This window comes from Anguilla anguilla, chromosome 12, assembly GCF_013347855.1.
Source record: "Anguilla anguilla isolate fAngAng1 chromosome 12, fAngAng1.pri, whole genome shotgun sequence".
NCBI classification, from domain to species: domain Eukaryota; kingdom Metazoa; phylum Chordata; class Actinopteri; order Anguilliformes; family Anguillidae; genus Anguilla; species Anguilla anguilla.
The window spans coordinates 10238611-10310249 of NC_049212.1; the positions used below are offsets into that span (position 1 = coordinate 10238611).

Consider the following 71639-nt stretch of genomic DNA (forward strand, 5'->3'; position numbering starts at 1 on the left):
CTGCAGCAAAGCCTGCTCACCACCTCTTACGGTACAGCCCCGCCTCCTCCTCGCATAGCTCTGCCTACACCCTGCTTAAAGCCCCGCCCCCACAACTAGACAACCCCGCCCCCTCTGAACAAGCACAGCACTTAATATTTCAGAGGGATAGGCACAAGTACTCGAGTGCTCAAGGGATGGAAAGACTTGGGTTGTTCAAACTCCCAAAACTGTCTCCAGCACTCTAAAAGTTTGCCTGCACCATTATAAAATGCAAGTGAAGTAATGGTTGTAGTTTCACCATTTGCTCTGGCACTGCAGCTTTAGCGGTTGGTTGTTTTATGGGAAATGAAGTTGTTTTATGGGCCTTTACTCAAATCCTTGCCATATAGTAGCTCTTCTAAAATGGGCGATTTTTCCAACGTGGTTGATGTCGTCAAGGATACTGTCAATGACGCTCAAATTAAGTCTCACCTGATTCAAAGGTGCCATTTACCAGAATTCTAAGCAATATGACAACAGGGTGTATAACGACTGTAATGACGAATAACTGTTTTTATTAAACAGCATCTTGAACTCTACATGAATAGCATTTTTTAAAAATGTAAATGCTGTGAGACCTACCTGACCAAAACCTTAAAAGTTTCATGATGACAATTATTCTTTTCAATTGAGCATTTTCGGATTTGTAGTTGCAGAAATGTGACATTATGAAATTAAACTGATTACTACACAAAGGGAAACAACATATTTTCATGGAAATCTCTAAAACTCAAACACAAATGCCAAAGTTTACTTTTCGTGCGTGGACATCGACCCTTTTATGAATTTTTTCTTCGTTAAGTCGATCAATTACACGCGGAAGACATTCGGGAAATGAGACGAGCGGAAAAGTGAGGCAGAAACAGGAAATGAAACAATGGCCACTTGTTCCTCGTTTTTTTAACACGTCGACACCACGGATCCATTTAAATTACAGTGCAAGACAAAGAGATACATTTCCTCCCCCCCCCCCGATCTACAGTTCGTCATGCCCCCCCCCCCCCCCCCCCCCCCCACCCAGGCACAGATCCCATGTTACAGGGCCCCCCCTCCCTGTAGTGGAAAGCCAGTCCTCGACCCCACGCTGCCTCTGCCCATTCACCCCCAGGGGTCTCAACAGCCTTTGGGATCGCCCCCTATATGGGGGACTCCAATCAGTATTAGTGGCCGTCTGTACATGGAAGGATGCATAAAACATAACTTCATATACTTCAGAACAGCATTAGGCGCACATACGTTTATTCAAATATAGATTATGTATTAAACCGATCATATTACCAGTCATATATACACTTGAGAAAACAGGTCAAAACTGTCTGACTGCAAGTCATGAAATTTGGAAAAGAAAATAATCTTCATCTGAAATTTTTTAATTTGGGTACCTCCTGGAACTCCTCTGTAGACCACTGCAGGTCTCACGCCCTTTCGTTGGAAACATTTTGTCTAAAACACACCCCGGTGGGAGCTTAAGTCCAAACTCTTACCTTCCTGCCAGCCCCCAAAAAAGCTCCCCGGACGGTGCGTGGTTTACCAACCCCAAACGTATTTAGGAATCGTTCTGCCCCGCCCTGCCCTGCCCTCCATCCCCAGGCACTAAACCACAGTAACCCGGATCATTTACACTCATGCACAGGGCTAGAATACACAATACCTTTCCTGCAGATTCATATTTAAGTCAAGTGCCCCACTGCAAGCTGGGTAAGTGCAGGCACACTGTGCAGTCACGCTGGCAGCTTCCTGAAAACACACAATCCCAACCAATCAAACGCGGTACTTCTAGCTGCGCCAAGTCTTAGCGGGGAAAAGGGAGACTTAGCAGCAAGCTGCTGTGACTAATAACAGTAAGAGTCCGTTTGTTAGCGTTAGCCATGAGTTTGACAGGACTCTCCACCGAATGCAATGATTTTTACGTCTTCGGGGAGGAGGGGGGCGGGATTTGCAGCAGAAAATCCACACAGACTGACGTACAGGGATCATTTTCAGATTTACAACATATTCAGTGAGAAAAAGATTATTTTTTCCCAACATTTCTTTTTTTAATTCAAGGCCCAGACCATCAACCACGATGTCCTTAGCTGACATGGCTGATGTCCAGCGAGACGCTTGGCACGGTCCGTAGGACGGCCTACTCTGGAACACCATCACCACAGCCCCTTCTCTCTACCCGTTAAGCTCTCTGCTTTAAACCTGCCTGAAAAAAGCAAGAATATGGAGGGCAGACTCCGCTCACCTTTAATGGTGAATATCACTCATGAAATACAATTGTGTTAAACAAAGTGATGAACAGTATTTTTTGAGGCACAAAACAGTGTATTTAAAAAACTAGATATGAGATAGTGTTGGTAATCTTTTTGTTCATCTTCCATAAAATAAAAACAGCCATTGCTAATCTAGTTGCCAGCATTGTTATTTTTTGTGGAGGTAATTTGGCATATAAATGGGTAAAGTTTTGACCGTCTGCCCACCTACAGTTTGATATAATGTAGGAGTGTCACTTCAAATCTTTAAAATCCATAAAAGCCAGGTAGCTGAACCAACTGTACACCCGAACAGCCAGGCAAAATAAAATGAGGCATCAGTAATTACTACTCCTGTTTCACTTAAAGCGTTAAAAAGACTTGATATGCCTCAAAATACTCTCGGCAGCATTTTAAAAAGCCATCTGCAATTTCACATGATGGATTTTAAGCATAATATTTTATTTTAAGCATAATTTTAACAGAAAGCACCTTGAGACTAAAATATGACAGGATCTCTTTGGAGTAAAAGGTAAAGGAATTATGATGATGATGGATTCCCATTACTATTATTAGCAGTAGTGGTATTATCATTAGTATTAGCAGTTATTATTATTAGCACTTCCACCACTTAGCAACCCTTTAGCAATTCTGTTAATGCCAACTCCATTAGAATACAATGGAAATTAGGTCCAAGGTGAATTTGAGGCATATCAACTAAAGCCATTTCCAAATCTACAAATATATGCCGATATTACATTAAACTAAAATTCTATTTTTATGGCACAGACTTTCTTTTAAATTCAGTAGCGGTTTCTCATTTGTTATAGTAGCAGTTATTCATCAAATTAACAAAGAGATTGCAAATACATGTTTAATAAAATGTAGCCATCACTGTTATTCTGTACTGGATTTAGCTTTTTCATCATAGATATAAATAAATGAAATTTTCTAATAAATTCAGGCAGGTTGAAATGACTGTGCAGGTTTGATTTCGGAATAATATATGCTGAGAATTGCGGTTTACATGCTGGAAACACACAAATCGCCTAATAAAAAAAGCCTTTTGCACTCCTGCAGCGTGTAGCCTATCAATTTCCTTTATAAATAAAGCAATTTCCTCGATATTGGCCATTGGATTTGAGGACGTCCGCGCCTCGGATGCTGTTCCTGGGAAGATTTTAGTTTTTCTTTTTTTGTTTTACAGGCATTTAGCAGACGCTCTTATCCAGAGCGACTTACATTGTACGCAATTATACAGCTGGATATATACTGGAGCAATGCAGGTTAAGTACCTTGCTCAAGGGTACAACGGCAGTGTCCTACCGGGGAATCGAACCTGCGACCTTTACGTTACGAGACCAACTCCTTAGCCATTATACTACACTGCCGCCAGCCTTAGGAAGAGAGCGGCCGACTGGCCTGAGTGAATAAGACCCCGACGCGGGCGTGGCGCCAGAACCTTCCAGAAGACGAGGAGCCACTCCAGCGGCGTGAGATGGCCCCCGAAGGGCCGCGCACCATTACAGACGACTCAGATTACGGGATCCGTGTCGGTGAGCGAACTCTGCGCTTAATCACGCTTAAATCTGTGCTTAATCACACGCAGCGTCCACGGGCCCTCTCTGCTCTCCTGCACCAAACCCGTGGAAAATAACCTGCTTTTACCTCCGAATATACCCACCGCCCCTTCACCCTGAATATACCCACCGCCCCTTCACCTCCCGAATATACCCACCGCCCCTTCACCTCCCGAATATACCCACCGCCCCTTCACCACGAATATACCCACCACACCTTCACCCCCCGAATATACCCACCGCCCCTTCACCCCCCGAATATACCCGCCACACCTTCACCACGAATATACCCGCCACACCTTCACCCTGAATATACCCACCGCCCCTTCACCCCCCGAATATACCCACCGCCCCTTCACCCCCCGAATATACCCACCACCCCTTCACCCTGAATATACCCACCCCCCCTTCACCCCCCGAATATACCCACCACCCCTTCACCCCCCGAATATACCCACCGCCCCTTCACCCCCCGAATATACCCACCACCCCTTCACCCCCCGAATATACCCACCGCCCCTTCACCCCCCGAATATACCCACCGCCCCTTCACCCCCCGAATATACCCACCACCCCTTCACCCCCCAAATATACCCGCCACACCTTCACCCCCCGAATATACCCTCCAACCATTCACCCCGAATATACCCACCACCCCTTCACCCCCCGAATATACCCACCACCCCTTCACCCCCCGAATATACCCACCGCCCCTTCACCCCCCGAATATACCCTCCAACCATTCACCCCGAATATACCCACCACCCGTTCACCCCCCCGAATATACCCACCACCCCTTCACCCCCCGAATATACCCACCACCCCTTCACCCCCCGAATATACCCACCACCCGTTCACCCCCCCGAATATACCCACCACCCCTTCACCCCCCCGAATATACCCGCCACACCTTCACCCCCCCGAATATACCCTCCACCCCGATTATACACACATGCCCCTTAAGCTCGAATATACCCTCCAACCCTTCACCCCAAATATACCCGCCACACCTTCACCCTGAATATACCCACCGCCCCTTCACCCCCCGAATATACCCACCGCCCCTTCACCCCCCAAATATACCCACCGCCCCTTCACCCTGAATATACCCACACATGCCTTAAGCTCGAATATACCCTCCAACCCTTCACCCCAAATATACCCGCCACCCCTTCACCCTGAATATACCGCCACCCCTTCACCACGAATATACCCTCCAACCATTCACCCCTAATATACCCTCCACCCCTTCCCACCCTGAACCAGCAGTACACACACTACCCTCCTGTCATACAGGTGTGAATGGTGCTGCAGAGGTACGTGTAGAAGACATTAGCACAAGAGCTAAAATAAGCAAACAAACAGGCATGTGTGAGTCGGACAGAGAAGAGAGAGACAAAGGGGGACATCGAGATAGCTGGAGAGGAGGAAAGAGAGAGAGAACTATATATCCTGGGGGGGGGGGGGTTGACAGAGAGACAGAGAGAGAGAGAGAGAGAGAGAGAGAGACCCAATATGCCACAAATGGAGAGATTTTCATAATTGCTTGGTCACTTGTGGAGTTTTATGTAGATCACTTGCAGTGAAAAGCAAGCATTGCGCCACTTCAACTTTACTTCCGCCACAATAGCGCAACCACAATCTATTCACACCAAGATGGGATTCACTGCAGAAAAACTCTCTCTCTTCAGAAAAACACCAAAACTACTGCCATTCTGACAAACAGATGCAAATCAGACATTATGTGTGTGTGCAGGGTGAGGGCTGGGCAGGAGAGGGGGAGGGGGGCAGCCAAGGTTAGAAATGACCTCAGCGCTATTCATTAATAAAATCACATCCAAGGCGAGAAGGAACAATGAGATATGGCCGAATGCTGCAGTGTCGGGGTCCGGCGCGCTATGCTAATGCAGCCCGGAGCAGACTGGAACCCGCGCCAGGTCTGAGAGCGCAGAATGAATCTCAACAACAATGACCGAGAAACCGGGGGGGGGGGAGACAGGGGGGCAGGGGGGGGGGTGCAGAGGGGGACAAAATCCGCACAAAGACCCACCGCTGGATCAACAATGTCTGGTGTCACCCGCACACCGACGCGTCGCCGAGAACCGCTTTCCCCCGAAAGTGATGAGAAAAGAGGACTTAAAAATGAATTAATGGAAACGGGGAGGGGGTGGGTGTGGGGGGGGGGGGGGTGGTTGGGGGTAAGGGGTTCACTGAATCTCATTTCATTTCCATGGCAGCAGCCTAACACAATCCTGTGAACGGGACTGCATTCAGCCGCGGACAGAAGTAGCACGCTAAGCGCCAGGCACGGATCCGAGCCGGGGAAGGAATGAAAGCGGGGGGGGGGGGGGGGTATGGAGGAGCAAAAGAGAGCAAAAAGAGAGGGATGGGAAAGAAAGAAAAATGGAAGGCACCTGGGCAAACACCGTTTTCCAATTCCTAATTCGCCAACCAGAAAAACGAACAGATGAAGCTAATAATCCGTGCGAGGGGGAGAGAAGGGGAAAATGCGGTAGAGTAAACAAATTTCATTAGCGCATGATGTAAATCAGTCTCTCACCGATGCAGGAGCCAATTGGCTGGGAGGCGCAGCAGTGGCGCCGGATTGGCAGCCGGGGGTCCTGGGGACGGAGGAGGCGAGGCTGACGCCCCAGTTGCTGACAAGAGAAGCGAGTATCTTTAGTGATGCCACCTGGAGACGGGGGGGTCCCCTAACCCCGCCCGGGGAGCAAACGCACCCCCCTTAAAAAAAGACCCCCCAGTATAGGATGCACACAGGCTGTGATATTTCTTTTCTGTCAAACAACTTTCATTCTGAGTCTAAAACAGAGCCTGACTGGAACTGATTTAGGGCTTAAAAGCATCAGAACAGAATTATTCCACTGACATCAATCTGAGGCCAATGTTTTTTATTCTCCTCCCACTCCCTTTTCCTCATTGGGGAAACGTACACCTTTGCAGACTGCTTTCGCTGCAATTTGAGTGAAAAAAAAAATTTCTTATGTACAAAAGTGTCATCTTTTGCATGCCTTTGTTTTAAAACAAAACACAAAAAACATTTAGTGGTACTAGTTTTGCCCTTTTTCATTATTTTTGCTTGACCACTGCAAGCACAAACCCGAAAATCTGCAACCCAGTCACCGTTTCCATTACTGAGTTTTCCAACCTGTTGCGTTACATTAACACTGTTACAACACTCGCCGGTGCTCCCAGCGTCGTTTCACGTGATCAATATAAGCATTCTCATTACACTTCTGAGCGGCGTGGTAAACGCACCGGACAAAAAACATTGCGAATATCTTTTACAGTTAAGTAGACTCGCCACCACTGAGAGAGAAAGGTAGCCATATCAACTTCACCAGACAATGACGCACGTCGAGCCGTCCCCTAGCCATCCACTTAATAACCATCAGCTATTGTCTGCTGCTCCCACTGTCCAATCACAGGCCAGCTCCCCCGCAGCAGAGACACAATAGGTGCAGCGGCCGTGCCGTCACGCCGGAGACCTGCAGTGGCCGCGGCTCACGGGACCTCTGCCGGAATACACGGAGGCATTTAACAATCGCTGCGACACAACCGCCCGAAATCCCGATCCGCCGCAGTTGTATGTGTTTAATTATGTACCGCCAGAGACACAATGCAGCGGTAGCTTTGCCGCAGTATAAATATGCGTAATTAAGTGCGCCGGACAATTACATTTCATTAGCAAAATTATTTACAATTGATTCGCAAACTATGAGCAAGAGTGGCCACCCCCTGCAATATAAAGGTACATTTAAACAAAATGTACATGTTACTGACACACACACACTAATAAAAAAAAATAAAAGCTTACTTTCTCCTGTTATTCACTCTTCTTATCATAAACACTGACAATGCAAAAATGCAATGAGCTTGGAAATAATTCCTGCTGGAAATCATTGCTGATACAGCCGTAAAACTCATTTGAGCTAAGGCTCATTTCACAAATCAAGCTTATTTCACCAATCATTCAGCAGGACACAAACAGCACTGGTGCATATGTAATGTTTTTTTTTTTTTTCCAAACCTTATTTTATCACAAAAAAAATTAAAACTGATTTATGGACGCACAGCAGCATTATTCGAATAGATGCCACAACAAATATGGATTCCCTCAGGGAGAAGTGACCCCACCTCATTATACATTCATGAGTCTCGAGGCGCTAAAACGCGCAAACGAACTGGCGGGACCCCAGCGCCGAAGCAGTCGCCCAAATCCGTGGGGACCGGGGGGCTTAATGAGAAACGGACAGCAGCTCACGCTGCGAGGCGGGCCTCGCGATAATGTCTGGCGGACCGAGCCTGCAGCTCGGAACCATCGATTTCACAGACAAATTGAAGAACGTCATGTCAGGTGACGCGGGGATTGTCTAGACAGTCAGACAATGGGAGATTGCCCTGGTAACGGCTGCTTGTCATCAACGGAGTGTGGCGGCAGACATCTGCAAGCGGCCATGTTTTAAAACATAAATATAATAATAATAATACATGTGTCCATGGTGAAGCCGAGCACATCCCCTCCACCCCCCAACAGAAGAAAAAAATAAACAAGCAAACCACTGCCCGAGCCCCCAGCCCTTCTGTCTGACTCATCCCAGTATGGCTTTCTCCTCTTTTCCAAGCACAAGTGAAAGGGGTGAAATGTGGCGCAGTGTCTGCTTCTCAAGCCGATTCACTAAAGTAAACATCCAGCTGTTTATTGGACAATATCCCAAATAAATAGATAGATAAATAAATAAATAAATAAGCTATGCAACATCAAAGTATGTGCCACGCAAATACGTATAACAACAAAACACATTTTTCAGGAACAAAATACACCAACGACAGCTGTGGATTGTTTTAGCACGGTTTAATGCACCTGGCCGGTTTCCTGGTGGTGAATACTAGGCTATGCACAGACCTGTCTGTGATTTAGACTTGTGTTTGATGAATGATGACAGCTTCACACGGCAGTGTCCCCGTGCTATACTTTTGCTTTGAATGGAGTGCTTGCATAGGCCGACGGGCGTTTTGAAGTCATATGGTGATGCCCTGTCACGTGTTATTCTCTTGTCCATAGTGTGCTTTGGCAAATAGTGAAGACTGACTTATACTGTCCTTAAAATAACAATAATAATAATAATAATAATAATAATAATAATAATAAATACACGTTTTAATTTCATACGCGTATTTACCCTATTCTTAGGCCCTCAGCTGGTACAGAATTCAACTTTGACGCTCTCTGCAATATCGGTTACGCTTCTCACCGCACAGCAAAATCCATTTGACAAACCAATTAGCATTGAGAGTCCTGGAGGAAAAAAAACTATGCTGCAGCGCACCCTACTGGACACGTATACGACCCTAGAAACACATTTTAGCACTTGCAAAAGTTGGGTGAACACCCTCTTACTGAAGGGGAAAGGCTGCTGCTTCTGTCGGCTTTTCAGACCGGTCCACCTGTGTACTCACCGGCACCAGGTTCGCGCAGCAGTTATCCGTCCCACCAACCGCCTTACCTGTTTTCGGAGGACCAAACAAATAAAAACGCTAATTAAAATGCATTCGAAGTCAATTCAATTGCTGTGCACACACCCAATAGCCTAAGAGTCTGGAGTACTTCCTTCCATTTGTCCCCAAAGAACACCGACATTCCATCCAAACCCCTTTTTTTATTTAAGGGATCTTGTTCAGCGAGTGCCATTCCAGGAGGACCACTGCACTATGTTTAAACTTAAGCGGGCAAAGCGATTGCGGTTTAGATCGCAACTTAAGTAATAGTCCGAGTGTTTAGTAAACAGTAGGCTATAGCGTGCGTTTCATGAAACAAACAGGCCTGTCATAAACAAATACATGGCCTAGTACGCCACAGTCATTTTTACGCCAACATGGACTAAAATATTAAGAATATGGTACGTAAATGTTCAGTAAACAAAACCATGACCGTGAACGCGAGACAGGTGTTGCATTCACCAAGATGGGCGTTGGAACAGGATTTGCCGTAAAGGCCTACCGATAAATTAGCAGCCATTTATAAATTCGACATTTGTGCTCTCTATTATTTAAACGTTTAATAGTCCGAACTTGCAGCGTTTATATTTACCTGGTCCAATTTCAAAGATGGATGCACTTCCGAGCTGTTTCCAATAAATGCGAGGACAGACCGCAGGCTACCCAAACTTGCACACAAGATACTCCAACAGCAGAGAATTCAGCTAATTTATCCGCGGCTTCAGAATGACTGGAGGCTCCACTAGTATGTAGGCCCTACTTTACGCAAAACCTTCATAATGTATCTATAGGCCATCGACTCAAATAGACCCATAACAGACAATGTTGTGAATTTGAAGCCCATTAGCAAATGCTAGAAATCATATAGCCTAAATAAGTTGGCTTTTCGATAATGCGGTTTCGTTTAAAAAATATTATAGAAAAAGCATGTATTGAAAAGCATTAGGCTATGTAACGCGTTAAGTTATTAGAAATTTTTCAATAAAGCAAAAAAATAAAAATAAATAAAAACTGTTAACCTACATGCATAGGTCATTTTTAAAGCATTTTTAAAACTTACAACGCAATCACAGAGTAAAACAGAGCTAGGTGTACACAGCACCACTTTTGAAGTTATCGGTACTAACGATCAAACCAGAATGGCATATCGCCAGACTATCATCTATGTTACTTAGATAGGTTACAAACAGGCGACCTATTTGTGTGCCTGAATTGCAGACATGACTGACTAGTTTATTTTTCTACCAGTATGGCACACACACGGGTAAAACAACCGAGCAAACATGTTAATCTTATAGGTGCCAATATTTATTTATAGAGGTTTTGTAATAAATTGTCTTGTTACTTAGCTTAGCTACACTGTAGGCTACACCCACCACCTGAAGTTAACTTCAGCCTCCGTTCACAATTAGACATGCGAGGGCAAAACGATAGCGGAATAAATCCACATCCAGGAAGTACAAACATTGTGAGACAGCTTCGTTTCTGAATGGTGTAGGCTAAATGGCACATGGACAAGGAAAACAGATATCTGGATTACAGAGCACGCGAAATGAACAGATATGGAACAGAGAAAGGGGAATGCAAAGGCTTAAAAAATATTTAATCGGTGGGAAACCAGGATGTATTTTGAGTATTTTAAATATACAGAAATACCTCTTGAAGTATGATTATACAAATTACATCAATATTGTTTCAATCTCATAAATCAAAAATGACCAAACGAGCCTACTTGAAAGTATTTGACGTATTTGAAAAACTTTAAATTTAAAAAATTTGCATGCAAAAAAATTTAAAATGCATGCAATTGAAACACAGGCCATCCTTGATAATTAGGCAGTGTCTTGCTTTAATTAAAAGTAGGCTCATTTCCAAACGAAAAAGTGGAAGGCTACGACATTCCTGGAAGGGGATTTCTAACCAGTAGCCAAATCCTAAAAGCGGAAACCAGCGATGCCCTTCACTCAAGATAAGTCGATTGCTGTACTTATCATATATACTTAACCTGAAGCTGTCCAACGGCGGGTCTTGTGCTTTTGCCAGTGATGGAAGACGGTAATAGATGCACCATGCTGGCAATACTAAATTAAATTTTGATTACACTGCTATTATTTCTGATAGTGCCCAGGGCCACAGTATAAGCATTATTACAGGGACCAACTTGAGATATATGCTCTTTTCTCAAACGCAGATGAAGCATCATTAACATGTCGAGAGCACTTCGCCCCGCGGCACCACCTCTTCACGCGCCGTCTTGCCTCGCCAGTTGAACTCTGAGGTAACTGCGTTTTCATTCTCACAGAGGACTACGGGGGCTGCCACCTACGAAGGACATGCGCTGCCTTTTCTCACGGGGAATAAACCCGCTGCGACACAACACACCGTCTATACCGCTATAAAATATTATAATTTCCACGAAACATTAAAGAACACAATTTGCTCCGTTTTGTGGCCAAACGCCCGAGGTGGGAGACGGTGCCATACAATTTAAAAATATTCTGTCGAACGGCAAAAACATGTCACGGATCTGGCGACACCCTTTGTGCCGCCAAGTGAGTCACGACTCAAGAACACAGACAGGGCGATTCTATTACGTGCACAACAATGCTTCTTATTTTGATAACCGGAGGCTAATCTCGGATTTTCCCGGCCCGGCATTAACAAGATTTTAATTAAAACCGATTGCCACGCAGAACAGTGATTGAGTAGCTGCCCTCTGAGCTGCGCGCGAGGAGGGATCGATACGGGCAGACCGTAACGGAGACGGCCGAGATATTGAAAGACAGACGAAAGAGACTCGATACGGCCGGGGTCTGTGCGATAAAGGGCAGAGGTGAAAGTGGTGTAGCGGCCATAAAGGCTTTGCGGTCACCACTGGAATAACTCCGATCAATAGCGAGTCTGATGAGACAAAAGGAAAATTTAATCAAATTGTACTCAATGACCGTGCTTATAGGGACAACTTAACTGCTTGTAGTTGGATGTTTAAACACAACGCAACGACACTTCTTGGTCAGATAAAAAAAAAGTAAAAGAGCTGAATAATCTCTGACGTCCCGACGCTGGGGTTTATTGTTTTATGCAATTGTTTGAAAGGCTGAAATTGAAATGTCAGTGATTCTGCAGGGACGGGGTGCAAACACACGCTATAAGGTATATTTGTGTTTTCATAGGCGGAGTTCCATTTAATTACAGTCTCATATTCCTTGTGCATCACAGTGCTAAAATGTGAAGGTCAATGACAAAATACGTGACTTCATGAGCCGTTAAATTGGGCCGTTACCATACGCTGCATTATTTGAACCAATCAAAATGTTTGGTGTAGTGCTAGAAAGTAATTTTTATTGGCTGAAATAAAATAGCAGCCGCCAGCACGTGGTAGTTCTACGAAAACAAAGCAAGAAAGTCAGAGAACACTGTCGGGCCAAAAATGGCAAAAAATAGAGCTTTATTTACAGGCCACAGAAAAAAATAAAACAGGACGGACAGACATAGCACATGCGGTAAAGCTCCCGGGTTCACCGCGGTCGTCCGGACGGAGAACTCAATCCTGCACACGGAGCAATTGATTAAACAAAAACACAAATCCAAAAAGCTCTTTCATCCTTCAAGAAAATATGCAAACCTGTGACTGAAAACTGCCAGAGCAAGCAGAGTTCTTCCTTTTAAACAAAAAAGGTTTGTGTGTGTGCGTGCGCGCGTGTGTGGAGAGGTGCAATACAAAAATAAACCTGAATTATTAACTCTTGCAGACTTTGGCTGTCGCAGTGTTGCATATAGTATGGTGTTCTTCCATTTGTTATTTATTATTATAATTTTAAAAACATTTATTCCCCATTCATGCTAAAAGAGAAAGGTAAAACAATATTAATAATTATCATAATGATTCATATTATTAACCCATAGCAGCAAAATAAAATTGAACCATCAAAACAGAAGTAGCCAAAATAAGAGAGAGTAATAACCGCTTATGTGAGTAAGGCACAGGCAGAAAATCTGACTGAGTGCAGTTCCTTGGGGCGGGGACAGTGTTAGGGTGGGGCAGGGACAGTGTTTGGGTTGGGGCAGGGCCAGTGTTTGGGGGGGGGCAGGGGAGGGGCTAGTCCCACACGGCTCATGTCTCGCTGGCGGACGTGCGTCTCAGGGAGGCTATGAGCCGTCTGAAGCGGTCGCACAGGTCCCAGCTGGACCAGGGCGGGACTTTGGGCGGGTCCTCGAAGCTGCAGACCTCCCCGGAGCAGTCGAGGAGCCTCGGGAGGACGTCCGTCAGCTTCTCCAGGAGGGTGGCTGCGCGACATTAAGGGTCAAAGGTCAATTTCACACTCGCCACGCCCATCAGACAAACGCTGCTGATCTCGCGTTTCAGGATTCTCCCATAGAACATAACCAACACAGCGTGGAAGTGAAGGAGCCATTTTGGGACCTACGTTCCATCTCCTGGTCCAGGTAGGAGCACCAGCGGTTCCTCACGGCCTCCACAGTGACCAGGTCGTCCTCCTGGGTGTGGTCAGCGAGGAGGAGAGGCAGGCAGGGCACCACCAGCTGAGTGAGGATGGCCATGCCGGAGCTGACGGCCGCCTCGTCGCCCGTGCCGAAGAGCGTCGCCGCCCGCTCGTTCAGCCTCTGCAGAGCACACGGGCATTACGGTCAGCGGCTCCAAGCCCCGCCCCCACAGGCTGTCACTCCCAGCCCCGCCCTCGCAGGCTGTCACTCCCAGCTCCTCCCCCTGCAGGCTGTCACTCCCAGCCCCACCCCCTGCAGGCTGTCACTCCCAGCTCCGCCCCCCGCAGGCTGTCACTCCCAGCCCCGCCCCTGCAGGCTGTCACTCCCAGCTCCTCCCCCCGCAGACTGTCACTCCCAGCTCCGCCCCCTGCAGGCTGTCACTCCCAGCCCCGCCCCCGCAGGCTGTCACTCCCAGCTCCGCCCCCTGCAGGCTGTCACTCCCAGCTCCTCCCCCCGCAGGCTGTCACTCCCAGCTCCGCCCCCCGCAGGCTGTCACTCCCAGCTCCTCCCCCCGCAGGCTGTCACTCCCAGCCCCTCCCCCCGCAGGCTGTCACTCCCAGCCCCGCCCCCGCAGGCTGTCACTCCCAGCTCCGCCCCCCGCAGGCTGTCACTCCCAGCTCCTCCCCCCGCAGGCTGTCACTCCCAGCCCCTCCCCCCGCAGGCTGTCACTCCCAGCCCCGCCCCCGCAGGCTGTCACTCCCAGCCCCGCCCCCCGCAGGCTGTCACTCCCAGCCCCGCCCCCCGCAGGCTGTCACTCCAAACCTGATCTGACACAGCTGACACTACTAATCAACAGCCAATAAGCTCTCTAGCTGTTGAATAAGGTGTGCTTTGTAAGGGTTAGAGTGAAACCCTACAGGACGGTAGATCTCCAGGAAGAGGGTTGGGCAGCCCTGCTCTAGCTGTTGAGTGAGGTGTGCTTTGTTAGGTTTGGAGTGAAAACCTACAGGATGGTAGATCTCCAAGAACTGGATTAAGCAGTCCTGCTCTAGCTGTTGGATGAGGTGTGCTTTGTAAGGTTTGGAGTGAAAACCTACAGGATGGTAGATCTCCAGGAACATGGTTTGGAATCGCAGCTTCAGACTAACCAGATACTTTCACATTCTTTCTTCCCTCTCTACTCCTTTAGCGACAGGAGGTTCCAGTTAATAGTGTAATGCAACTTTTATTTGATTGGTTCAAGCAAGCAAGCTAGCAGCTATCACTACCCTAGATTCTTTTGACTGGGGATCTCAAAACTGGTTTGTGGAGGACCTCAGTGTCAACAAGTTTGTGTGGTTTCCTTGCCCATCAAGGGTGGGGTCAGAAATGAGCTTTGGCTACACAAGACACAAATACAGAGCACTGGATGCTCTCTTTGCACTGGCGTCAGTGTTATCTGTGCTCGTCCCTTTCAAATAAACCAATAAAGTTTTTTTTTTTTTTGTTAAGCCCTTGAATATTTCATGAGCAAATGAAAGAAATGGCCTTTTCTGGAGCGGCGTCTCTTGGCAGAAACGGAATATCGGAAAAGGTTGCCGTATCGTGTTGATTTTTATCTTCCTTCTCCCCTCCGAGACAAAAGCCAGAAGCGAGCGAACGCGGCGCGGTACGCCGCCGAAGGTCTGCCTGCCCGCCCGCCCGGGTCCGCTCCATCGGCCCAGGGTTGATACGGAGGTCAGGCCAGGACAGGGGAATTCAGCCTGCTGGGCGTGTTCCCTTTTTTCCCAAAACGCCCGCTTCCTCTTCCAAAACCAGGTCACGAGAAGCACAATACCAGGGGGTCGGGTTACAGGCGGTCCCGCGACGGGCATGAGGGGCTTTCCTCCGTAACTCCAGCTGAGCCGTCTCAGATTCGCTTAAATATGAGGCCTGTGTGTGCGTGTGTGTGTGTGTGTGTGTGTGTGTGTGTGTGGATGCGTGTGTGAGTGTGTGTGTGTGTGTGTGTGTGTGTGTGTGTGTGTGCGAGTGTGTGTGTGCGAGTGTGTGTGTGCGAGTGTGTGTGTGTGTGTGTGAGTGTGTGTGTGTGTGTGAGTGTGTGTGTGTGCGTGTGTATGTGGATGCGTGTGTGTGTGTGTGTATATGTGTGTGTGTGTGTGTGTGTGAGTGTGCGTGTATGTGTGTGTGTGTGTGTGTGGATGCGTGCGTGTGTATGAGTGTGTCTATGTGTGTGTGTGTGTGTGTGTGCGGTGCTTGTGCCAAGATTACACACACACAGCTGTGCAAAGACTGAACTCTCCTTCAGTCTACGCTGAAGCGTTTCATGTTGTAGAATGTTGCCAGGGTTCGGCTGCTTACAGCAGTCTTGCCGATTTGAACCGGCTCCCCGATGACAGAGGCGTCTGTTTCAAAGCCAAAGCTTTGCTCGAGACGAGGTTCATTTGTCATCGTGATCCGAAGGAGCGTGCAACAGCACGCATCCCGCATGCAGGCCCCGCTGATATCTGCAGTTTCTTTTTCTCTCTGTTACTTTTGTAATGCAGGGGAGATGCAGCACTAAAAACCTGCTTTTCAACCACAGACCTGGGGAAGCTGGCCCCGTACGTACTCCCATCCAATCATTGGCTCGAACTGAGCACTTGATGAACCAATCAAAGATTTAACTTGTCCTTACACATAAACGTACATACATTATTAGGTGCAGGCAGCCTCTGCTCCCACGCAGTTAGCGGTATGGACTTCACGGATTGGCGGCGTGCGCACAGAGGGAGCCGGTGGTGGGGGAAACGGGAGGTCAAAGGTCAGGGCATGAATAACGACCCAGGCTGACCCTGGCCTGCACAGGACTCACCAGAAGGCAGACTCGCCTGTAATAGGCCAGCACTTCCTGGCTCTGGCCTCCGTAAGGACCCTTCGACAGCAGCTCTTTGTTCCACTGGGAGGAAAATACGAGGTACACCAGGGCGTCCGTGTAGCTAGGGAAAGAAAGGCAGAGAAAGGTTGCATGCAGACATACATGCGCTCCTGGGGGGGGGGGCTCGTTTTGTCCCTCACAGTAACACCACGAGTACAGGGTCTGCAGACATGGAGTTTGCAGAATCTGATGAGGTTTTACACCTTAAAAACAGCAAACAGTTCAGACCCAGGAAATGAGGTCACAAACACAAAACCAGCAGCCCTGTAGCACTAGAAGACCAAGACTGAACACCTGCACCTCTGCAAGACCAGGGCTGAACACCTGCAGCTCTGCAAGACCAGGACTGAGCACCTGCAGCTCTAGAAAACCAGGACTGAACACCTGCAGCTCTCCAAGACCAGGACTGAACACCTGCAGCTCTGCAAGACCAGGACTGAACACCAGATTTTATACTCTGGTCTGATCTACAAGTGGACCAACTTTGGTGTACAATGAAATAATTAAGCCAGCAGCACAAACACCAGGACGCAAAAAGGCAAATCTCCCAACCCACCAAAAACACAAACACTTTCCTTCAGCACAAACACCAGGACCCAAAAATGGAAAAAGTTTCAGCCCACCAAAAACACAAACACTGTCCTTCAGCACAAACACCAGGACCCAGAAAACGGTGAATCTCCCAGCCCACCAAGAACACAATCTGCAGGCAGAGTGTGGGGTGCTGGAGACTTCATGCAGTACGCAGCTGCTAGCGTTAACAGAGCCAATTAGTGGGAGAGAACACAGGAGAATAGGCACAACACAAACCAGCACAGGAAGTGATGGCTTTTAAAACAGCGATTTAAAAAGAAAAAAAAAAAAAAAGAAGCAGGCTGTCCTCACTTGACCTGAAGACGGCGTGTGTGCGCATTGCAGAGGGAAATGCAGCCCGGTGTCATTAGACCCACAGCACGCTGATCAGGGCCAGCGCTCGAAAGGGCAGCAGTCAGCTCGCCCGGCAGAGGGGGGCGGAGTCCAACCCCCCTACCCCACCCCCTCCCCTCCCCTCCCCTCACCCTCCCCCTCACCCTCACCCCAGCAGTGATGGGTATTGATCCACGTCCCCGGCCAATTCGCTATTTATAGCGGCAAAATTGAGAGGAGCGGGGGCGGGGTCGACACGGGGGGGGGGGGGGGGCAGGGGGTTTGAGAGACTGCTGGTGACAGGAAATGATGTCAGAGCTGAAACCGAACGGCAACATTCAGGCTTGGTGTTCCGGCGATACGGCAGGCAGAGAAACGGCCTAAAGCAGGGGCTGCTGGGTGTGGTGTTCCACATGTAGTAGCCTACATTCATGTATTTTAAAGAGACATTGAGGCGACCCCGCCTTCAAATCAGGTGACCCCACATGGGGTTGCAACCCACAGTTTGGGAACACCCTGGCCTAAGAAGTGGCTGGATGGTAACAGGGGACATCCCCGATTAGATGAAAACTAAACTACAGACGGAGCTAAATATCAGTGCTGAAAGTCCCAGAAAAGCTCACAGACAATCACATTCAGCTGTGCTCATTGTCTCACGTTCGTGTCTTCAGAAAAACCTGGTGGTGTAGATACGAGGAGGCTAAACGCTGAACGTGCGTCTGCTTTTGGCGATTAAATGTTAATTACAAAATGTTTCACTATGAAATGATGCCACTGTGGAGAGAAAACAAAACGCATCATCCTGAGCTCTATGGTTCAGCCTAAGCAGCAGAAGGAATTTCAGAGGACTCTGTCGCCCTCTACTGACGATAGTGGGGACTCCAGATCAGAGTGGGATTCGTGGAAATTTGTGGTAACCAGGCGCAGATAGAACTGAACAACAAAAACAGTCACCGAGTCAGAATCGGCTTGAAATTTAACCCTTCAGACCCCGTTAAAGTTCTCGCAGATTACTGACCATTTTAGAAGAAACAGGCATTTTTTTACTTGTATTTAGTAAAACTGACCTTTCATGAAGATCGCTTTGCTAAGTTTCATCGCAAAATTCTCAGAAATCTGCAGGGTTTTCAAATTTCACTGGTAACTAAAGAGATTCTAAACCTGGAATCTGACCCAAAGCCTGCTGCGTGAGAGCGAGTATCGGGACCGCATTAAGCCGGATTGAGCCGGTCGGCTCCAGGGGGAGACAGGCCAGGGTGAGGATAATACAGAAATAGAGACAGAGACACACACCTCTTCTTCTGGAACAACTCCACGCCCGTGAGCAGAAATATGGTCCCCGTTATGAACTTCTCATAATCCTGGTGCCACATCTGGAAAGGGGGGGGGAAAAAAGAGGAGGTGCAGGGAGGAGGAGTTAGGAAGTTTCCCTCTGGGGATTAATATCGTTACAGGAGTGGCATCAGCTGCAAAGGAGCAAAAAAAAACGAAAACACTCAGAAGAAATTAACGCTTTCTTTTGCACCAGGAGTAATCGCACAGCTCTCAGAACTGCAACTCCTCAATCGGTATGACGTGCCAATTGGTTTCATCTAACACAATTAGAGACTAATGATAATAAGCAGGTTCTGCTGTACGTTCGAGCTGAAGGATTCAACAAGTGGGGAAATGATTGTAGACGGCACAGCTTGAGCACAGAATCAAAACTTCACAATTCATAAAACTAGAGAAAGACTTTAGGCCTTTCATTCATCACACTAAGATGTTAATTATTCATTCTTTTCTTTTATCTTCTCCTGGTAAAAAAACTCCATTGTAGCCATTTCCATTACAACTCCATTGTAGCCTCCATTTCAGGAGGCAGAAACCTTCAGTTCTCAGATGCCAGAAGCTAACATGTATTCTGATCACAACACAAAAATGCAGAAGCTAACACATATGCTAATTTATAAACATAGCATAAAAATAACAAACATGCAAATTACAACACAAAGCATGTGGATAGCTAACACACATGCTAATTACAACACAAAGCATGTAGACAGCTAACACACATGCTAATTACAACACAAAGCATGTGGATAGCTAACATGCTAATTACAACACAAAGCATGTGGACAGCTAACGCACATGCTAATTACAACACAAAGCATGTGGACAGCTAACACACATGCTAATTACAACACAAAGCATGTGGATAGCTAACGCACATGCTAATTACAACACAAAGCATGTGGATAGCTAACGCACATGCTAATTACAACACAAAGCATGTGGATCGCTAACGCACATGCTAATTACAACACAAAGCATGTGGATAGCTAACATGCTAATTACAACACAAAGCGTGGACAGCTAACAAGCATGCTAATTACAACACAAAGCATGTGGATAGCTAACATGCTAATTACAACACAAAGCATGTACATGGGGTTATAAACATACAGAAAAACGGTTGGCGGGCGGCTCAGAACAGAGAGAGGCTGAAGGTTACGGGCTCGCTGACCTCATACTCGTCCGTTTCCGCTTCGTCGGCTTTCATGAGGTTGACTTTCTCAACGGCCAGCATAGCAGCAGCCTTCAGCCTGCAGGAGGAGACACAGCACAGGCTGGTTTAAGCAAATCATTATCTATACAGACCTGCAGGAGGAAACACAGCACAGGCTGGTTTAAGCAAACCATCCATTATCTACACCGGCCTACAGGAGGAGACACAGCACAGGCTGGTTTTAGCAAACCATCCATTATCTACACCGGCCTACAGGAGGAAACACAGCACAGGCTGGTTTAAGCAAACCATCCATTATCTACACCGGCCTACAGGAGGAGACACAGCACAGGCTGGTTTTAGCAAACCATCCATTATCTACACCGGCCTGCAGGAGGAGACACAGCACAGGTTGGTTTAAGCAAACCATCCATTATCTACACCGGCCTACAGGAGGAGACACAGCACAGGCTGGTTTTAGCAAACCATCCATTATCTACACCGGCCTGCAGGAGGAGACACAGCACAGGCTGGTTTTAGCAAACCATCCATTATCTACACCGGCCTACAGGAGGAAACACAGCACAGGCTGGTTTAAGCAAACCATCCATTATCTACACCGGCCTACAGGAGGAGACACAGCACAGGCTGGTTTTAGCAAACCATCCATTATCTACACCGGCCTGCAGGAGGAGACACAGCACAGGCTGGTTTAAGCAAACCATCCATTATCTACACCGGCCTACAGGAGGAGACACAGCACAGGCTGGTTTTACCAAATCATCCATTATCTACACCGGCCTGCAGGAGGAGATTGAGTGCATAGAGACTGCTGCTTTGTGACACCAGCGGGGCCCACTGTGGACTGACTTCTGTAAATTCACAACTGAATAAGTAAAAACGGAGGAGTGGGCAGACGGATCCAGCTTCATAAAGCAGCCAAACATAAAGCAACCTTAACGGGGAGATCTGAGAGGCTGAGCTCGTTTTCACCGTCCGTCTTTCAGGCGAGATTCACTTTTATGGGGGAGGTGCAAGATAATAACCTTAATTCATAAAACACTTTTCTTGCTAATCACACAAAGTGCTTTCCAAACAAACACAGATAAACGATAAAAGAATAAAACGGTCACAAAAGGCCGTAAAATAAAAGCGATAAAATGAGAAATAAAAGACAAGTGCAAAGATGGAAAATTAGGAAGTGAAGTTTTACGAGGTTCTAATGTTCCACAGAGCAGGAGCCCTGATTTCTCTCCTCCTCTAGTTCTCAATTCTGACAGAGGGAGCAATGAGGAGCCCTTTGGAGGAGAATCTAAAGGAGTGTACTGGCGTGTATGTATTTAGGTCAGCGATGTACTCTGGGGCTAATCCAATGCTTGCCTTGAGAGTTCTCAGTAAAATTTTTTATTCAATTCTGAAAGAAAGAGGAAGTCAGTGTAAAGAGGTCAGAAGTGGGGCTGTAGTTAGAGTTAGTTCGTTATACTTTGTTGACCTCATGGGGTAGTTTGTCCTCCTGCATTTAACCCATCCTAGCTACTTAAGAGCAGTGGGCAGCCACAGTGAAGCGCCTGGGGACCAACTCCAGTTCTGAGGCCAGTGCCTTAGTCAAGGGCAACGGCAGGACTATTCCTAACCTGACACGCATGTCTTTCGGTGTGGGAGGAAACCGGAGTACCCGGAGGAAACCCACGCGAGCACAGGGAGAACACACGCAGCAAGGATCTGGCCGGGACTCAAACCCGCAACCTCCGTCTTGCGAGTCCTATCGGTTTTGGTGGGGGGTCTAGCAGCAGAGTTTCAGACTAGCTGAAGCCTGTGAAAGGTGCTTTGTCTCACGCAGGAACACAGAGAGAGTCCACAAACGGAAGTAGAACAGACAGTGGGCACAGGGTGAAATGCGCCAACTGTCTGCATTGGCGGGTTTTCCAGCCAATGGGACACGAGCCCAGGGTCCAAGATGGTGATCGTACCGGTCGTCTGTCCCGTGGCTGCACCCGGCAAACTGCTGGAACACAGTCCTTTCCAGAACCTTCTTCGGCGCCTGGTTCTGGAGGAAGTAGACCACGGGGTGCCGGAGCCGGTAGTCGTTCTCGGGCGCGTGGTTCTTCTGGGCCAGCTTCACCAATCGGGCGTACTCTGCTTTGATCGCCTGGGGGGGGGGGGGAGACACGGTCAGGTGCAGCCCGGCCTCCATACCAGCAGAGGGCGCCAGTAGCGGCCGATGCCAGTATGATACCTCCCCACCATGTTTGATCTGTTAATGAAGCACTGGCGTGGGACTGACAGTTATGTGCTAGAAGTCCTGAAAGTCCTTAACGGAAGCCTTGTGCAAAAGATGCAGGACTGTAAACCGTAGAAGGCCTAAGTTACTGTTTGCTCAGTCATTCCTATTCCTCAAATGTCATCAAGAACAGAAAATATGAAGACCGTTCCTTTTAAGACCTAAACCAATGAACGGTTCAGCGGTTGAATTACAAAGAGAAGGTTTAGAAAACAATTTCCTTGTATCAGCTAGCAGAAATATCTTTCCAACACACTTCTTTAACCCAAAGCTTCAAAGCAGGCTCCTACCAGATGATGTAGAATGAAGACCACCATCCAGTTCACAGCTTAATCAAATAAACTAATTAAAAAACCCTACTTGCACAAACTAGTCCCAGCGCCAGTGAAGTGAAACACCCACCTTCTTAACCTGATACTACTGGATCCACTCATAATTTTAGCCTAATACACTATTTCAGCTTAACACAACACACAAATCAAATACATTGTTAGTCACTGATTGAAACATATAACAAAAGGTTTGGCTCAAACAATGAAGAGGAGGTGTACACATACAAGTTTAAAGGTATGATTCCAGTTAGTGTGCCTAACTAAGGGAGGAACCCCTGCCTGACTGTCAAAATCTGCAGCCAATAAACAGAGAGCACGAAACACACCAATGCAAGAAACATTCAAACAATGCCCCACCCCACAAAAAGCTCACTAGATATTTTCACAGAAAACAAAGCCACTAGTCACCAGCCCTGTCTTTTGGAAGAGGTTCCTTTTACTACAGAAATGGCGTGTAGTACTTTACAGCCAGGAAAAAAAAGGCTTTGGCAGTCCGTGCAAAAAGCAGAAAGACGGATTGGAAGCGTACAGATAGGAGAGCACTGCAGGAAAAGCACAAGAAGAGAAGAAAGGAGGTACCTGATTGGACAGCTGGTTCTGGGCCATGCATCTCTTACGCACTCCTGGCCTTACCATTGGTCACTATTAAAATCCTGCACAAAAGGGGGCCGGCAACTTTGTGCTCCAGGACGAGCGACAGGGTGGCGCGTGATTGGGCGGGACGAAGAGGGGGGAGGGGACTGTGCCTACTCGTGTACCGTCCTTACCCTCAAAGAGACTTAATGAGAACAGTGCAGTGGGAAGCAGCGATGGAAGGGGAGGCCTCTTCAGAGGCACTTAAACTGCTCTGGAGGGCCAGGCTTTCTTCTGAACGCTGTGTCACTCACACCGACAAACGCAGCCTTAAAAAAAAAACCTCAGCGGTCTGGAGAGTCGAGCTTTGACGCTCACGTAAAACGGCTCTCACGGGGAAAAGCTCTCTCCTGCGGTGCGTGTTAAATGCTATTTACACCGAGGCGTGTGAAATGTCACGGCCCGTCGAAGAAGCAAATCCGTCCGTGCGCCTCGCGGCAAAGGGAGGGACTAGAGACGGGCTTCGCCGTTTCACAAATCGAGCAATACAGCCACGTAGCCGGGCAACAGCTGAAAGCGTAAAGCCTTTTAATTTTCCAATAATCTATGACAGGCCAGCGTTAAGGACCCTGCAGGGTGTTACACTCCAGACTGGGTGTCTCAGGACATGGAAATCAGCACACACACAGAGCTCGAAACAGATCTTCAGCTTCAATATCCGTCCAATAAGAGTTTTAATAATTCATTCAATCGTACATAAAAACACTTCAGCCAACAACAGCGGATTCATTTGTCACATAAAGAGCAACATGAAGAGATTTATTTATTTAGACTAAATCAATTCTGTCAAGCCTTCGCCGTCAGCCAGAGATCCATTGATGTGTTCAGCTTATCTGAACTGTATTAAAAACAAGCTGCAAAACGAATTTGGATTGATTTTATGCACTCTAACTAAATCTCCCCTGAAGGATATCACCCACAATGACGCAAGTTCAATAGTCTGCGTATCAGACACAGCGGGAGGAAAGCAGAGCAGTTTAAATAAGAGCAGGGCTGCTCCGATCAACAGATACATCCGCAGGACAGTCAGAGCGACTCAGTTTCACTGTCACAGTCCAGGATTTTAACAATGTCATCATTGCACCCAATCGGCTGGGCAGTAGGGGGAGGGGACAATTCCACCATTGGCTGAGCAGGAGGGGGCAGGGACAGCACTTCCATTGGCTGAACAGGAGGGGGCGGGGACAAATACACCACCAGCTGAGCAGGAGGGGGCGGGGACAACTCCACCACTGGCTGAGCAGGAGGAGGCAGGAACAATTCCACCATTGGCTGAGCAGTAGGGGGCGGGGACAACTCCATCACCGGCTGAGCAGGAGAGGGCACGGATAAATCCACCATTGGCTGAGCAGGAGGGGGCGGGGACAACTCCACCACCAGCTGAGCAGGAGGGGGCGGGGACAATTCCACCATTGGCTGAGCAGTAGTGGGCGGGGACAATTCCACCATTGGATGAGCAGGAGGGGGCGGGGACAACTCCACCATTGGCTGAGCAGGAGGGGGTGGGGACAGCTCCACCATTGGCTGAGCAGGAGGGGGCAGGGATAAATCCACCACCAGCTGAGCAGGAGGGGGCGGGGACAACTCCACCATTGGCTGAGCAGGAGGGGGCGGGGACAACTCCACCATTGGCTGGGCAGGAGGGGGCAGGGACAACTGCACCATTGGCTGAGCAGGAGGGGGCGGGGACAATTCCACCATTGGCTGAGCAGGAGGGGGCGGGGACAATTCCACCATTGGCTGAGCAGGAGGGGGCGGGGACAATTCCACCATTGGCTGAGCAGGAGGGGGCGGTGACAACTCCACCACCAGCTGATCAAAAAGGGGCAGGGACACCTCATCAGCAGAAAGGGACAGGTTGCCCATTGGCTGAGAAATAAGAGGCTGGGACATGTTGCTGATAGGCTGAGCAGAAGGGGGCGGGGGCATGTTATCCATAGGCTGAGAAGGGGGCAGGGACATACAGCCCATTGGCTGAGCAAAAATGGGAGGAGGACTTAGGGCGTCTGTCTCGACATGGGCCTGACAGGTAAGGGATATGGTGGGGCCCTCATTATCAGGCTGCAGAAAGAAAGAAGGAAAGAAGGAAAGAAAGAGAGAAAGAGAGATGGGGCCAGAGTGAGAGAAAGCAACTCAGACGATGGAGGTAGAACAAAACAGGAAATGAATGGAAAGACAGAACTGATCTGAAGAGAGGAGAGCAGCATGCACATCCGACTCCACACACCTACGCTGCAATCGCTACTGCTACCAAAACACAGCAGCCGGATACCAGCAGAATCTGCACAGACTGAGTCCCTCCCGAGGACCAGAAGCTACTTATAGGGACTTAAACAGATAGCATATGATTCCTGCTCCCCAGCTTCTACACAAAACTTCTTCTGTACACCCCCAAAGCCTCGTGACACTTCCTGCGTTTCAATGAGCACTGGCATCAATTCCACTTCTATGCGGTCAGTGCAAGCGCTGAACTCGATGTCAATTAGCGAACTGGAAAACACCCTTAATTTCAGTTCATTTCCTGAAGTGCCTGCTTTGAGCTGTAATTGACCGTGACCCTGTTATGAAGCGTCGCATTTTACACCACATTTAAGTCCAGTTTGAGTCTTGTTCACACGCGAGTCACGCGTTCAGGCTGCGTTATCTGGGATGGGTACGGGGTGCAGCAGGCTGTGAGAGGGGGGGGGGGTGCGTGTTTGGAGGGTGCGGGACGGGCGGGGCTTCCTTACGGCGGAGAGCAGGGCCTCGGGGGTCCGCTCCGGGTCCTCGCTGGCGGCCTGGGACAGCGCCCTTTCCACGTCCTCCCTCCAGGCATCCAGCGCGCCCGCCGTGGGGGACGCATCCACCGAATCTGGGGCCTCCTGGGGAACTGCAGAGTACCCCACCGCTGTTACACCACTAAATATACCACTAACACACCGCTCTTACACACTGCAGTCTATACCATTAACACATTGTCACATAGACCACTCACATACTGCAGTCTACACCACTAACACTGCAGTCTACACCATTAACACACTGTCAGTAACGTTTGTCAGTGCTGTGTGATGGGTGTCAGTAGTGTTTGTCAGTGTTGTGTGGTTTCAGCGAAGCTGAGCAGCTCTACTTGCGCACACACGTTCTCTCTCTGTTCTGTGTCAGTAGTGTTCTCAGTGCTGTGTGCTGCTAATGCTGTGTGTTATGGGTGTAAGTGAAGCATGTGAAGAGTGGCTTGGTTTGTGTTTACGTATTCTCTCTCTCTCTGACTCACCTGTGCTCTGGGCCCACAGCAGGCTCTCTCTCTCTCTCTCTGACTCACCTGTGCTCTGGGCCCACAGCAGGCTCTCTCTCTCTCTCTCTGACTCACCTGTGCTCTGGGCCCACAGCAGGCTCTCTCTCTCTCTCTCTGACTCACCTGTGCTCTGGGCCCACAGCAGGCTCTCTCTCTCTCTCTCTGACTCACATGTGCTCTGGGCCCACAGCAGACTCTCTCTCTCTCTCTGACTCACATGTGCTCTGGGCCCACAGCAGGCTCTCTCTCTCTCTCTGACTCACCTGTGCTCTGGGCCCACAGCAGGCTCTCTCTCTCTCTCTGACTCACATGTGCTCTGGGCCCACAGCAGGCTCTCTCTCTCTCTCTCTGACTCACCTGTGCTCTGGGCCCACAGCAGGCTCTCTCTCTCTCTCTCTGACTCACATGTGCTCTGGGCCCACAGCAGACTCTCTCTCTCTCTCTGACTCACCTGTGCTCTGGGCCCACAGCAGACTCTCTCTCTCTCTCTCTGACTCACATGTGCTCTGGGCCCACAGCAGACTCTCTCTCTCTCTCTGACTCACCTGTGCTCTGGGCCCACAGCAGGCTCTCTCTCTCTCTCTGACTCACCTGTGCTCTGGGCCCACAGCAGGCTCTCTCTCTCTCTCTGACTCACCTGTGCTCTGGGCCCACAGCAGGCTCTCTCTCTCTCTCTGACTCACCTGTGCTCTGGGCGGGGCTCGGCTCTGTGCTCCCAGGCTGGGGCGTCCCCTGATTGGCCTGCTGGCTGTGAGTGGCGTCCCACTCCTCCAGCTCTTTCTCGAACAGCTGGTTGTCCTCGGTCACGTACGCCCTCAGGTCCGGCGGCAGTCTGTCCAGAACATTCCATGCCTGCCCCGTCTCCTCGTCCACTTCCTCTGGAGACAGACAGGGGGCACCAGCAGGCACACATCCTTACTGTCTGAGCCAATCACAGTGAGCGTACTGAACACCAGCACACAGCAAAGAGCAGCACATTCACACTCGCTCACACTCACAATCACTCACATTCACACTCATATTCACATTCACACTCACTCACATTCACAATCACTCACATTCACACTCACTCACATTCACACTCACTCACATTCACACTCATATTCACATTCACACTCACTCACATTCACACTCACTCACATTCATACTCGCTCACATTCACAATCACTCACATTCACACTCGCATTCAGACTGTTAGCCAAAGCTTTCCAGGCCATTACTGCAAACTCAAAGAATAATTAACCTAGCGCAGCCGAAAAGTACAAATTCTGAACTGACAGAAACAGGAAAGCACCAGAACAGCCTTACTGATACAATGCAGAATAAACCCTCAGCACTGCACTTTCATTCTTTAGCTGCACTCATATTCACAACTCTCACACTCATGGGTTCTGTATGTTTTTCACGTTTAGGTTATATAAAGACCCTAATAACAATAATAATAGTATTGTTGTTATTATGATTATTATCATGATTATTGCTGCTGTTATTGTAATGAGCTGTACACAGCAGGCAGGACGCTCCCGCGGGTTACCTTGCGGCCTGCAGGGGGCGGCGGTGCTGACGTACATCAGGCAGTACGCGCTGGCGTTGCGGTGCCCGCCGTAGGACTCCTGGGCGAGCTCCTCCCAGGAGGCGGCGGTGACGGCGATGTCGTTGTAGCGCATCCAGCAGTGGTGCTGGGCGCTGTAGATGTAGGCCCAGTAGTGCCCGGTGCAGGCCTGGCCTTCGTGCACCAGCACCGCGTGCAGCCGGTACGGGACCTGGGGGGGGGGGGAGGGGGGGGCGTTTTTCTCAAAGCCACTCACATTTACAGTTACACGTTACACATTCTCATATGGAAGCCATTTATTTGGCTGGACATTTACTTGAGGAATTCAGGCTTGCTCAAGGGTATAACGGCTGTGCCCTAACATGGGGATCAAACCGGCAACTTCTCAGTTAACAAACGCATGTCCCGCATACACTACGCTATAGTGCCGACCCTCGTGTGGGAAACAACATGATTGGGGCAGGGGTGAGGCAGGAGCAGGGGATGGGTGGTGAGGAGCAGGGGTGTGACAGTGAGGGGCATGGGCAGGGGCGGGACGGTGAGGGGCGGGGGGCGGGACGGTGAGGGGCAGGGATGTGGCAGTGAGGGGCGGGGAAGGGGCAGGGCAGTGAGGGGCAGTGAGGGGTGGGGGAGGGGCAATGAGGGGTGGGGCAATGGGGCCAGGGCATTGAGGGGCAGGGGTGGGGCAGTGAGGGGCGGGGAAGGGGCAATGAGGGGTGGGCCAATGGGGGCAGGGCAGTGAGGGGCAGGGGTGTGGCAGTGAGAGGCAGAGGCAGGGGCGGGGGCAGGGCAGGGGTGGGGGTGGGGCAGTGAGGGGCAGGGGTGGGGGCGGACGGAGACGCGCTTGCCTGCATCATGGCCGCGTCTGAGATGACCCGCTCCATGCTTCCGTGTGTGCTGGCGACACGCCCCTGCAGCTCTGAAACAGAGGGGACGGGGGGTGAGACTGAGCCCCTGTCCAGAGGGCGGGGGCATGGGGGGCTCCAGCCCGGGTCCTGGGGTGCTGCGACCTGGCAGGGTTCAGTTTTGCGGTGTTTATGCACTTGGTCCACACACTCATGTACACACATGCAAATATTTTGTCTTCATACAGGCGCATCACGTATACACATCGTTTGTTAAACAGCTGAACAGTCCATTTGGGTGAGCTTTTCTCTCAAGGTCAAGCACACAAATACGACCCACCTGATAAGGTGGGCGGGGCAGATGAGGGTGGGGTGGGTGAGATATGGGTGTGGCAGGGTGGGGTGGGTGAGATATGGGCGTGGCAGGTGAGGGCGGGGCAGGAGACATATAGGCGTGGCAGGCATGGGCGTGGCAGACGAGGGCAGCGTGGGAGAGATATGGGTGTGGCAGGGTGGGGTGGGTGAGATATGGGCGTGGCAGGGTGGGGTGGGTGAGATATGGGTGTGGCAGGTGAGGGCGGGGCAGGAGACATATAGGCGTGGCAGGCATGGGCGTGGCAGACGAGGGCAGGGTGGGAGAGATATGGGTGTGGCAGGGTGGGGTGGGTGAGATATGGGCATGACAGGGCAGGTGGGAGAGATATGGTCGTGGCAGGTGAGGGCGGGGCAGGAGATATATAGGCGTGGCAGGCATGGGCGTGGCAGGCGAGGGCGGGGCAGGAGACACATAGGCGTGGCAGGCATGGGCGTGGCAGGCGAGGGCGGGGCGGGAGACACATAGGCGTGGCAGGCGTGGGCGTGGCAGGCGAGGGCGGGGTGGGAGAGATATGGGTGTGGCAGGGTGGGGTGGGTGAGATATGGGTGTGGCAGGGTGGGGTGGGTGAGATATGGGAGTGGCAGGCGAGGGCGGGGCGGGAGACATATAGGCGTGGCAGGCATGGGCGTGGCAGACGAGGGCGGGGTGGGAGAGATATGGGTGTGGCAGGGTGGGGTGGGTGAGATATGGGAGTGGCAGGCGAGGGCGGGGCGGGAGACACATAGGCGTGGCAGACGAGGGCGGGGCAGGCGAGGCCGGGGCGCGTACCCTGGATGTCGGTCTCCACCTCGGTCCTCCAGCGGCGCAGGCAGTCCTCCAGCACCTGCATCTCCTCCGGCGTGATGTGGCGCGGGGCGGGGTGCGTGGGCGTGGGCGCGTCCTGCGGGGGGGCGCTGCGGGGGCCCCCGAAACGGAAGCAAATCAGTCAGCGTAACGGCACTCCCCCCCAAAGTGATTACCATGGCACCGTGTAACACTGTTCACCCTGGGCAGCTTCCACACTGCATTACATCGCTGCGTTCGATAGGCTAATAAGATCAGCAAGTCAGTACGGAGATCAATAACACTAGTCAATAACAGCGTGGCAAGAAGCGCCTGATTCCACTTCACTGTTAGTACGCATCCACAGTAAACTACCCGCACAAACGTTCAACTAACATCGACTATGTGTACATGCACACAATATTCTGGTTATTGCCATTGTTTCGAATAAGACAATAACCAGAATAAGCTATTTACATGGCTCCTGAGATGTTAATGTTCTTTTCATAGTTTTGTTGACATACAGACTTAAATAGTCTGATTAAACATAAAATGGCCACGTAATGTTACGTCCCTTAAGCTCTTTATTCACCTGTCTAATTTAACAAAGTAGGATAATTTCTCCCTTCATCCAGGAATGTAGTGTCTTTTTTTGAGGGCCCCATCCTTGTGCCCTGTGAGCTGCTAGCTGTCTGGCTCATGTTTAAAATGCAATGGGTAGCCTAGCAACAGCAGTGCTGAGCGTAAACAACACCATCAGGCCGTACGAGTTGCAAACTGTCGTGAAAACCCAACTGGAGATGGATATTCTGAATAAGCTGTATGCATGTCCAAATACCACTCTAATATCCGGATTAAATACCCACAACAAGGCCTTATTCCCGAATATACCATATTTGAAATAAGGCATTTTTCGGGGTATTTAATTAGAATGTGTTCTTTACATTACCCATATCTTATTCAGGATATTGTCTTTTTCAGAATAATATTGAAATGCATGTAAACATACCCAATGACTGCTACAGTTCTTTCTAGGGTTGCACTGAAATAAAAAAAAAATTTTGGCAGATTTTAGGGGCCAACACCGATACGTGGCCAAAATTTAGGTGCACCCCAAGTTCTGAGGCGATAACAGCTGCCACAGCCGCAGAAAGTGTCCTGGCCCATGAACGCGAACGTGATCCCACGTACCTCGGCGTCGGCTGCGGCGGCGGCGCGTTCGTGCCACCGGAGGGCGCTGCCGTGCGAGGATCCTCCTCCTCGGAGGGGGGGAGGCCGGATTTGGTGGAGGCGAACTCCATGGCGTACTGCAGGACGTGGACCAGGGGCAGCCTCTTGGGGCCCGAGCCATAGCTCAGGTACCTTAGAGAGGAAGGAAGAGCAGCCATTTCCACAAACGAAAGGGCCCACGCGTACTTTTTTCCCCACTGCTTGTTTCAGACGCTGACGCTGAGGGAGATCTATCTGAACGCGCAGTTCCAGTTATACGGCTAGACCGGGTAAAAGCACTTCGCCCTCACGCATAACATCCTCCCCCGATCTTCACTCTGACAATGCGTAACAGGAAGTCAGAATGCGTGGCATCCCTTTGTCCTGGCGGGCCTCTGAGAGGCAGAGAAGACTCTGAAGAGCACTTCACATTCTGAACCCGCGGGTTTCACAACTCAAAAGCCATGCCGCTCGGCCGTAGCTTTTTACCAGAGCTCTCAACGAAACACAAACAGGAGAATCTTAATGGCGGGAACGGGCCGTTCAGCCCATCGAAGCTTCGACGTATCAAATTCCGCTAAGTGACCCGATCGGTTTTTCCACGCTTTAACTCTGCGTGAAAAACGTCTCCCCAATATCATGCGCCTTTAACTACTTCCGACATGTTCCCCGTTCAGAATCTCAGAAATATGTTCGCCAGTCGCTTTTATACACCCTTTTTGACAAACGTAAGCCACTCACTGAAATCCCCCTTAGTCCAGATTCGCTCTGAGCTGGATAAAAGACAACAGTGATTATTCCTCTATCGAGTCAGATTTAGCCAAAGCAAAAGATCCGCTGACACATGCCTCTGGATCAGGAGGCCGTGCAGCGTTGCGGGATCGCTGTAAGAGCGTTGTGGGAGCGTTTAGGGACGTTGGCCGGGTGTAGCGAGCGTACTCTACCTCTCCAGCTGCTGCTGTAGTTAGCGCAGCATTGCGGGAGCATTGTGAGAGCGTTGTGGGAGCGTTTAGGGACGTTGGCCGGGTGTAGCGAGCGTACTCTACCTCTCCAGCTGCTGCTGTAGTTAGCGCAGCGTTGTGAGAGCATTGTAAGAGCGTTGTGGGAGCGTTTCAGGGACGTTAGCCGGGCGTAGCGGGCGTACTCTACCTCTCCAGCTGCTGTAGTTAGCGCAGCATTGCGGGAGCATTGTGAGAGCGTTGTGGGAGCGTTTAGGGACGTTAGCCGGGCGTAGCGAGCGTACTCTACCTCTCCAGCTGCTGCTGTAGTTAGCGCAGCGTTGCGAGAGCGTTGTGAGAGCATTGTAAGAGCGTTGTGGGAGCGTTTCAGGGACGCTAGCCGGGCGTAGCGAGCGTACTCTACCTCTCCAGCTGCTGCTGCAGGAAGGTCAGGTGCTCCCGCAGCTTCCGCATCTCGGCCCGCTTCAGCTGGGTCGCCTCCCTGTTCCTGTGCATATACCTGTCACCACGGAAACGGGGCAAAACAAAAACACAAACTCACTCAACAACAAAGCCGTTCAGTTCATCTGTGCACTCAGAACTTTGCCAAGCGTCAAAACCACCTTCTCTCTCCCGATTGGCCAGTAGGGACCACTGAACGCGGCTTTGGTTTGAAATACTGAATCAGACATTCCAAATGGGTGGGAATTGGTCATGTGCCACCCCACGTCGGGCAGCAGCGTTTAAAAAAAAAAAAAAAAAAAGGGGGAAGCGGGTTGAGGGGTGGGGTGGGAAGACTCAGCCCACCTGTCCATGTACAGAACGGAGGGGAACTCCAGCTTGCTGTGGATCTTCTCCGGCCGCCCCATCGCCTGGTTGAACTGAAACCTGGAGAGTTCAAAGGTCAGCACGGACGGGAGCTCAGTGAACCAGCGCTGAAAGACAAAAGGAGAAAGAGCTTCCAGCTTTCACGGGCGCAGACTATTCAATGCATTCTAATTTATTCACCTTTTACTTCACGTTTTGTACCTGCCGTTCTCTACGGCTCAAAGGCTGCATAGCTCATATAGTCAAAAGCACATTATGTGTGGGAAAATGACTAAAAAAACAAAGGAAATGAACTCCAGCAGAATTTGACCAGCTTTAATGCATCAGGTTTGTCTCAGGATGTTGGTTAATGTGCCACATTTAGTGTTGAGTTTCTGTTACAGACACTTTTCAGTCAAAGCAGCTCATCATTTTACCGACTCTTACATCTGCAATGCTGCTTTAAAAATGATCATTAGCTCCCTCTACTGGCCACCAACTGCACAACTGAAATGTTTCATTTTAAAGGCAACATGCAGAATTTATTTCTGTTTACAGCCAAAAACGTCACATCGACACTGCAAAAACAATAACCTTTTGTTTTTTTCTTTAGTTATACCTCATGTTTTATTTCGTTTTTTTTCTGAGAGAACAGCTAGATGCGCTTCAAAGGGCTGGCGCAACTGACCTCTTGCCCGGATTTCCCAGAATTCCCGGAGTGCAGGGTCTCGATCTCGCCCTCGATGGTGGCCGCCTCCAGGCACTCGTGCAGGTCCTTGAACCCGTTCACCTGGAGGGGGTACTGGCCGAACATCTCCGTGTTCTCGAACCTCTTCCCTAGACAGCGACGCACGGGGACGCGGGTGTAAGGCAAGGGCGAGCTCCTTCTGCCTGGGATCTGAAGCTTTCAGGCAGATCGTAAAGGTGCAGGATGCAAGCTCGAGAACACGTTTGCACATACTTGGTCGAATTTTCTTGACATCCCGATAGATATCGATAAGTTAAAAGCTCAAGGGGAAAAAAAATCAGATCTCTTGACTGCCCCAGGCTCTGAAATCTGCCACTCTGACAACCAATCAGGATCGCTCTCTGAAAGGAAGCTTCCCAACCTGCCGGTCAATCCTGCTGCATGTTCACAGCGCTGCCGGAGCAGGCAGGCTGGGGCTCACGCATAAGCGCGAAGCAGAGATACTGCAGAGATGGCACTAAAGTTAGCTAGCGCCACAAATCTAGCTCTTTCTTGCTCGTCTCTCCGAACTTACGTACCGTACCTTTAAGTTGAGTGAGAACGGTCAAGTTTCTTTTCTCTCACCTTCAAGCACCCCCAGTGCCAAGAACTGCCCGTAGAAGAGCTCCACCAGCGGGTTCTTCAGCTTCTCTCCCTCCCTGATGAAAACGGTAGGAAGAGCAGAAGGAACGATCACTTCAAATAAATACATCTCTCAATAAAATGAGCGTCACCAGGACACTTGTGAAACGCCCTTTTCCCCGCAGTGACATTCTATGGTACAAACTCTGGATCAGTACTGCTATTCTCCGGGTCTGCACTGTTCTGAGATCAGCTACGGCCTGCTGAATGAGATCACGTGTTCTTTTGAAATCAAGGTTCACTTAGAGTAATTATCTATAAGCCAAAAGAGACACAGGGTTGACTTATCATGTTGGCTCTCCTGTATTTATTTTGTTTTAGCTCAGGTCCTTCCTCACAGGGGTGAATGGCACTAAAATGGCGGTCATATCCAGGTATGTACAGGACACAGCATGGACAGGAATGGTGAACTTGATAGCGCTGTAGGAGAGCAGTGAGCCTCTGTCCTGCAGCACTCGAGTAGCTTACCGCTCCTCCTGGACCTGGAAAGCATCTTCCAGCCAGTCCAGCAGCCTGTGGGTGAACTCACTCACGTCCTGCTGCTGACACACACGCACACACAAATATACAGACACACAAGAGGATGAGCAGTAGACCACGCCCCCGGCCTTACAGTTGTACAGTATATCACACAGACAGGTGAGCCGCCATGCCAACCCACTGCTGAACAGATGCTTCAGTGTTTCGGGCCAGTCTAAGGCATAACGCTGAGTAGATCTACAGAGCGAGAACAGCAAGCACAGTTCATGTGCCGCACTGAGCAACTACTCCAAACACTAGAGCGTACCTCTGGTGGGATACCCTCACAGTGTGGGCTGATGGGATACTGCGGCCCTCAGTGGGGGCTGATGGGATACTGTGGCCCTCAGTGTGGGCTGATGGGATACCCTCAGTGGGGGCTGATGGGATACTGTGGCCCTCAGTGTGGGCTGATGGGATACTGCGGCCCTCAGTGGGGGCTGATGGGATACTGCGGCCCTCAGTGGGGGCTGATGGGATACTGCGGCCCTCAGTGTGGGCTGATGGGATACTGCGGCCCTCAGTGTGGGCTGATGGGATACTGTAGCTGTGGCCCTCAGTCAGGGCTGATGGGATACTGTGGCCCTCAGTGTGGGCTGATGGGATACTGCGGCCCTCAGTGTGGGCTGATGGGATACTGCGTCCCTCAGTGGGGGCTGATGGGATACTGCAGCCCTCAGTGTGGGCTGATGGGATACTGCAGCCCTCAGTGTGGGCTGATGGGATACTGCGGCCCTCAGTGTGGGCTGATGGGATACTGCGGCCCTCAGTGGGGGCTGATGGGATACTGCGGCCCGCAGTGGGGGCTGATGGGATACTGCGGCCCTCAGAGTGGGCTGATGGGATACTGTGGCCCTCAGTGGGGGCTGATGGGATACTGCGGCCCTCAGAGTGGGCTGATGGGATACTGTGGCCCTCAGTGAGGGCTGATGGGATACTGCGTCCCTCAGTGTGGCCTGATGGGATACTGCGGCCCTCAGTGGGGGCTGATGGGATACTGCGGCCCTCAGTGGGGGCTGATGGGATACTGCGGCCCTCAGTGTGGGCTGATGGGATACTGTGGCCCTCAGTGTGGGCTGATGGGATACTGTGGCCCTCAGTGGGGGCTGATGGGATACTGCGGCCCTCAGTGTGGGCTGATGGGATACTGCGTCCCTCAGTGTGGCCTGATCGGATACTGCAGCCCTCAGTGGGGGCTGATGGGATACTGTGGCCCTCAGTGGGGGCTGATGGGATACTGTGGCCCTCAGTGGGGGCTGATGGGATACTGTGGCCCTCAGTGTGGGCTGATGGGATACTGTGGCCCTCAGTGGGGGCTGATGGGATACTGCGGCCCTCAGTGTGGGCTGATGGGATACCCACAGTGTGGGCTGATGGGATACTGCGGCCCTCAGTGTGGGCTGATGGGATACCCACAGTGTGGGCTGATGGGATACCCTCAGTGAGGGCTGATGGGATACTGCGGCCCTCAGTGTGGGCTGATGGGATACCCTCAGTGTGGGCTGATGGGATACCCTCAGTGGGGGCTGATGGGATACCCACAGTGTGGGCTGATGGGATACCCACAGTATGGGCTGATGGGATACCCACAGTATGGGCTGATGGGATACCCACAGTGTGGGCTGATGGGATACCCACAGTGTGGGATGATGGGATACCCACAGTGTGGGCTGATGGGATACTGTAGCTGTGGCCCTCAGTCAGGGCTGATGGGATACCCTCAGTGTGGGCTGATGGGACACGGTACCTGCTGCGCCCCGCTGGACTTGAAGGCCGTGTTGAGGATCTCCAGGGCCCGGGACGGGTCCACGTACTTGCGCTTGGACGCCAGCATGAGGGCGAACAGCCGCCGGAGCTCCCGCACGAACAGCACGCTCTGGCTCTCCTGGGGAAGCACCAACCAATCAACACTCTCCTCTCCCCTTCGTCAAGCTCCGTGATTGGTTGAAAACCATGTGACTGATGTGGGTGGGAGCTTGTGCATTTCTAAGTTCTCACAGGATTAGTCCACTGTAGCTGTGCTGGGGGGCAGGGGGTGGGTGGATGAAGGGGAACGTCAGCGCGTACAGAGACACGCAGGTAGACAAACTTAATTAAAGGCCCATTCAGTAATGTCAGTTGGAAATCGGAGGGTTAACGCGTGTGTGAGCGAGGGCTGACCTGCTGGTTGCGCGGCAGGTCCCCGGAACGTTCCGGAGGCGCGTACAGCAGCACCAGCCTCTGGAACTCCAGCAGGTGGAAGAGAGACTGAAAGAGAAAGAACCAGAAAGAAAGGAGATGCATTGACGACATATTCTTAGTTACTCCAATTATTCCTCTTGCCTTGTCTACTGAACTTGAATGTACATACACACGTACTGTAGTTACTGTAAGATAACCAGTTACAAAATGCATACTTTTGCTGTAATCCCAGATATATCATCTACAAGTATAAAGATCGATCAGATGGATACTTAGTATAAAAACACAAGTAAATATGCATATCTCCCCTATTATAATACATTTTGCACATGAATACTGAACTGCACTGTTACTGTAGTAACTGATATCTTTGTTTAGAGGAGAGGAGCCACTTGGCTCACGAGCTGGGGAGCGGATCTGGGATCAGGCGGGAGGGACGTGCGTTCGCTGACCAATGGGAAGCGTGCTTTAGCGCGGGCTCAGACCTGCCGCCAGGGAGGACACGGTTGGCAGATCTCCCAGAATGCAGTTCCAAACAGACCAGTGGGGCAGATCCGATTCAACGGGGCAGGGCTGATCTAACGAGCCTCCGACAGCATCGGAGGCTTGGATTGAGCCCAGCTGGCAAGCCCCGCTTCCTGGCTCGCCTGTATCAGCCAACGGGGACTCACGTTGTTAGCAGGTGGATGTGCAGCTGTGTGACCGGCTCCCTGTTTACTGGCTTCCCTGCCTGATCGGTGCTTCGAGATAGGGGCCTCCTAGTTATTAAATCTGACCCATGAAAAGTGGAAACATTTCAACCATTCGGTATCCAAAAGTGTGTTAACGTTCACGGGGCAAGTTAATCATCTGGAATCAAACCAGCAGTGAGCTGGCTGACCCTTCTCTTTTTAAGGCTGCAGATCCCACCGTTAACCACCTGCTTACAATCCTCCTTCTCATCCAAAACTAAGCTTTTTTTTGTGTTAACTTGGCATCTCTCGTCAAATGTTTTGGATTCAAATACTTTTCTATGCTTTACGGATCTTGTCTGGTGTTTTGGAACCAATGAAATACTCCCAAAAAGTGCAAACCCGGCCTCCTGGTCATATTGGCAGGCTCAATTACACCAGGCAAGATCAATAGAGCACAGAAAAGTATTTGAATGCAAAACAAACACGTATTTGACCCAGGTCTGGGCCCCTACTGTTGGCTCAGGAGAGTGAAGACAACTCGCCAAAGACAAATCAGGGGTCACTTGAGAAAAGAACAGTGCGATCCCCGCCGACGGAATCCTTCCCATGTATCCCTGGGGCAAACCGAAACCAAATGTGCGCCTCCCCCGCAGGGCTGCCGGGCACGGTTGGCACCGAGCGTCGCTTTTGTCGGCTGAGCCACCCGGCAGCACCGCTCTCTTCTGACACCACACTCTATTCAACGGCAAATTCTAAAAGCCTTCCAAAAAAAAAAAACATTCAGACAATTATGATGGTGTCAACGACTAAACAACTCCCTCCTGTCTACCTCCAGTCTGCCAAATCTCGGTGAACGCTGGATGCGAGAAGTGAGGTCACGGCCCGCTTTTGTATCGCGGCCAATCGCGGGACTCCGTGTTCCCGGGACGTGTCCCGACGGCCCCCCCGTGTGTGGTCTGAAATGGAGCCCTTCGGGGTTTGGATAATATCGCTCCTCCCCTCCCTCACCTGAAGTGGCTGGCTGTTAATCTTCGTCCCGACTAATAATAGAACTCTCGAAAAGAAAACCCGGCCCGTTCACAGGGCGTATGTTTCCTGTTGAACTAACAACCCTCGATGCACGTTGTGAAAAGGACTTCTGCAAAAACCTGGAACTACCTGTGGGAGACCAGCTGAAACGTTAATTAAGCTTTAGGTTACCTTTACCTTGCCATATGAGGTGTGTTACTGTTACATACTTCTTCTAGTACCTTTTTCAGTTTTGTTTTTTTTTAGTTTCAGCCTAACCCGCTGAACTGACAAAACGTAGTTTTTGTGTCATTTTCTAAATAGGCAAAAAAAAACGCTTTAGACAACCACTGGTTTGCCACTGAGAGGACAAGACGCCAGGTAAACAGGAGCAATTCCAGGACATATTCCCTTCAAGAAATCAAGAATCATATCTTAGGATTCTTTTTTTTTTGTTTACTTTTACTTAAATGATAAATCATTATACCTGAAGTTTCTGCCTGAAGTTTAATGCCAAATATGTAAGCAAAGTGCATTCTGGGAAACACAAAGTAGCCAGATCATACAATGGACTCTTCATAAATAGATTTTGATGTGCCAATCAATCAACCAATGAATCAATCAGCCAATTTAAATATTTGTCACATATTGCTCTGCAGCAGGTGTCCCCGGGGGGGGGGGGATATCAGAGCAACACACACACACACACACACACACACACAAACATATACACCTGTGTGTGTGTGCTAGGCAGTGAGGGAAGCGGAGGGCTGTGGGTTCACCTGGATGACAGGGCTGAACCAGCAGGTATTCTCCAGAGGGACACACACACACACACACACACATATACACCTGTGTGTGTGTGCTAGGCAGTGAGGGAAGCGGAGGGCTGTGGGTTCACCTGGATGACAGCGCTGAACCAGCAGGTGTTCCCCACGTTCTTCAGGCCCACGGGGCAGGAGTCCTGCCGCTTCCTGTCGTGGGGGTTGGGCAGCTCGCTCCACGGTGTGCTCTGAGACTGCTTGTTCGCCTCTAGGCTGGCCTCCAGGACCCTGCGGGGGGGGGGGCAGACATGTAACGCAAACGTCCTCCTACGCGGTCACCTCCCCGCTCTCTCTGTCTCTACCGTGTCTGCCGGTGACCTCCGCGAGATTACGTTCCTTAAAAGGACAGAGCAAGGAGGGCAGATCCTCTCTGGATAGAAGCAAAGGCTCCGTCTTAAAGAAGCACAAAACTTTTAGCCGAACGCGCCGTTCCCGGAAGGTCAGCGCCGCGCAACCCATCGGCCAATCAGAAAGAAGGTCCGCCCACCTGCTGATGGCCTGCTCCTCCTCGGAGACGCCCGTCTCTCGGAAGGCCTCGCTGGATTCGCTCAGGCTGAGCGCCAAGGCCTTCTGGAGCTCGTCCTTGTCATCGCCTGCCGTATCAACAGACAATCTCACAAGATGGCCACCCGCATTCAGACACATAAGACACAGAGTCTTCAGACTGACCACACGAAAGTTCTGCCTACTCTAAGCTGAAATGTTTGCATCTGATGCATCATACAGAAGAATATTCATGAATGTGGTATGGTCGAGGACAATAAACAGCTGCAGTGGACATTGTGCCCTTGGGCTTACATCTTCATGAATATTCAAAAAAAATGTAATATACCACCTAAAACTGCATTTCCAGTTGTATAGCCCACCAAATAAAATAAATCAATGGATGATATAAAAATAGAATCTTAACTAATGTACCGAGTTTAAATTTACTGTCAAGCTTTCCATACTCTCAACTCCTCTGACAAGCATTAAGCCTAATACCTTAAAAGGATAACATGCTCATCACATTAATTCAACAGCTAATTGTGTGTAGCTACCCCGTGATGAACCGACCACCAACACATTTATCAGATAAATGCGGTACAAGTTATGAATTATTCAAAACTGCAGCAGTGAAACTACATCAGACGCCAGGCCTCCCTCGAATCATGACTTGGTAAGACATGGAAGGTGAGGTACTTCTTGGACCCTGCCAAAACTCAGTCAGGCTTCCGGGTTATTCTCCCTGAAGAACGCTCCACGATGGATCAACGAGCTAGAGGACGCAAGGTTTTGTGGAGATCTTGTGGAGATTATGCAGGTCTGTGGAGCATGCTACTCCTGCATTAGCTTGTGGGTTACAAACGCGTGACACCAGTGTGCTCAGATATATTTAACCTTCTTTCAAGGCCATTCAAGTGATCTCCTTTTACACTACAACAGTCAGCTGATTGTAACCTCAATCTGAACCAAGGGAATAAAAAGCAAAAAACCATAACTCATGATTCAAGAAGTGTTACGCAAGCACCTGGCTGAGCAGCATTACTGCAAAGCAGGGGCTTCTGGGAAAAAAAACCCCACAGGGGTTGAGTTTCCATGAGAAGTGTGGCAAAGGGGAGAAAATGTACATGACACATCATGAGAGGGCTTACAGGCCTGCGCAACGGTCGCCCACCTGCAAGGGCGACTCTGCCCAATATTCCCAATTTGACACCCTGCTGACAAATCTACCGTTTCCACCATAATTCTGAAGTCACAACGGAACTATTTAAGACCTAACTGACATTTGGGAATCTTTACTTTTCATCTGAACTGAAGCCTACATTCAATTTTCTGAATCTATGCTCTACAATTGGGGGAAAGGGAGGCAGAACACCAAAGTGACAACACTGTCTAAGGGTGGTAATAAAATAGTAATAATAATAATAACTATAACATACAATTTATGACATGATTTTTCTTTGTGCGAACAATTTCAGTTCTACACGAATGCAGTAAAAAGCATTTTTTTAAATGACAGGAAAGCGAAATAGGATAAAAAGGACAGAAACAATGCAGCAAATAAATTGGAAAAATAAAATAATTTGACTGACAAAAGACGACAGGTTTAATAAAACGCATTCCAAAAAAGATGTGGTCTGCGATGATATAGGTACAAGATTAGAAATGAGAAAGCTAAATGAACGTGTTAAAAAATGATTTTTGGATGGAGTTCCCCAGGTATGGGAAATAGACTGGAGGAAGGGTGGAGAATGAGGCAGGGGTGCCAGCTTCAGTCCTGCTGAACGTAGGCAGATTGCACGTTCGCTCACGGAAAGGATGGGCGTTTTATTCAACCATCTCACATAACGTTCTCAACAGAAATGCCCACTTTGCAAAAACCAAAGGTTGTTAGGCTTGAGTTACGCCCATTTACTCTCATTACTTTAATAAAACGTTTAGTCGAGCAGTGGAGACACCTCCCTGGACCCTGACAGATGACAGCCGCTACGCTTCCTGTTACGGTGCGTTACAGGTCATTGCAGTGGTACCTCCCTGGACCCTGACAGATGACAGCCGTTACGCTTCCCGTTACGGTGCGTTACAGGTCATTACGGCGCGTACTTGATTCGGCGTGGCTCCCTGCGTCCATCTGCGCCGTCAGGAAGTACGCAGATTCGTTCTGCGGGAGGACCCTGCCGTTGTTGGCCACGAGGAGGGCCACCGCTTTGGTTAGGTCGCCGTTGCAGGCCTACAGGGAGACACAAACAAGGAGCAGACACGGTCAGCCAAGCCGAGCTTACGCCATTAAGCAAGACACAGACGAGCAGCACGCGCGCTAAATGTGTTAGCCACAGACGAGCAGCGCGCGCGCTAAATGTGTCAGCCACAGACGAGCAGCGCGCGCGCTAAATGTGTTAGCCACAGACGAGCAGCACACAGGCTAAATGTGTCAGCCACACCGGGCTCACGCCTTCAGAGCTGCCATTATGACATCACATCGAGCATCAGACAGGAGGCGGGATGATGTTGTGGATGTGAAACCTACAGGCCCTAATTCACAAAACCTCTCGGAGTTTGAGAGCTGATCCATGATCAGTCTGGCCTTTTAACTGAAAACAGATAACATGAGGAACTGGAGTGCAGAAGATTGGTCCTCCAGCTGAGGAACCCAACTGCCAGCACACTCGGATTTCAAAACTTTAAATAACGGCAGGTGGATGTGGTTTGGCCAGCTCCGACACCGAATTTTGCATGAATCCTCTGTAATACTCTTGAGGAAGAAAAACATAACTTCTTCCTGGCTCATTTTAAATAGTAGTTTTCATGCTCCCATTTCAGGCACCCATACACTCGTTGCAGCAATATACAGAGTACATTTTAAATGAGCCACCAATTTTAAATGAGGTCAGTAACTACTGTATTTTTCATGCATCCATTGTAATACTTTCAAGAAGAAAAATACAAGTCGCTGACATATTTAAAAATGTTATAACAATATACTCTGAGTTTTAAAAAAGAAAGTAAAAATAAGAAAATATATTTCCGAGGGAAATTAGGAATTCTGTCTTGGCAATGACATTCTGGACTCCTAACATTGACAGCTGATCAGGCTTTTGCGCATAATGACTCGAGCTTACATTCAGGCTGGGTGAGCTGATCCAGCATCAGGTTGCACAGGGATCGTATCTCAGTCAGCGGCGCTGTACCTGTAAAGCGTGCTGCAGACGCTGCGTGTCCGTGGTGCCCGTCGCATCTCTCAGCTGATTCAGGAGCACCTGCTGATACTGCGGGCCAAACACGCAGACACAACGCAGACACCAGACACAACGTCAGCAGCTCATATAAACACGTGCACGTGGTGTAGCGGGTCACAGCCGCGGAAAGACTCCCAGAAATATTTCTCCTATTTACAAATTAATTTCTTATATTTCCTAAATGACGTAAATATGACATTCTGTTAAACCTTATTATTCGATATTCTGTTAAATGGCCGCATGCCATATAGATCCACAATACAATGACAGAAAGAAAGAAAATAAATGTCTTGTCATCTCACATTTGGAAGCCCCTGGGTTTGAGCACTCAACTGGAGCCAAATGTCTTTAGTTCCAAACCAGGGTGAGATATTGTAATAGTGTTCTAGTGCAAGATACTTTATCTTAATCTCACCAATTTATATCCAACCGTCCAAACGCATATGTAAATGTGCGTGTTTGTAAGGCACTGTAACCCTCAGCAGTGCTATCAAGCCGCATGCAAGATTCTGCTCAACGGACATTTGCATGAAGGGTTTTGGGTGCAAATATAGGAACCTGGGTGAAGTGCCTGGCAAGAAACCATAGCACACAAGTGCAAGTAATCCGTGTATCCCCCACACATACGTTTTGTTAGAATAAGACATGCAGACTATAGGTAGCGAAACAATAGTTTAATCCAAATTTACGTAATGAATGTTACTATGTGTTAAATGGCTATAGTACTACAAAAGTGAATGTCTGATAGCTAGCAAAACTTGACGTAAAAGACAGTCCTAGGAATCCAGTTGGACCAGCTAGGTACAGAACCAGAGCTAACACCATAGAATTCGTGGCACACCATCTAATTTGTGCTCAGTGAATCTTTAAGCAGCACGTATGCCTCGCTATTCGTAAACAAACATCTCATAACGGTAATTTGAGTATGTAAGCATATATCATGACAAGGCATGAGCGGCGTGGCTAGCGTGCTAGCCTAGCTACAGAGGCAGCGAGCGGTGCATTGCTGTCACTCGCTGACAGTTCGTCAGCTCCCTGCTCCAGTGCCCTAAATTACAGACTTTGGTTTTGAACGTGTCCTGTTCTTTACTTCAGAATGATTCATCCACTAACTAACTTGCACTAACTACCTCACTAACTTGCTAACTGGCACTGTTCACTTACGCAAGCCACTTTGTTAAGAACTGCTTCAAAACTATCCTGACTGTAGCTACAGCTACCAAGCTATCGCGTTTGGAATGTAGCGCAACTATTACTAAGTCTGTCTTTCACTTTCTTTTTGACAAATGAGCAACACGTTGCAATGTTTGTATAGCCTAAGACTAAAGTTATACGGAACAGACAATTCGGCATTTAATACTACGCTAGCTAGATAGCTGCATACGAGGTTAACTTGCTGGTACGTTCGCTTAGCCTCGGACTATATTAGTATTCATATTATAAAGCGCGTTAAGTAACACAAGCGCAATATTGCTACTTCGCTAGTAGTAGCTTGGCTATATCAAAACAAACGGTTGGGATTTCAAACACTGACATTAATGGCTGCTAACTGCTATCGACTGATACGAAAAAATGTTTGCTCAACTTGGTGAGTATATGTGGTGATTATACAGCTGTAACAATTACTTGACGTTTGCTAGTTGGTTTAAATACACGAAGTGAGATACACTTGGTAGTAAGAGGAAACCAGAACTCTGGAGGTACTTCGGCTAGCAAACCAACTTGCCCGTCTTTAGCCGAGTTGAGTTTTCCCCAACGAAATGTAACTTAGTGCGCATTACCGACACAAACTTGCCTTCTGAGAATGATGTTGAAGGACATTCTGCTCCACGGTCATGGCAGGTACAGAGTGAAATACAAACGAAAAAATCTAAAAACTTAAAGAATAAAACTGTTAGCTAAAAGTAATACGAATAAAACATCTGGCGGAGACGCCCACAGCATGAACGGCGGGTTGGAGAGCGTCATTGGAAATGCGAGTTGCGGAATACGTGTAAAACATCAACACAATCCATTTTTCATGTTCCATTAGTAGAGCCTTAGCTAGCAAATGGCCATTACGTAATCGTACTTCTACAATCAAGGCTTCACCGTAGCTTTAGTATAGAGGCAGACCGTGCAGAATTAAGGCAGTGAAGTCCCATGATATAAACTAAGTTATGCCCTGTGCTCTGTTTACATATTAGCACTTGTGAAACTGTTAGTCTGGGTCAGATAGATCCAGGACATTACTGAGATTTTACAGCAATAAAATAAAATGCATGCAAAAATACTCAATGTATGTTTATCTCAATTCCACACACGTACATACACACGTACATACAGACGGGTGACAAATTAAAGGAAAAACCAATATAAATTGTCTTAGTAAGGTTTTGGGCCACCACAAACCGCCAGAACAACTTCAATGCACCTTGGCAAAGATTCTACAAGCCTCTGGAACTCTAATGGAGGGATTGAACACCATTCTTCCAAAACATATTCCCTCATTTGGTGTTTTGATGATGGTGGTAGAGAGCGCCGTCTAACACGTCGGTCCAAAATCTCCCATAGGTGTTCGACAGGGTTGAGATCTGGTGACTGCGAAGGCCACAGCATATTATTCACATTATTTTCATAATCAACAAACCATTCAGTGACCCCATGTGCCCTGTGGATGGGGGTATTGTCATCCTGGAAGAGACTACTCACATCAGGATAGAAAAGTTTCATTATAGGATAAAGGCAATCACTCGGAATAACTTTAATGACCAAGCCTTCCTCCATGACTCACATAAGAGTGGCATAGCAGACACCATCAAAATCTCAGATGCAGAATTGGGTTTGGATAATTTTATTAATGCTTCTATTTTAGTGGTGGACAAACAAGCCCCTTTTAAGATATTTTAAATAAAAAATAGATCCAATCCTTGGTTTACAATCAATTTTTAAAAACTCTCTGCACAGCTAATTGCAGAATGCATATCTCACGTTTTTAACCTTGCTATCACCCACTGGAATAATCCCTAAAGCCTGGAAGACTGCTAGTTCTGTTCTTCCATTACATAAAGCTAGTGAGAGGACTCACTTAAACAACTACCATCTTATATCCAAATTGTGCTGCCTGGCTCAAATTCTGAAATATCTGTTTAATAATCACCTCACATCACACCTATCTATGTTCTCTGTTCTCTTAGCCCTTACAAATCTAGATTTAAGCCTAAGTATAATGCTACTTCAGCTATCTTCTTGGTTTTAAATGACATGGTATTAGATCTGGATAACAGAAAGTCCTGCGTCGCTGTTTGTATTCCTTTCTAAGGCCTTTGACACCATGGATCACTCTTTGCTTCTGGGTTGTCTGACTCGCATTGGCGTCAGCTGCCCTAGCCGTCTGTGGTTTGAGAACTATGAGTGATATCCAGTCAGACCTTTTACACAAAGGGCGTTCAACATGATTCTGTTTTGGGACCAGTACTGTTTACAATTTTCATTAATGACATCCTCTTTGGATTAATGTAAATTCAATTTTCATATAAATATCTAGGAATCTGGGTTGATGATAAACTTGATTTTAAATTTCACGTTAATAAACAAGTTTAAAAAAAACTGAGGATAAAACTAGGCTTTCTATACAGAAATAAGTTCTGTTTGCCTGGGCTCCACAGAAAGAAAATAGTGGAATCACTATTTTTATCTGTACTGGACTATGGAGATGTAATCTAAGGTCAAGCTGTCGCTACTACCCAGAAAGCACTAGATACTGTTTACCACTCAACGCTAAGATTTATCACTGGTGACAGGTGTAACACACACCACTGTCTCTTGCATACAAACGTTGGGTGGCTGTCACTATCGGTAAGAAGAGAGCATTCTTTTTATTTATTTATAAAACATTACTGAATAAACAGCCAGCTATATATATATCATCTCCATTAATCCAGTACACTAACAGTCATGGTACACATTCTCAAAACAGGCTTACAACTAAAGGTACAACCAGTGAGAATCGACCTTGCCTTCAGGTATTATGCCCCATACATTTGGAATAAAATACAGAGCACTTGAAGTCTAAAATCACTGCTGCCACTTCACCTGGTCAAAACTCCGATCTCTGAGCTTTTTAAGTCTGCGTGTAATTGTTTTTAATTTCTGTCTAAATTTAAATTTAAAATTTTATTATTTATAATTTTTTATTTCTGTTGCGCTTACTTCCAATTCTTTCTACACTAAATGGTTAAATCTAATTTATTGCACTGTTTTAATCTCTGTAACTCGACACACCATTGTACATGAAGATTCTTCCTCCATGGTTTTTCCTGATGAAATAAAGTTTGGATGAATTAATCTCTCTCAGTGTCATTCTGGTCAGTCTGACCCAAGCCAAGCACATGGGTTGTCAAGAGGATCCTCTATGTGTTGTGACTTCTGGCGTTTTTAAAGTTGAAATAAACACACACGCAAGTTGAATTAATTTTTGAATGTCAAGGAGAGTTATGTTAAAAGAGAGCCTCGGCTGAACAGTTTATGGTCAGAAGGGTATAAAATTAAGGGAATGCACTTGAATGGGACAGAAGCTTTTCTTTAGAAGAACTTAGCTGGGATTTACTGCCAGGTGTGTAAAGACAGAAAACACTATTTTAAAGAAATTATTTTGAAGAAAGAGGAAATTACTTCTATAGCACCTCGGCTGTTTAATTCATTTGTTTGGCAGTTTCATCCGGAACCACGAATACACACTCACACGAACAGTGGCATCAATAATCCACTGTCTAGCAGAAACTACAGCTTCAGAGATAAGCATGCTACTAACTTTGTGTGACATACATGTCTACGGTCTAAAAATGTAGCTAAAAGCATCACTATTTTGCTTTCACACTATGTGCTTACATTGCATACAAAGGCACACAAAGCAGAACATTCTTGCCCACTTCCAAAGGTTGCCATGCCTATTTCCCACAGCTGCTTGTGCTGTTGGTCGCCTCACAGCCTCCAGGGGGCGCCCCATCACAGCCGGCCTTTTTCTCAGTCTTAGAGCACTGCCTGATGGAGGAGCCCAGCTTGTCCGCCAGCAGGAACGGGTTGAGGTGAGAGTACTGAAAGGGAGAGGTCAGCAAAGTTGAGCACAGGGGGATTACCTGGCAGGGCACCTCTTGCTACACAGTCAGGACGTTGCCTGGCAATTCTCACTGAACACCCACTTAACCGTTAAGGTTTTTCCACAACAAAATTTTTTTAATGTCAGTTGGCTTCTGACGTGTCTTCACCTGAATGCTCCTATGACCACATGATGCCACTTCATACACACCTAATCCAACAGTACACTTTTCCTGGGGTTTATACTATGACATCACAGCCCAAGATGGCTGTTGAGCATACAGGAGGTTCTCCCAAGCGAAGAAATGCATTTGCAGCCCAAGAGCATCGGGTATACGGTATCGGTATACGCCAATCAAAACCTTTCAATCAAATCAAATTTTCAAAATTGCAACTATCAACACTGTCTAAATCATTAGTAAAATAAATGATTTGGGCAAATTAAATACAGTGATACTGGCTTGTAAAAATGTGATTCCTCCTGAAAGAGTTAATTCCTTACTAGAAGTATATATATATAGAAGCGGAATGCATTCAAATGAATGGCATAATTTAATGTCTGTCATGAAAATGTGCTCATTACTGGCATTGTTTTTCATCTGCAGAAAGAAGCTATTTGCTGTCATATTGAAGAGATTAATGTTTCCTGTCACCTTGTTTACCTGAAAGATTTTACATAAGGCGTTTAGCATAAGATGATGCACAGATTTAAAACAAAAATAGCTTTTATCGACTTGATAATTATGCTGAAAAATGTGGACAAATAACATGCCACTAATAGACAGCAGATTCTATGAACGTTTCATTTATGACAGAGCTTATTATTCTTAGAAACCGAGTCCTTTGCTACTACACGGACGGTACTTCAGACAGCATTTAAACAGGAACGATTCCATCCTCACAATTTAAGCTCTACATCCGGGTTGTTGCTACATCCAAGCAGGCTGCACTGTAATTTCAGTCCCCCCTCCGAGGAGTCCGTTACCTGGGGCGCGTGGTCCTGGCTCGTGGCCTGGCTTTCCGAGTCCTGGATCAGGAAGTCGGTCGAGTAGCGGGAGGAGCGCAGTACGGCAGCCGCCTCGGCGTCGACAGGAAGCGGCACGTCTCTCTGCAGGGGGCGCACAGGAAGTCAGAGGGACCCGAATATTACCTGTGTCCAGGGCCAGGCTGGTAAATAAAAACTCTGATCTGTATTAAGTCTAGGTGCAAGACGCTGTGTGCTGCAGTTAGACTGGAAGGTCTAAAGGTTTTTTCTGTAACTGCATTCCCTATAAGCGGCGCGTGACGCTTCCTGAAACCTTCTTAACCGCTAGCATAGCCAGCGAGGAGCCTCGGCTGGCCCACCTGGAAGGAGTGCGAGGCGTCAAAGTCCAGCTGGTCGCTGTGGTCGGGCACCGTCCCCTTGTACGTGACCTCCGCCCCCACCGTTACGGAGCTTTTGGGCAGTTTGAAGAAGCGGTAAGTGCCAGACGCGTACCTGATGCCACCTGCATGGAAGGAAGCAGGAAGGCGGGGGCAGGGTGGGGGGTGGGGGGTGTGGGGGGGAGGGGCAGTCCACAAACAGACAGAGGTCACGGAATGGGGGGAAGAGTCTCCTTATGATACACACTGGGCTGGGCCGCAAGCAACCAACATTCTGATTGACATTTCTTTTTTTTTCCTGGCAGACGTGGCGGGCCCCGCCCTGTAACGGATAAGGTACCGGTTTTCCTCAGGAGCTCGGCGTTATGGACCGCGATGTGACTGGCGGCCAGGAGGCGGGGCGTGCTGAAGCCGATGTCCTGCACCGGCGCGATCAGGTCCCGCCAGTAGAGGGCGCCGCCCATGCCTTCCCCTGTCACAACACAACAGCGCCCAGTTTTCATCCTCTTTTCTCTTCTCATGTTGTTTTGTTTCAGGAAATATGGCCACAAAAAAGACAAATCCTACAGAAGTGCAAAAAATACTGAATTCATTTAGAACATGGGGCGACATAGCTCAGGAGGTAAGAGTGGTTGTCTGGCAGTCGGAGGGTTGCCGGTTCGAACCCCGCCCTGGGCGTGTCGAAGTGTCCCTAAGCAAGACACCTAACCCCTAACTGCTCTGGTGAATGAGAGGCATCAATTGTAAAGCGCTTTGGATAAAAGCGCTATATAAATGCAGTCCATTTACCATTCCTGATGCACTGCTCAGTGCGCTGTTCTGTTTTTATGACATTTATTAATACAGAAAGGACTTTGGGCCTATTGGTCAATGGACCTCAGAAGTCTGACAACACAGAGAAAAACCTTTGCCCCTATATAGATTTCCAGATCAAAGGATAACTTATCTACAGAGAAAATGAACACAACCATTCTTGTCATAGTCTGTGAATTCCGACGCCGCTTTCCAACCATTACAATCATTGTAACAGCAAGCTGCTGTTAATGCTATTGTCACAGCTAGCCTGGCAGTTCATCAAGCTGGTCAGAGCTACCATTAGCCAGCAAGGAAATTCAAAGAAAGTACTCAAATAACTTAAGGAAATTACTAATGAGAACAGCAATAATAACAAGATATTTACAGCGATATATACAACCGTACACAATAAAAAAAAAAACCATATCATTTATTACACTAACGAGTAACTAACAGGTAATTACGTGGCCATCTTACGAAGACAAAATAAACTTATATAACTAACCAGCAGGTTATTGTCAACTGTTTGTTTCCAAACATGCCCACAACAGCCATCAACTTTACAGGCACTCTGTGCTTACACTGTTTCTTTGATCATTTAGGCAATGAAGTTTACACAAGTCTCTCCAAGAACTATAATAGTACAACAGAGTTAAGACAAAATACTAACCTAAATTTTGTTTGGAGACGAAATAACACATCACAAACACTATTAAAATGACTACGCATATTTACTCCATAGTACTGGATCTTCTTTCAGATGTTCAGGAACAACTTTGTCTGCATACATATCACTAAAATAGAATTCTCCACCTTCCTATAAGACAAGAAAAATTGCATAAGAGAAAATGAAGTAATATTCATATGAATTTTGCTTTAACATTTGCCATACTGCAGTTTTTGTTTGTTTTTGAGAGGCCCAGACAATATTTTTGTGCAACACTTCCACCAAGACTTCCAGAAGTTTCTGACCAGCAGCTTTAAAATGGCTGCCATAACACCATTCAGAAGGTCACGACCTAAAGCAAGAAAAACACTTCCAACTTCCAAACACCCCGATACCAGCTACTGTAGAGCTGGCTGGTCATGAGACTATTCTGTAAATGTCAGTATAGCTTGCTGGCTTGCATTTTTTTTAAAACTGTCTCAGCAAGTGTAAAACATATTTACAAAAAGTGAAATAATATTTTATTAAACAACCCCAGAAAGTGAACTATCCCTTTAAGTTAACCTTCCTAATAGGCTTTGTTCACTCTGAAAAAAGTCACAAAAAAGTGCTTATAAAGGCACAAACACTTTTATCTGTGGTGGCACCGTATGGGTACATAAAAATGTATCCCTAGCCAGCAATATGTTAGTTTGTTTGTAACTTTTTTGCTTGTAAAAGGTACTTATTAGTACCCAAATAGAATAGCATTAAGAACAAATATGTTGGTCAACCTCCACTACACCTTTATTTCTCAGAGTGTTGTGTGCATTTGCATCAGATGGAAAATGTCTGATTCACTAAGTCATCACATGGCCAACAAAATCAGAAGAGTCAGAGGTTGCTCTACCATGAAAATAAACTTACCACAGAACTGGTTATCAAGGAATTGTGCGCGTATGGGGAAATGATTACCTTAAGGACCCTGTATGCCTCTTTCATGACAGCCTTCTTATCTGGACACAAGCACATCACACAGTTTGACCTTGAAAAAAAAATGACATCTTCATTCATCTCCGTTACACTGAAATGAAAGGTATAGAACTGCTCTATCAAATAACAGCATCTGGATAAGAGCTCCTGCTAAATGGCTGTGAAAATAACATTTGGTGATATTTGGAGCTGTGTGACCTATTGGCGGTTCCTGACAGAAACAAAAGTTTTAAAATGCTTCGGAAAAGAAAGGTGCATGCAAGCACATGCCTCTTACAGAAGACAAAGTGGCCTGTTCTGTCAGGAAATCCCGCGGATACAAATGACAATAAACGGCAAGGCAAGGTGCATGCTGGGAAGGCGTTTAGTTTACACTACGACATCCAGAGAGTCGCTCTGTATCCCAGCCTCTCCCAGCCTCTCCAGGTATCCCTGGACGAAGGTGGTGTTGGGTTCCTCGTAACCAAACGCTTCCTGGTGGTACTTGATGTATTTACGCGACGCCGAGATCTAGAAGATGAAACAGCACAAAAGACTGAGTGACGCCGTTATGAACAGGCCTGGCTAATTTAGCACAACGCGAGGGGCACGTGGTCGCAGTACCAGCTCCTCGGTCATGTCGATGCCAATCACGCGGCCGCTCTTCCCCACAAGCCTGCTAAGGATGTAGCAGTCTCGTCCAGAACCGCTCCCCAGGTCCAAGACCTTACAGCCTGTCAGCTTTTCTGGAACCACTATGCCACATCCAAAATACCTGCAGAAAATAATTAACATTCCGACTACAGTGTCAACTACATGCCTCAGGGGCCAGGAAGAAGGTTGCCAACCAAAACATCATATCCGTCCTCCCTTCCATTCAATTAAAGCAATTCATACAGAAAATGTTGATGTCCATTCAGTTTTGTCTTGAGAGGCCATGAACCACGCCTGTGAAGGTAGACTATAGGCCTACATCTGATAGTTACGTGGGGTTGCCTTATAAAATGGAATTAGAACCAAGAAAATCATAAATTATTAATGGCATAATATTCTAAGGTATTAAAGACGTTACCTTTTTGACACTTCTGGGTGGACCAGTTTGAGGGCATCTAACGCACTCTTGGACATAGGGCGCGCGGGCATCGTGCATGACGCACTTGTTTGTAAGTCTTCGGACGTTTCTAGGCGCGAGCCGTAGTATTCCTGCCCAGAGAAGGAAGCGGTAAATACAGTCATGAATAGGAAACCCCTCCTTCTTTACCTTAACATTTTGATCAAACTTAAACACATATGCAATCGGAAAATGTATTTCTCTTTAATGAACGGGGATACCTGAACATTTTTATGCACTTGAGAGGCCATGTCGTTAACTGCGTTCAACTCAGTTCCAGAGCTGCAAAAAACACAAACTACGTCATTTGAAACGGTCACTGCCTTGACATTTCAGGTCGCATGGTACTTCAGGTGCAATACTTCAGTATATCAATGCAAATGCTATGTTAAAAATTTTTAAATAAATAAGTTGCGTTAAGTCGCTCTGGATAACAGCGTCTGCTAAATACCTGTAAAGTAATGTAGTGTATCGCTCTCTTGTAACGGTCCAACACTGCCGCAAATCGACCCTCTTATTCGTGTTATATACATGTAAAATACTTCACAGCTTAATAAGCAACTACTCTAGCGAGTAGCTGTCAATTTCCAACAAAATACTCTTTAAAAGTTAGTGTTTAGGCATGGAAACTAGGCATGAAGACAAGTTTACCTGTGGACTATAGTCTCCAGTTCTTCCCTCTGAACTTATGCACCTACTGTATATCAATATAGATAAGGAACAAGATCTGTGGGGGTTGGTAGGTACAGAACACTATGCTGTTTCGAACATAGAGCTTACAAAAGAACCGGAGAGAATAGGAGGGGGCAGGCCTACGGTTTCGAAGTACTGCTCCGAGCATTGGCTTGCATCAAATCACGCCAATCCGAAGCTTCGTTACGTCACAGTTACGCCTTTTGGGTGGTGTCTTGCTAAAGGCTTGCCATAGGCTTGCTGCTTCTGATACCTGTTCATGTGTCAGCTGTGACATATCTGGGATCAGAGGTTCTTCACTCACTTATAACTCTCCGTTTCGGTGTACACGAGAAAACACGGAAAATTTGCGCAAAACTTCTGTTTTCAGGTTACAAGCTAATCTGGAATCAGAAGTTTTGCGCAAATTTCTAATGCTATTTATTTATTAACTGTGTTAAGTAAAGGTATCAATCCTCGTGTGCAAGGTAGCACTGAAAATTTACAAAATAACTTGATAATTATAGTATGGCTACAAATAATAGGAATAACAACGTGAATAACAAATTTGGCTACTTATGTCTGTACTATTGTGTATGTATTTGTATATCCCAATAAATGGTGAAAATATTTTCAAATAATTGGAATATATTCTTGCATTGTGCTCTCATTTGCCAGGCATGCAAGAGGAAATAGATGATGCTTTATGCTCATGAAACATACAACACATTTTCATTTCACTTTAATAATGATTATCATCATTTTATCATCATTTTGGCAAGTTTAATTTGAACAACGCTTTTTATGAATTGACTCAGTTGGCAATAACATTAATAAACAAAAACTAAATTTTACAGTCAAAAGTCAAGTAGTAGGGTGGCACGGTGGTGCAGTGGGTACCACTGTCGCCTCACAGCAAGAAGGTCGTGGGTTCGAATCCGGCCTGGGCCTTTCCTCAGGGTGCTCTAGTTTCCTCCCACAGTCCAAATACATGTAAGCAGGCTAATTTGGAGACTCTAAATTTCCCTAAATTGTGAGTGATAGATTGGTGGCCGGTATCTCTCACCCAGTGCATGCTGGGATAGGCTGCCAGCGACCCTGCCCAGAAGAAATGGGTATAGATGATGGATGGAAGTCAAGTGGGTTCACTCATTGAAACTCATAGTTTCACTCATTTTAATTTATCACTAATGTGAAGAGTAATGACAGGCATATTTATTGACCACGAGATGTCACTAGAGAGACAGGTGTCAAGCGATACAACCAACACAATCGCTTCAACAGTGTCATTGCTTTGGAAAACTTTGCTATCACTATATTATTATACTATGCATAGCCATTCAATGTAGACAGCCACAGCAGTTTAACGAATAAAATATACGTTCATATGGAAAAATGGCAATTGCTGATCTAAATTTAACAAAGTTTGTGCAGTAAAAAGACACATTAACTTGTACCTAACCCAGTGAATGTACTTTTTCAAGTTACTACCTGGGGCTACACTTTTAAAATTGTCCTCTTACTTAAAACAGGTATAAAAAAAGGAGATACAATGCAGCATTTATTGTCCTGTCCACTAGATGGTAGTAGTATACCATTTCTTCTCAACATTGGCATGTTTTACACTGGATTTCATGAAGTCTTTCTCAGCAGTTTGTGTGCACTGCTCTCATGCCCTTTCAGCAAATACAGCCATGTACAGAAAGCCCCAGCTTCTCTACTGTAACTTTTTCATGAAACATTTTGATTACATACATATGCAATCGGAAAAGATATAAAAATTGCTCTTTCATGAAAGGGGACGTCTGAAACAATATATTTACATAACAGCAATAAGAATAGGATAAGGTGCTTAGTAATTAACAAATTTTGTCTATTTTTTAATGAAATCAAATCCATTGTTCTCTCTCTCTCTCTCTCTATTATGTGTGTGTGTGTATCACAATAAAAATATTTGTATTTTTTAACACTTAAGAATTTTAACACTTGCCTGTTACAGAAAGTAACCTTAACGTTGAGGCCTAGTTGTGCACTGTTGCCATAGTGACCCAAGGGGGCTTTGATCATGAGTTTACCTTTGACGGTGGTTACTCGGACAACTCAGCCAAAGTATTATTAGAAGGTCCTGTTTCCCGTCCATACAGTGACTTAGAGCCGCGTTTCCACCGCAGGAACTATACCCCGGAACTAGGAACCTTTTGAGGAACTCAGTGCGTTTCCACCGCAGGAACTAGGGTCTAAACTTAGTTCTGGGGGCTTTGTTTTACCCCCCAAAACGTTCCTGCTCGGGGGGTAGTACTTTCCGAAAGTACAGGAACCTTTTGGGTGGAGCTTGCAGCGCTGAACATTTCTGATTGGTCGAGTACTCGTAGCATTTGTGTTGTATTTATTTTCCGCCATTACCCGCCATGTTTGAAAATATGCAGCGGCAAACCAATTTATTTTCATAATAACTTCAAATCAAACTTGTATGTTATGCGGCGCAGTAGCATACTTTTGGTTATAGCCTGTCAACGTCTTGGAATTATAACGTGTGCTCTTCTGTTCTTTTCTTGCTTTAGTATTCGTTTTATAAAATGCTAAGCATTCGTGCTGGGACAGCATATTACGTAGGCTACCAAAACATTCAAACGGATTCATTCGGTTGCTGAATATTTTCTTCCGGATTTTCTTTGTTAGCCCGTTGTAATTGACTCAAAACGTTTGATACAGTTATGTGAGGTATGCGGTAGTTCTGCATAATTAACATTGGTGATACAGTACAAGCAAACTGGAAATCACCTTCCGCACTTTTTATCCCGGTAAAATAACAGGTTAATTCTAGTAATCTTCCCTTTAGCTTTTTCAGACTGCCGTAATTTTACTCAATTTTACTGCCATTTTTCAATTCCACGAAAAGACCAGGAAGACTATGGACTCATTTATGGTGCATGGTTCGCATCTGGAGGGCACACTTCGCTGCTCGGCTAGCAGTAACTTCGAAGGAAAGCAAACGGTGGCTGTACCACTACTAATTTACATTTTCACGCAAGTCCGAGTTTTCGTTCTATTCTTGTCATTTTGCGATTAGTCTATATGGAATTGACGACGAGAAAGTAATAAAACACCAAATTGTTTACAACGTGTGCATGTTTTCTGCTGTTAATGAATGTGTTTGAGAGGATATATGAAAATCAATAAATACAAAAGTAACCATATATAGTCATTGTTGGTAACCCGTTGTATATAAGTGGAATAAACCCCTTCGGGCTGTCCCGGTTATTAGAAAATAATGTAGGCTACTTCGGTGGTAGTATGGCGTTACAGAAGAAATCATATGACAGATGGACCGACGACAACGTCAGTGGGCTAATTTGCCTAATCTTCGCGGTACTTTAGACCCCGGTGGAAACGCAGACAACCATTGGCTGAAGGAACCTTTTAGTTCCTGGTAAAGTAGTTCCTGGGACTGAAAGTTCCGGGTAATTTTGGTGGAAACGCGGCTCTACTGGGCGACGCCAACCTGGCCCGGCCCACAACTTTTACTGGAGGGTTTAGCGTTCGTTCAAGTGTTCAGACGGCAGGGCAACTCGTTTGATCGGAGGCATCTGACGAGGATAATCTAATCAGGGGATGAATGGGGGGCCTCTGAAAGCCAGTTTTGCATGTTGCACGGGGCGAATGGCGAGGTTACGGTCGGTCCCCGGTGTTAAACTGGGGACAGCTGAGCCGACGCAGCAGGATAAAGTCCCAGAAGCATGTTCTAATGAATAAGGACATTGTAACTCCTCCGCGCTCTGTGATTTAAACACTGTCGTTTGACGTTAAGCAGATTTGGTCATGATCTGATCTGACCTCCTTTCGGCCTCAGCGCCGCTTCCTCACACAGGCTGAAAGAGCAGCACTTCCCCAGGACGGTTACACACGTCAGCTTTTAAACTTGTTTTTGAAGCAGACGTTTCAGGAACAACCTGTTAAAAAGGCTCTCTTGCCCGGAGAAAAATACCATTTGTCGACATTGTTTTTTCTGTTCCCTGTTCTGAGCAGATTTAATTTTAGGCTTCCTTCTCTTAAGAGAATAACCACTCCGACATGCGCACACTACTTTAAAAAATACAGTGACCAATACTCTCTGCACATCATAGCAGTGTTATAAATTGAAGGTTTTTAGCGGTTACCGTAGTAGTTGTAAGAATATTCGCATTACACCCTGAACTTAATAAGATTTCCTGCATAAATTCTCAAGTGATACACCATATAAGAGCATTATCAACACAAAAGTAGCAAAGAATAGCAATTTATTTAGCACTACAACGAAGTAAAACTAGAGGCCCAATGCACACTGTTGCCTGTGCTGTAAGACACAACAAAATAAACTCTTAAGTTATGGTAGTAGCCTGCAGTGGACGGACGGTTCGTTGGAAGGATTATTCTAGATATCTGGAAATATTTTCTGGATCTGTCCATTTTTTTTGCCATACCATCAACTGTAAAACGGCTTTGACATTTACACAGCTTTGGCAGTGGATCCGAGAGGTTAACTTTAATGCAATATTGACTCCCTGCTTCGTCTCAGAAGACTACTCTACCTCAGCTGCCATGTCTAAGAGGGGGATAGGATCTGAGTTATGTGTCCGCTGAGTCTTAAATAATAATAATAATAACCAGTGTCAGTTAACAAGGCGTGGTGAGCGGGCACACCTGTGCTCTGCGTTTTTTAAACGGCCTGTGATTGTAATTCACTTCTGTGGTTCGCAGGAGACCAGCAGAAAAGAAACAGCCAGAGGTTGTTCCTGTTCCCTTTCTCGGCTTCTGCGAAGACCGACACAAAGAGACACGGCGAATTACGGCGGCATTTTTGACGTCGGGCTGAAACGAAGCAGAAGTCTTCCCCCCCAAAACGCGTCAGGCTCGGCGGACACTGTGAGATTGTTCCAGAAGCCCGCGCAGAGCTTGCCCTTTTCCGCAGGGGCTTTGGGTGGTCGGGTGGTCCTCGGGTAGCCCCTTGGAGGTCTTCTTGGTTTTCGCTTTTTTTTTTTTTTTTGGCCGGCTAATTCAATTTCTATCGTCTGAATCTTGGGCGACCCTTTGGACTCGCGTCCGAAGTTCACGGCCACCGGGGGCGGGGCCGGGACATCAAAGGCACCATCTGCACACGCGTCGGGACTCCAGACAAACGGACGATTGTCGGGGTTTTTTTTTTTTTAAAGCTCAACCTTGCTATAAGCCTGTGACTTATTTGTTTAATTTCCTTCTCTTTTTCTCTCTCACAGCCAGAGGAAGCCGGGGAGGTTATTGGTAGTGCAGGGCCTGATAAACACAGTGGGAATGAGAAGTTCACGGGTGGACGAAAGGTCAACTGAAGTTTAAGGAAAGGGTAATCTTCAGAAGATCAAATAAAGTGGAAATTGCTCTTGGTGGGGGGGGGGGGGGGCGGTGGATGGGCAACGTGTCCCTGCCCCCCTTCCCCCCCATCCCCACTGTGAAGACAAACCCTCACTGTTGTCCCCCCCCCCACTCCCCCTTGTCCCCCCCATCCCCCCCCCCCCCCAAACAGACACACACACACAGGCCCTCTTCTCAGCCTGCGTCCAAACCGAGTTCCTGTTAACCTCTGGCCGTTCGTGAACTTGCCAAGATCTTCTGGTGAAAGCGGGCTATTCCGAACACACATGGTCCACGGTTAGTCATTTCCTTGCGGGGGAAACAATGTTAACTCCAAACATTAAGGCTCTTCAAAGGCGGCGCTCGAGATTAATGCGGCCTAGAGGTCAGTAATCCTGCGCCGTTTAGCGTAAGCGAACCCAGCGTGACGCCTGGCTATCCACCCCATGCAATAACTACATTTTTTATCCTCGATTACATTCTAAGTATGCATTGTGCATTCTCTTTTCAAAGCAGCTGTAAGTCCTACACAGTATTTTTTACACGCATTTAGAAAATGGCCCTTAAATTGTGGTATTGCCTTAGTAAAATCAACTCAACACCCACACCAGTGTTTTCAATGCATACGCTTGATATGTTACTCTTTCTCTGGCTTGTTCATAAAAACAACTGAAAATCAATTACAATAAATAACATAAGCCTAATATTTCACATTAAAATATTCTAGACTGTGGTAGCATATACTAAAACTGGTTTAAAATACATTGGAAATTGTTCAGTGTTAATTCTGAGTAAACAGTCTATCAAAATACAATTTGCTCTGTCAACTGAAAAGTATTCATGTGCCATGTTTACTGTGTCATTTGTGCAACTGACAATAGTGGTCTATTAATTACAATTTATTTCAGGGCACTTAAATGTGTAGTTTTCCATGTACAAAGCAATACATACAATAAGGGTAACACTTTTTATAAATGGTCCTGCATAAGAATTTGCATAACTTCTTTTTAAGCACTTTATAGACATTCATTTTTTTTTTTTTGTCTATAATTTAACTGTAAAAGGACATTTGGGGCGTGTCACTTGCTACATCTGTGGTGACATAACAATCTATATGCCTGTCTGCAGTTATTGGCACAAATGTCTATGAAGTTCTTATGAAGAAGTTATAAGGCTCTTATGAATGACCACTCCCAGAAGGCATTATCACACAATCACAGTGTTACGTATTACAAACAATGGAATTAACTCTCGTGTTTTATGTATCTTCAAAAAATGTACAGGAAAATGCCACACGTTGTGTGTCAGATTTAAACATCTGTCAGTGTTTTAATCAGAGATAGAGAGAGAGAGAGAGAGAGAGATAGAAACAGAGAGAGAGAGAGAGAGAGAGAGAGAGAGAGAGAGAGAGAGAGAGAGAGATAAACTACCGAGAGGACACTGATCAGAGAGATCATGTGAACAAAAAAAGGTGTCTGGAGCTTCATTGTCCGTGGCCTTGCTACTGCAGTATAAATGTGTCAGCCTCATTGTTTTTTATTGCAAAAAATATATTGTTAAACGGAGTACGGCTTTACTCAAGAAAGGGGACCGTCTGTCTAAGATGGAAGGTGACTGACAGCATTGAAACAGTGAATACATAAGCTAACCATGCGTAAATAATAGAGAAAATTTGGTCTTTTGCTTCTAGAATTGAAAAAAAAAAACCCCAACCATAATATTACTTTTAAATCATGTAAATTGAATGTGATTCGTTGGCAGCAACAAACACAGCCAAGGTACAGACCTTGTAGATTTCACCCGTTGAAAAGAATAAATTCTGATGGCTTGAATTCTCTTTCTTTGATGAGTGAGAGAATTGCGCACCTCAGAAAGGTGATCCGTCTTTCCTCACAACAGTCGCTGCAACCGAAGGAGAGCACATCTCATACCCGTCTCCGTGTCTCATACAAGTCTGCTCAAAAACAGCTCACTGGCTTGGGTTGTCAAAAAACTGAAGGTGCCTTGGGAAAAAGAAGAAGTCTTTCTTTTGTGAAAGCCCAACATAAATCTCTTGGGACTTGACGGACTGTCATATTTTCAGTTCCATCTTCCACAGATCAAATGCAAGGGGAGGACAGCCAGAAAATATGAGTTATCAAGTTATAAACAATGCAGCTGATTAACTGCAACGAAGACAGGTAAGATGGGGGGTGGGGGGGGCACAACTCCATAATATCCTTTTAATAATACCGTCACCGTCTCAGCCAAAGCCTCCACAGACCGGAGTTTCGCACCCGTCTCTCCTGCAAAGATTAGCTTCGTAGCAAGCAGAAAACTGAAAACCTGTCCGCTGTTTCAAACAAATGATTCCGAGGAAAAGTAAAAGAATGAAAAGTTTATCACTGTGAACAGCACAAATGAACCAAAACACCAGCAGAGATGGAAATACATACACACTGACAGTAGTCAGAGGCCCAGCAACCTGAATAGTCCTCTCCTTTCTCCGGTCCTTCACACAACACAAACTCCTCTACTCTTGTTTACACCCAAACTTAACGAATGCTGCCTACACTTCGATTCACTGGATTTAATGCAGTCGCCTTATTAAACTTCCCAGGCTACCGCTTCCTATCCAATTTTATCTGGTCCTCTAACCCGCCCCTGCATTCACGCTAGCTTATATTGTACTCGTTGTATTTCCTGCTGCTGCCAAGTGCTAGTTTTAAGATAAGAGCGCAGGAAAACGTCCCTGTTATAGCCCCCAAAAATATATACGTCCAGGCCGGACACAAGAAACATGCATATCAAGATAACTACATGCTAAACCATAGATTTAAAATATATTGAACATATTTTAATGCCTCGTAACGGAATTTGTACATGAAAAATAGACGCATTTTTCCTTCGTGCACAATTATAGTGCACTGACTCTCACAGATTGTAAGAAAATCCCACAGTAATGAGGTGAAAGTGATAAACGCATTTTCAAACATACTGAAACATCCATTTTTTAACATTCTACGCATTCCAGTCGAAGGCTGCACTGTAAATGGGAGGTCTGCATCTATTTTACACAAAAACCACAACCTAGGAACAAACAGCTGCTCATAATAGACAGTCTTTTCTACCCCCTCTCTCTCTCTCCTACACACACGCACAAAAGCATGACCCAGTTCTAGGTCTACAGCTGCAGAAATCGCAATGAAAGATCAGACTCAGAATCAGTTATGCTCCACAGATCTTAAACAGACTTCACTGCTGCCGGAAAACAACACGGGCGCGCGCATAAAAACGGCACCCTCCAACCCAACCCCCGACGCATCTGGTGCTCCTGCTTTAGAAAGGAGCCAGGCACATCCGAGGGGCTTGGGCAGGAACCTTAAATTACATTACATTTATTTGGCAGGTGGTTTTATTCAATGCGACGTTCAATAAGTGAATACCGAAGGTCACTGGAACGGCTAAAAAAAACACAGGTCCGATAAGGTAGGCTACAATACTCATTATGTAAGTTATTCATAGCCATGAACACATTAAGCCCAGTTCACGCAGTAAGCATAGGCCAGGCCAGAGCGTAATGTTAAGTCAAACTAGGAGGCATGACAGCAAGCTACAACATCAAGATAACGATGCAGGCGCAAAGCCCCCGTCCTCACTCGACCAGTAACGCCACTCGTTTTATTGGTTATGTTTTAATATATTTTACACACCGCTCTGCGATACGTATTTAATTAAATGAGCCGAAGGATCGGCGAGAGCCAGCTACCCACGCCCTCCAGGTTGCGAAACGGCAAGCAGCGTCAACTTCTAGATTCACCCCACGTCATACATCAGCATTAGCTGCATCGGCCAAGAATTAATTCTGTCACAGCACCGCCCGCCTCCCCCCGCCCGTATCCCGGCCTGGTGTCATTTCCTGTCTTTGTGCGCGCCGCAGCTGAGCTGAGGGGCTCGAGACTGCGATCCGGGAGGTCATCCAAAGAGGAACTAACTCATATTTAAGATTCAGGAGCATAATGGACCTCGCATAAAACAATGGCAAGAAAACGTCCGCCAGAACAGTAATAAACAGCATAAGAGTACAAGCACCTTGGTTAGGGGGTCAAGTTCTTATCTATTCATCCAAATCAAGGAATTAGCTCAACTGATTTATTAAAATGACAAAAGAATTAGGAAATGATCTTGCAAATGGTCAGAACATTTGTCTTCCTCTATCACCATATATTTGTGACATGGAGGTGTCTAAAGAAGTTGATTGACGGGGCTCCCCCGACACCCGAGGTTGATCGCGTTCCTGTTCCTCCGCACCGTGAATAATTCCACGCCACATAACCCTGATGCCCCCCGAGACGGGACCACCCCTTTGCTCACGAATCGTTTCATTTTTCCTTGTCTGGATACGGCAAACGGTGGGAATTGGGGTCAGGACTTGGGGCTCAGCGGCTAAAGTAGGTCAGCCAAATGTGTCGGAGTCGGCATCTGAGGGAGACGGCGCTGTGTGCTTGCGACCGTTCTACCAGTTCTACGCAAATATCGCGTTACTGTTACACAGAAAGCAACTTTTACAAATAGGCTACCTTCCAGGGAACAACTATCTTATGGTCATGACATAAACAGTTTAGCCAGCCAATCTCAAAGACAATTACTATATTTTAATAAAGCCAAAAGTTGTAGCCTATGTTTGAAAGAATACAGATCTAAAATTTCAGAGTTTTTAAACCAGCAGGCTGTCTCCCATCCTATCGAGATATTTCACGCTTTTTATTTCAGCAGCGATCGGTTGGGCGTGGTTCACGGAAACGTACCAGCTCGCACACTTCTGCGCCCTCCAAAGACGACGCACAGAAAGTTGTTAACCGTGTGTGACGCCCCAGTTGACCTCTAGTGCCACAGCCTACCAAAATCGAGCTGTAGAAGGAGCATGGACACCAATGGCGGGTACATTCCTGGTTTCCTTAACATCAACTTTTCATCCGATGCTCTTATCCAGAGTAACTTACAGCATACTGTATAAAATACGGTTAGAACACCAGCGTAGGCACTAATTTACTTACCCAAGTGCTACAGTGAATGAGTGCTACACTGAGAGGGAATATAACATCCACAAACGAAGACAACAATTATAGATATAAGAAGCTATGACGTAAAACAACAGTGCGGGGAGAGGAGACGAGTGTGGGCCCACTGAGTTTTGAGGAGTTGGGCAGCCATCTTGTTCCTTGGTATTTTTGTAACGTGTTCAGTGTGATAACTAGGCAAGAAATACTCTAAGATTGATGCTGACGCGCTGGATTAGAAACAGAAGATTGAGGGACATTTGAGAATTCATGTCAATAAAAAGGTATCACATTATAGTTGCGCAGGGCTGGGGCACTGCTGCTTATGTCCGAGTGATCAGGGACATGCAAAACCTCACGTTCTCTGGTACAGGGAGGGGAGGGGGGGGGTCAAGGGTAAAAAGAGGAAATGACTCCTTCTGTTTATTCAAATTGTGCATTTCAGAACTTTATTTAAAATCTGTGCAAGTAAACACCAAAAAAAAGTATAATAAAAAGACCCAAAAGACGACAAACAACATAATCATATATTTAAGCTCGTCACGTCGATAGAAGATTGGACGTTTGTCCTTAAAGCCAACCAGCAGACAGGAACACAGCAATGCACTGGGCTTAACCCCCCCCCCCTCGTATGCACTGTTCTGAAACCCCCGCCCCCCCATATGCACTGTGCCACATACTCTGCGACTGGGTTTGGACTAATGCCAGTGGAAAAAATAAGAAACTAAAGAAAAACAAATATTTAATGCACATTAGTCTTTTTAAGTTTAAATATTCGCTTCTCGGTCTATGATTTCATTTACTGACTGCTCGTGTTTTTTAGTTTTTATTTTTTTTGAGTAAAGACAGCTCTCTTGTGGTAAAAGACCGATATTTAAGACTTTTTAAATTTCCCCACATCCAGTTTCGATACACAGGGACATCCCATGCGGCATGCATGCAAACAGGCAGCAGTGTCGAGCATCAGACACAACATGTCGTCCAACAGAGATTATCAGAAGCTTACCACATAGTGACACATGCAAAACAGAGGAAACAAAACGAGGGAGAGAAACCAACAGGTCAAAGGTCACAGTCCTCCAAATGCAGTTATGTACACTTGTTTAAACAGTATTTACATTGGCTTAGGGAATTGTAAACTATTACATCTTATCCTCTTTCTGGTAAACCATATAAAATAGCCATCTTTCAAAAAGAAAGCATTATTTACACAAATATATATGCATATATATGTGTGTGTGTACTTTTTAAAACTCTCTTCAAACCTAATTCAATGTAGGCTGTACAATATCGGGGGGGAAAGACAAAATATTTTACAGAATTTGGAGACCTCACAATGTCCGAACACCCTCTGTTGTTGTGGAGAATATGTGACCACCGAAAAGACAGCAAATATATTTCCAGGACGAGCCTGTCATCCACCAGCAGGACGGCAGTATCATACAGACCTAAAATACAATGTCGTCATTTCAAAGACAGCTTGGCATGTTTTTTTCCCCCCATTTGCCAATGATCCATTGAGCAACAATGTCAATGTACTCATGCCAAAGGTCATTTATAATATTGGGGTCGCATTACATAAATATAAAAACACTGGATACTCTCTAAACTCGGGCATTAAGAACATTTTTTCCAGTTATTAAATTAAAACCTTTTTTCTCCGAGCAACAATCCCATCACAAACCTTATATATATTGTCAATTTCTATCAATTCTCTTTTTTTTACAATTTGTCTTCAGCTTTTAAAAAATGACTTTCACTTGGCTTGGCACAGTTAAAATGCTACAAAGTGTTTTATACAGAGCAAACGGCTTCACGGAAGAATAATTAACATACAAAAACAATGACCAAAAGGCTTTCAGCAAAAGGTTTTAAAAAGGAAAGCAAGATCTCAGATACGTACAGACAGCAAAACACCCAACTCTCTTCTAATCTGCCCAAACTCAGGAAAAGGCATCTAAACACAGACAGCTTCATTCCAAATAAAGAGAAAAGTAACTGTAGTTATTTTGCAAGGGGTGACTTCACTGATCCAAACTCTAGAAAAATCAGTCCCTAGACCGACTCCACTCTTTCTGAAACTCGCATTCCTACATTTGGGCTCAATGATTGTGTAGAAATCTATGGCACATGCACAACCTTCTACAGGTTTGAAACACTGCGTGATACAGACAGATGATAAATTATGTATGCGTGTGTGTGTGTGCATGTATGTGTGTATGTATACGTATATATATGTATGTGTGTGCGTGTGTATATATGTATGTGTGTGCGTGCGCACGCGTGTGTATGTTTCCTGTCGGTGCAAGTGAGATGCAAATGTCTAACCTGCATTTTGTTTGCTTTATCCCTACTGGTATGCATTCTGCTACTCAAGTGAAGGACATCAGACAGCAACTGAAATATATTTTGGCCCTTATGATGTATTTTATAAATGTGGACTTAAATAAAGAATTAATATGTATGTATGTATATGTGTGTGCGTGTATGCAATTCCAGTTATACAGCTATGTAAGGTGTAAAAACAGATTGTTCTGTTGACATTTTTAGATATTCTTTGCCCTCAACACAGTCTAGCAACTCAGAGTAGGTACATACAAGCATTTATTATTACTATAATTATATCAGTGGGGGGGAACATGTTCATTTTTTCTGGTTTAATAAATGCAGGTTATTCTGTTTGTCGATCATCCAACGCATTCTCTGAGACCTGAGATCCGATCTGACTGAAAGCATTTTGGTACAGCAGCTCAGTCAGATTGCAGAAGTGATGAGCCATGTGAGAGATATTTGTGATGACTCCCCCCCCCACCCCCACCCCCACACACACACACACACACACACCAAAAAAGGGTTCCACAAACAGCGGCATGAGATCTAGCGGGAACATAACCTCATCACGTGATGCGTGGGCGATTCTTGGAAAACCGGGTACCGGGAGGTAATTAAATTTATAAACTTCCGGATTTGAAAAAGTTCATGCAGGTCAAGCTTAAATTCTCTCTGTTTGAAAAAACATGAGTGGCAAAGAAACGAAAAAAAAAAAAAGCTGTAAATGATTCTGAAGTAATATTTCGAGAGGAGAAGACGTGCCGTTTTTTTTGTTTACTGTACGGTCAGCGTGTGAGATTCTGAGAACCTGGCCTTCTGTAGCCTCGCTCTGGCCACCGCTTTCTTACACCACCGATAAAAACCAAACGCAAATAAAAGCAAACGATAAAAGCAAAGCGTACAAACAAAACAATAAAATAGACCTTAGTCTAGATATAAGCTTTTTCTATTTTTCTTTTTTTCAAAATGGCCGTAATTGTTTAATGACTAGCATTTCTCCAGTGAGCCGTTGAGCCTCTCGACGGCGCCCTCTGGTGGCCCCTCCGGCTGGTGCGGGTGGTGTTTGGCGTTCAGTTTGTGGTCGTCATCCTCGGCGAGGGGGGCGGGCTCCTCCTCCTTCACCCTGGGCTGCCCCTGCGCCCCCCCCGCGCTGCAGAGCGCCCCCCTGGCGCCCCGGCCCCCCCGGCCCAGGTGGCTGTTGCTCTTCTGCAGCATGTAGTACAGGATGGGGTTGGCCTGGGTGAGGCGGGGCGAGTCGGGTCTCTCCTCCACACCCGCCGCCCATCGCGCGGTCCCCTCGGCCTCGGCCTCCGCCTCCCTCTTCACGGGGACCAGGTTCGCTTTGGGGGAGTCCCGCACCCCCCAGGGAGGAGGAGGCGAGGCAGAGCGGGCGCGGTCGGCGACCCCCGACCCCTGAGGGGCGTGGTCCCAGGGAGAGGCGGCCAGCTTGTAGAGGTGGCCGGGCCTCGCCGGGGGGGGGGTCCCGTTCGCCCCGAGGTCTGAGGGGCGGGGGCCGGAGGGGCTGGGGCTGGGGCTGCCCCGGCGGGGCTGCAGCTGGGACAGGTCCTTCAGGCAGTTGTCGGACAGCAGGAGCTGCTTGAGGACGTTGAAGCCCCCCCCCCGGGCGTCGGCCGGCGGGGAGTTCCCCGCGTGACCCCTGCTGGGGGAGTCGGGCTCCGGCGGGCTCCCCCCGTTTTGGGTCGCCAGTCGTTCAGGGGAACCCGAGACCGAGCGCCGGGCACCGCCGACACCGCTAGCAGCGCTAACCAGCCGCTCTTGAGGGAATCCCTCGATGCAGACCCGTCGCTTTTTAGGGATGGGCGGAGCCTGGGACTCGGCGGGCGGGGCCTGGGGCTCGGTGGGCGGGGCCTGGGGCTCGCTGGGCTCCTCCTTCACGGCTGCAGCGGCGGACATCACAGCCCCCGTCGGGGTGCTCACCGGAAGGCTCCGGCACCGCTGCCTCAGCAGCTGGCTCAGGAGGCCGTCCCTGGGGACGGCGCCGGGGGACCCGGGCTCGGGCTTGACGTCCGCGTGGCGCGCGGCGGCCGACAGGGGGCGGAGCGTCTCGCCGGCCCCTCCCCCCCAGCTCGGCGGCGGCTCGCCCTCGGGCGCCGCCCGGTCGTCCTCCTCGGGCTCCGTCTTGATCCGGACGTCCGGAGGAGGGCTGTCGCGGCGGCTCGATTGGTCGGGCCGCTGTTCCGCGGGCGCGCCCCCGCACGCCGCCCTCTTCCTCCTCCCCCCGCCGGCCGGGGGCTTCTCCCTGCCGCCCGTGGCGCCCAGGAGGAGCTGGAGGACCGTGCGCCTCTCCAGGAGGGTCTGGATCTCCGAGGGGGGATTGGGGGGGCTGGTCCGGGGCGCGTCCGAAACGTGGGACCCGTTGCTCACGACGGGGGCGAGAGGCACGCCGGACAGGGGGGTGCCGTTCCTCAGGATGGGGGTGTTCAGCCTCTCCAGGAGGGTGACGGGGGGGTCGGCTCTCAGCCTGGGAGGGGGGAGCGGGGTCTTCGGGGGCGTCTGCAGTCCGCACTGGGCCAGGTTCTGCAGCAGCTTGCTGGCGGTGAAGGCGGGCTCCCGGGCGTCGGCGTCCGGGTTCGAGGGGGCTTCCGACTTGCACAGGTTCAGGGGGGCGGACTGCGCGGGGGGGGGCGGGGCACGGGCTGTACCGGGACGCGCCGCCGTTCGAGTCCACGCCCCGGGCGAACGGCGGGGGGGCCTGGAACCCGCGACCGCCTGGCCCACCGTGGGGGCTCCGCCCGCTGCTCTCCTCGGGCCTGCACACCGGCGTAAGTCTGCCGGCGGCCGCACCCGGAGCCACGCCCAGACCCCCCGCTGTGTGGGGGGGCTGAAGGGCCACGCCCTGCCGCCCGTCGGGGCTGTCCGAGCTCCTCTGGCCCCTGCCGCCCTCGCCGTTCCGGTGGTCCAGCAGCAGCTGCAGCAGCGTCACCTTGTGGTGCGGCCTGACCGGGGGGGCCGTCTCCGGCTCCTTCTTCACGGCCACCGGCGGCGGCGGGAGGGGCGGGGGGAGGGGCGGGGGCGGGGGGTTCTCTGGCCTCCAGCGGTTGATCAGGGACTCCGTCAGCCTGTCCAGGGAGGAGGAGGACGAGGAGGAGAAGGACGAGGAGGCGAAGGAGGAGGAGGAGGAGGAGGAGCCCGGCGGGGCCCCCGGGGCCCGGCTCCGGACGGACAGGTCGATGGGGGAGCCGCTGGAGCGGGAGCTCTCCGTGTCGCTGCCGTCCCGCGGCGGGAGGAGGCCGTTCTCGGGGCTGGAGTACTCGCCGTCCGACGGGAGGGGCGAGCCGCGGGCGGGGCGGGCGGGGCGGGCGGCGCGGTCGTCGCGGTAGTCCCGCGGGCGGGCGTGGCCGTGGGCGTGGCCGTTGGCGTGCTTCTGCGCGTGGTGGTTGTTCAGCAGGTGCAGCAGCAGGCTGCTGCAGTTCTGGGACGGCCGGGCCGAGCCCCTGTCGAAGCCCCGCCTCTCCTTCGGGGGCTGCGGCGTTCTCCGGGGCGACGAGGCTCCGCCCCCGGTGCCCGGCCCCGCCGGCGACAGCGCCGCCCCGTTTCGGGCGTTCGGGGAGGCCAGCGCGTCGGGGGAGGGCCGGGTTGCCGGGCCGCCGGGGTCCAGCTGCGACTGCTGCGTCGCCATGGCGGCCAGCCTCTCGCTGGCCGAGCGGCCGGAGAGCTGGGCCTTGAGGGCCTGCTCGCGGGAGTACTGCTGCAGGTGCGCCTCGCTGCTAAGCAACAGCGCCAGCTGGCTGCAGGCCACGCTGGGCCTCGGGGAGGGCGAGGGGGCGGGGCTCGCCCGGGTGTTCACCAGGCTGGCCACGGCCTTCAGGCGCGCCGCGCAGGACAGCGAGTCCGAGGCGGACGCCGCCGCCGCCGCCGCCGCCGTGCCGACGCCGGCCCCCTTGCCGCCGCCCGTCGGGGGCTGAGGGGACGGGGCCAGTCTCCCCGGGGTGGGCCGCCGGCGGTAAGGCACGCCGCCGTGGCTCTGCGTCTTGCTCTTCTTCAGGAAGCCCTTCAGGCGGCTGGAGGCGGCGCCCAGGCAGGGGCGGGGCTCGGCGGCGGCGGCGGCGCGGTCGCGCTCCCCGCCCTGGCCCAGGGGGGCGGGCTCGGGCTGTTTCAGGTTCTGCATGATCTGCTGGGACAGGGCCACGGTCTGCAGCCGCGAGCTGAAGGACTGCAGCAGGGAGGCCAGCAGGGTGCTCTCCCCGCCCTTGCACTTCGGGGAGCCCTCCAGAGCCCCCCCGCCCCCGCCGCCGCCGCGCTGGAGCGGCTCCCCCCGGCCCCGCCCGTTCAGCGCCGGCGCCGGCTCCGCCCCCAGGGCCCGCAGCCGGCCCGCCTCCGGCCCGCCGGCCCAGCCCTCCTCCGAGCGGAGCAGCCGGGCCTTCCGGAGGTGCTGCGAAGCGGCGGCGCCCCCCGCCGGAGGCCTCCGGTCCTGCTCGGGGCCGGCGGCGGGGGCGTGGCCGGCCGGGGCGTGGCGGGACGGGGGCGGCCTCGGCTCGGGGCCGCCGTCGCGCCCGCCGGCCTCCGCGCGCCTCGCGCCCGTGGCACCGGGGCCTCCCGCCACCTGATGCATGAGTAAGCCTTCCAGATAAGTTAGCACGGCGGAGTCCTGGTGAGTCTCAGAGCCAGGCTCCTCCCCATGAGTCATGTTCAGCGTCAGGGCCTCGCACCTCGGACCGGCTCAACCACCGCTTAACTGAGAAACCGCTGAGCAGGCAAAAAAAAAAAGGACTTTTATTGTGGAATGCAGTGAAATTTCAGGCTGAGGGTTTAGAGGGGGGGAAGGGGATGGTGTTTTTTGATGTCGCGGAAGCGGGGAAAACGGAGACGGTCCCGTCCCAGGGACCCACGGGGGTGGGGGGGGGGGCCTGAGGAGTTGCGGG

The 71639-nt window shown here is 48.5% G+C and overlaps 3 protein-coding genes across 4 annotated transcripts; all 3 read right to left on the reverse strand.

Annotated features, from left to right (window-relative positions):
- Window positions 1-12771: 12771 nt before the first annotated feature.
- On the reverse strand, window positions 12772-45429 carry LOC118209810 (ubiquitin carboxyl-terminal hydrolase 25-like). The gene is made up of 25 exons (XM_035385484.1): window positions 45184-45429; window positions 43341-43418; window positions 42256-42382; window positions 40157-40262; window positions 39747-39897; window positions 37143-37229; window positions 36730-36867; window positions 34932-35005; window positions 34407-34480; window positions 33783-33931; window positions 33095-33222; window positions 32712-32807; window positions 31332-31502; window positions 30147-30271; window positions 29006-29076; window positions 28140-28368; window positions 27289-27483; window positions 26061-26200; window positions 22056-22234; window positions 20104-20182; window positions 18891-18970; window positions 16629-16752; window positions 13783-13978; window positions 13445-13642; window positions 12772-12971 (listed from the first exon to the last, which is right to left on the reverse strand). Exons 1-24 carry the CDS (start codon window positions 45223-45225, stop codon window positions 13470-13472), a joined length of 3012 nt encoding a protein of 1003 aa, XP_035241375.1. The 5' UTR covers window positions 45226-45429; the 3' UTR covers window positions 12772-12971; window positions 13445-13469.
- A 776-nt stretch (window positions 45430-46205) lies between these two features.
- zgc:153372 (uncharacterized protein LOC767695 homolog) lies at window positions 46206-54187 on the reverse strand. 2 transcript variants are annotated; one of them, XM_035385486.1, is made up of 11 exons: window positions 54002-54187; window positions 53572-53632; window positions 53312-53442; window positions 52864-53014; window positions 52634-52770; window positions 52243-52312; window positions 51357-51438; window positions 50167-50298; window positions 49809-49951; window positions 49450-49572; window positions 46206-48463 (listed from the first exon to the last, which is right to left on the reverse strand). In XM_035385486.1, the coding sequence occupies exons 2-11, from the start codon at window positions 53599-53601 to the stop codon at window positions 48317-48319; spliced, it is 1146 nt and encodes a 381-aa protein (XP_035241377.1). In that variant the 5' UTR covers window positions 53602-53632; window positions 54002-54187; the 3' UTR covers window positions 46206-48316. The 2 variants fall into 2 exon arrangements, with proteins under 2 accessions (XP_035241377.1, XP_035241378.1); XM_035385487.1 differs by having other exon boundaries at window positions 53572-53648.
- Window positions 54188-67431: 13244 nt separating this feature from the next.
- nrip1a (nuclear receptor interacting protein 1a) lies at window positions 67432-71603 on the reverse strand. The gene is given in 2 exon segments (XM_035385655.1): window positions 67432-69565; window positions 69567-71603. Coding segments are annotated over 2 exon segments (3660 nt in total). The 5' UTR covers window positions 71405-71603; the 3' UTR covers window positions 67432-67743.
- Window positions 71604-71639: the final 36 nt, after the last annotated feature.

Coding starts and splice junctions, on each gene's coding strand:
- LOC118209810 (XM_035385484.1), bottom strand. CDS start 45,225: ATGACCGTGGAGCAGAATGTCCTTCAACATCATTCTCAGAAG. Junction 42,383..43,340: donor GTCTGCAGCACGCTTTACAG/GTACAGCGCCGC, acceptor GTCTCCCTGTAG/GCCTGCAACGGCGACCTAAC. Junction 40,263..42,255: donor AGGGAGCCACGCCGAATCAA/GTACGCGCCGTA, acceptor TTGATACGGCAG/GCGATGACAAGGACGAGCTC.
- zgc:153372 (XM_035385486.1), bottom strand. CDS start 53,601: ATGGCCTCTCAAGTGCATAAAAATGTTCAG. Junction 50,299..51,356: donor AGAAGATCCAGTACTATGGA/GTAAATATGCGT, acceptor GTGTTGTGACAG/GGGAAGGCATGGGCGGCGCC. Junction 49,952..50,166: donor CGAGCTCCTGAGGAAAACCG/GTACCTTATCCG, acceptor CCTTCCATGCAG/GTGGCATCAGGTACGCGTCT.